General features: G+C 39.4%; 2 protein-coding genes across 2 annotated transcripts; both read left to right on the top strand.

Annotated features, from left to right (window-relative positions):
• Positions 1-10,275: 10,275 nt before the first annotated feature.
• Positions 10,276-45,225, top strand: SMYD1 (SET and MYND domain containing 1). Its single transcript, XM_081344834.1, has 9 exons — positions 10,276-10,614; positions 21,640-21,816; positions 28,573-28,786; positions 30,214-30,344; positions 35,869-36,061; positions 40,907-40,999; positions 43,304-43,467; positions 43,992-44,160; positions 44,519-45,225. The coding sequence occupies exons 1-9, from the start codon at positions 10,493-10,495 to the stop codon at positions 44,675-44,677; spliced, it is 1,422 nt and encodes a 473-aa protein (XP_081200960.1). The 5' UTR covers positions 10,276-10,492; the 3' UTR covers positions 44,678-45,225.
• A 43-nt stretch (positions 45,226-45,268) lies between these two features.
• On the top strand, positions 45,269-52,440 carry THNSL2 (threonine synthase like 2; the record flags this gene model as incomplete). The annotated part of the gene is given in 3 exon segments (XM_081346204.1): positions 45,269-45,424; positions 52,315-52,341; positions 52,345-52,440. Coding segments are annotated over 3 exon segments (210 nt in total). The 5' UTR covers positions 45,269-45,337.
• Between the last annotated feature and the right edge of the window lie 19,649 nt (positions 52,441-72,089).

The raw sequence follows: 72,089 nt of genomic DNA on the forward strand, positions 1-72,089 counted from the left end.
TGGGGGGCTTTCTTGCATTCAAGGTTGAAATTGGAGTCAGAAATTTCAAATTAATCCACAACAGTGCTAACATCAAGTGGACCTCTTATGGCTTAACCCCATGAAGGGAAGTCCAACATTAAACCCAGAAGAAGAATGTAGCAGATATTTGTACTGTTGCCAAGAAAACTGAATGGACATGGCTGTAACATTTAAATTTAGGGATGGGATTGGAAGACATTTCTTTAACCAGTGGAGAATAACATAGAACTTTTACCAGTATATCTAGAATGTTAGTGTAATATTTGGACTGGAGAGGCATGTTGAATTTCAGATCTGCTTGCAATGCTGAACTTGCAATCAGTTGCCTCCCATAGATGCTTTCTCATGAGGCAAGTGAACTTCTAGTTTGTTTGTTTTTTAAGACATTTTGTTTCTCATCCAAGAAGTTCTAACTCAAGGGTGGGGAATGGTAGGAATTATACTCCTTGCAGAGAGCTGGTCATTTGCATTCTTTTAGAGAGTCATTGAGGCCACCTCGAGGTTTATTTCTGTCATCAGGGTCACCTGAGTATTGCAAATGAGTGTGGAGACTTCCTGGAGCTGATAAAAGGACTGTGTTGTAGACTGGAGATAGATGATGTCGTATCCCTCCCCCTCTGTTGAGAGAGGGCTGTTTTGATATAGATGGCCTCTTTGACCCCTCTTTCAAACCAGCAGTCCTCTCTGTCCAAAATATGGACTTTGCTGTCTTCGAAAGAGTGGCCTTTGTCTTTAAATCTCCACCATCAAGTCAGAGCTGAAGAAGCTCCTTGGATTAGAAGAAAAACGTATTCAAATAAAAACAAGAAAGTCCAGTTGCTTCATGAAAAAGCATCTTTGGAATAATTATGACTTGGATGACTGAGAATCTCCATAGACAATCAGTTGCCTCATTTGTCAAATTCCTGTCTGTTTTATCCAATGCAATTAATTAAAGAAGTCTATTAGAAAATGTAGAGTCAAGCTTAATTACAAAGCATGACATACTGTTTATTGAACTCCAACTGGAAATAGAGAATGTTACTTGTAGTGGATAAAATCTGAGAAGAAACAATTGAAATAAGATGTAATTTAGTTGATTACGTCCCCTCTCTTATATAGTGTAGATCAGGGGTGTCAAACTCAATTTCATTGAGGGCCGTATCAGCATTGTGGTTGCCCTCAGGGGGCCGGGTGGGTATGGCCAGGGTGGGCGTGGCCTACTAGGTGGGCGTGGCTAGAGTGCGTATGGCCTACTGGGTGGGCATGGCCAGCTCTACATCATTCGCATCAAGGGTGCCTGGGCAGGAGTGGGACAGATCTGAGGGTCTCTGGCAGAAGGAGGGTCTCTGGGCCAGGGCCAAGGCAGTGGGGGCCGTTCCCTCACTGTTTCCAGGATGGCTTCGTGGGCCACATGAAACCACTTCGCGGGCCAGATTTGGCCCCCGGGCCTTGTGTTTGACATGTCTGGTGTAGATCCAAGGCAATGTAGGTTACAGCATATAGCTATCACAACATGAAATGTTTCCACTTTGCATTGGCAGTACGATGGGCAACATATTTAGGGCTCAGATGATACCTTGGTAATAATTTTTGTAAAAATTCAAGACAGTGACAATTTTATTTATTTTCCTTATTTAAAAACTCAGAATAACTTATCAAATATACATAAAGCACAATAGAAGGAGCCCAAATTTACAGACTCTAATTTCATGTAATAAAGGAAGAATAGGATCAAACATTTTATTCCTGAAACAGGAATAAAACTCAAAGCCAATAAAATAAAATGTCTTAAGTTGGAGCTCAACCGAGGGGAAGCAGATTGAACTTCTGTAGGATTGGAATTCCATAAATGAAAGGTACCAAACAAGGCACTTCCTTGCATTATGATCTGATGCATCTCTAGAATAGAGCAGTGACAGATACAGGATAAATACGAGGGCAATTCGGAAATAAACCTCTGTTTGGTTATCAATGACAGACACTATCAGATACAGAACTTTAATTATACACATTAGAAAGCTACAACATTATATTACTTTTTGACATGATTGCCATTCAAACTGAGGCACTTGTCATAAAGTCTTACCAAGTTTGAAATTCCTTCTGCAAAAAACCCCTCCCGCCTGAGAATGAAGCCACCCTGTAACAGCATCGTGAAGCAACGAGCACAAAATTTGCCGTATCCCAAATTTTCTGTCATTACCTTGTACAAAACAGTCTGAGAAATTTGGGGAATATGTAAAGAAAGTGCAGTTATCATGAACCAACGGACTTCATGGACCTTTTTGTCAATTTCCTGCATGAGTTCATTGCTGACTACAAATGGGTAGCCACTCCTTGCCTCATTGTGCACATCAGTTCATCCATCTCTAAACATGCAACACCATTGATGTACGACACCTTCACTCATCACATTTAGTTGCTAAACATTACACAGTTCACGATGAATTGCAGCTGCCAAGAAAGTTTTTTCACACACAGGAATCATATTACTGCATGCACTTCATTTGGAGGGATTTTCTATGGCAGGGTTCATTTTCAATTGATCTAGTGGATGAGACAACTGCAACACAACTTTCTCCTTCCACTACTCACTGCCTACTGTGCATGGTGCCATAGGGCGGGCATCGCTATTCCCACCTACTTCTCACACATGCTCAAATGGAGGTATATTTCCAAATTACTCTGGTACATCCAGAAATGCAGGGTAGGTGGCTTAATCTCAAATTGCTTTAGGCTTAGTAGCTAAACAATGGATATACTTTAAAAAAAGTTGAACTATGAAAGATGAAAATAAATACTTCACATCTCATTTTTTTAAGCATTGAACTGATCAAATGGAATAATAGTGATGTCTTTGCATTTCATCAATAAAGAGCTCATAGTGGTTCTTTGTTACTGATGAATTCCACATTTCATTACATAGCTCAAATGTACCGTATTCACACCTTTACATTTCTCAAAACTATAGATTTACAGAAAAACTACAATGGAACAATAGTGGAAGTAGGACAACACTTATATGTGTTCATTTCATCATTTTACACATCCAGCTTAATGAAGTTGACAGTCAATTCCTTTTTGACATTTTTCTGAGATGGTCAATAAACATGAAAAAGTGTTGAAATAATGTCATCTTTAAAATGGTATAAGCATATAACATTCTTTTTAAATCCTTAAACATTTCTTTGCTTTTGGGGCATTCTAACTTTTTTATAACAAAATCCTTGAAAGAGTTGACACTCTCTAACTGTCTATAGAAAATTCTGTAGATTTTATACATAATCTGTGGCTTGCCACTGTTTTATAAAGCCAGACTGCAGCGGATGGACAATCAAATGTCTGTGCTCTACAGGCTGACCTTTTTAAATGTAGTCAAACAGAACCTGGATTGCAGAGTAGATGGTTTAATATTAGAGTACAGGTAATCCTCAACTTACAACAGTTCACTTAGTGACTGTTCAAAGTTATAGTGGCACTGAAAAAACTGACTTACAGTATGACCATTTTTCACAGTTACAACCTTTGTAGCATTCCCATGATCATGCGATCAAAATTCAGATGCTTGGTAACTAGTTCATACTTATGACCATTGCTGTATCCCAAGGTCATGTGATCACCTTTTGCAACCTTTTGACAAGCAAAGTCAATGGGGAAACCAGTTTCACTTAACAACCAGGTTACTAACTTATCAACTGCAGTAATTCACTTAACAACTGTGGCAAGAAAGGTTGTAAAATGGAGCAAAACTCACTTAAATATCTCACTTAATAACATAAATTTTGGGCTCAATTGTGGTCATAAGTTGAGGACTACCTGTAATGTGATTGGGAAACCAGTAATACAATTAGAAAGAAAATAATCTTTATACACATTCTATGCTTGCAAAGACTTTTAAATGTTAGTGCATTGCTAATCAGGATATTAGCATGATGTAAAATAATGTGGAACAGGAAAGACATAAGAAAATCTGCAGATTTGTGAAATGCTATTTCATATTGTCAGTCCATTTTGTAGTCATATTTTCAATTCGTTATTTACCAATATCCCCAATGCATTAGATTAAGATTTTTTAATATTATTAAGAATTAAATTATTAACCCTAGTAACATCATCATCATCATCATCAAGTTGGAAGAGACCTTGGAGGTCATCTAGTCCTATACCATTTCAGACAAATGGCTGTCCAGTCTCTTGTTAAAAACTTCTAGTGTTGGAACATTCACAACTTCTGGAGGCAGCTTATTCCACTGATTAATTGTTCTGACTGTCTGGAAATTTCTCCTTAGTTCTAGGTTGCTTCTCTCTTTGATTAGTTTCCATCCATTGCTTCTTGTCCTGCTTTCATTTGCTTTGGAGAATAGCTTGACTCCCTCTTCTTTGTGGGACTCCCCAAGATATTAAAACACTGCTATCATGTCACCCCTCACCCTTCTCTTCATTAAACTAACCTCCAGTCTTCTAATTGTCTTAGTTGCTTTTCTCTGTACTCTTTCTAGTCTCAACATCTTTTTTACATCGTGGTGACCAAAACTGGATGCAGTATTCCAAGTGTGGCCTTACCAAGGCATTGTAAAGTGGTATTAACACTTCACGTGATCTTGATTCTATCTCTCTATTAATGCAGCCTAGCACTCTGTTGGCTTTTTTTTAATCGCATTTATATCCCGCCCTTCTGCGAAGACTCAGGGTGGCTTACAATCTAAAGCACAAATCAATGTGCTTAGCAATAGCCTTCATTCTATGTATATGCCTGCTTATTAGGGCTTTCGCCACCCCCCCCAAGCGGCATTATTCCCTCCATGTAGATGCAGTTCATTGAGGACCACATGCTGAGTACAGCTGGTCAGCCAGCTACGAATCCATCTGGTGGTGATTCTGTCTAACCGACATTTTTCTGTTTTAGCAAGTGATAGATTGTGGTCTACTTTATCTAATGCCTTACTGAAGTCCATGTAAATTATATCCACTGCATTCCTCTGGTCTAATAAATAAGTAATGGATTATCTCACAGTAAGCCAGATGTTCAGACTGAATTTGGCATTTTTATCCATCTATCAGTCCTTCCCAATGATCTGGGATAGGCAGATGTTGGTATTTTGTGGTATTAGAGGTATCATCATAGAAGGTAAGCTGTTCCTAGTAAAACTGACTTTTGCAATTGACTGATAGTGAATATATCAATGCTGATGGTATTCAAGTGTGCTCCAGTTGTTTTGGGTTGCACCCAAGGTGTCTATGACTATTGGTACAACCTTTGCTTTCTTTTGCCACTATTTCTATTTTTATTTGCAGGTGTTTGTTTTTTATTATCTTCTCCAGTTTTTTCTCTTTTATTCTGCTGTTTTCAGGTACTGCCTCGACCACCAGCCTTGTCCAATAAATGTCCTTTTTATTGGTATTTATTAAGACTGGAATGTTATATGGAAAGTGTCTGTCTGTTTGTCTTCTAAAGTCTCAGAGCACTTTCGTTTCTTCATTTTCTATTACTTTTTCTATTTTATGATTCAACTGGTTCTTGCTTGTAGCCAAATGATATTTCTTGCAGATCCTCCAATGCACCATTGTTGTCATGCTGTTGTCAATCAGTGCAATCCTCTTGTAGCAGCTAACCAGAAGACTTACTGTTTCTTCAGCTTCTTTGCAGAAGTAGCATTTGCTATCTGTTGCTGTCTTCTCAATTATGGCGTTCTATGCATTTGTTCTTGTGCAACCAGAATTAGCCCATCTGTCTCTGTCTTCAACCTTCTTGCTCTTAGCCATTGCCAGGTCTTGTTATTATCTGTTTTCCCTGCTATTTTTTTATGTACTAGCTGTGTAATTCTTTGCCTTCCCATGCCTCCTTTCTGTTCTTCATTTGGTCTTTCTTGTAGGCTAGTCAGGCCTTCCTGAAATACTAGCTTCAGTCAGTGGTGGAATTCAAATACCCGAACAACCAGTTCTATTATGTGATGCAGGCCTGGGTGTCTTGATGTCTAGAACGACTTCCGGAAGTTGCATCATGCATTTCTGGTGGGCCATTCTAGGCCTGGGAGGCCTCCTCCAGGCCTTTGATGCCTAGAACGGACTTCTGGAAGTGGTATCTGGAAGTAAACTTCTGGTGGGCCATTCTAGGCCTGGGAGGCCTCCTCCAGGCCTTTGATGCCTAGAACGGACTTCTGGAAGTGGTATCTGGAAGTAAACGTCTGGTGGCCCGTTCTAGGCCTGGGAGGCCTCCGAGGCCTAGATTGGACGTCCAGAAACCAAACAGAATGCTGATCCGAGGATTCCAAGGTGCTACAGGTAGTCCTTGACCTCAATTGAGCCCAAACATTTTGTTGATAAGTGAGACATTTGTTAAGTGTATTTTGCCCCATTTTATGACTTTTTTGCTGGAGTTATTAAGTAAATCACTGTGATTGATCAGTCAGTAACATGGTTGTTAAGTGAATCTGGCATCCCCACTGACTTTGCTTGTCAGAAGATTGCAAAAAGTAATAACATGACCCTGGGATGCTGCAAGCATCATAAGTATAAACTGTTGCCAAGCATCTGAATTTTGATTGCATGATCATGGGGATGCTGCAAAGGTCATAACTGTGAAAAACAGTCATAAGTCACTTCTTTCAGTGCTGTTGTAACTTTGAATGATCATTAAATGAACTGTTGTAAGTCGAAGACTACCTGTATTCAATGCAAGAAAAGAAGGAAGTTGTATATGGAAAGAATGTTTAATCCAATCTGGGGTGGTCTTTGGGACCACATGTTTAGTATTCTGTGCTAGAGCCCACCCTCAGGGAACTGCTGTCTAATAGAATGTGTTAGATGTCAGAAATTCCCTGAGGATGGGATCCAGCATGAATCCGAAAGCTCAGAAAACTAAGCCCCTAGTCCCGGTGACCGACTCAGATTGGATTCTGCAACATTATGCTGTGAAATGTATATTTGCCTTCATTCATGAGAATGTTTAATATTCTGTTTAAAACATACCAATATTCCTTATTTATTGTGTATAAGTATGAACTCTGTGTAGGAGTCAGGAAGGACATCCAGAAGCAAGGGATTGCAGGGTCTTAAAAAGAAAAAAAGTGTATAAGTACCAGTTTAGCAGAAAAGGTAGCATGCGCATATATGAAATAAGTAAACAAATATTTTTAGATGCTAAAATAGGCAATTTTTAGCAAGATTGTTACTTGCTAAAATTCCCACTAAAATATTTTTCTTTTTTAGGTAATTTATGTGTGTCTCACCACTGGACGTGTTCCAAATAACTAGGATAGCCTGGTTGTTACTGCAGTTGTTCCTTTAAGTTACCACAGCAAACTATTACCTACAAGTTATAAGAACAAGATAAAAATGGGAAAACTACTACCCCACCTGCTGTTTGAGAAAAGATAGGACAATGTAAAACCAGTATCTTAGTGGTCAATCAAAAATGGCCTACTAGGCATTCACAGGTATGTTACCAGATTGCAACTCTCCAACAGAGTTGTAAACTGAGATAATTAATGTCTGTTTAAACTGGAATTTAAATTCTTAGAAACACACAAGAACATACAAAATAAAGATGAGAGTTAGGCTCAGAGACAAAAGAATTCAAAAGGATTCAAAGAGCAGCTATGAAAAAAAGTAGGTAGGGTGTAAAGAGTGTAGATTAAACCAGAATGAAAAAAAATAGCTGCAAAAGAAATTTGGCAATGTGTGAGTACGCTTAGAATTACGAGAGCCATGGTGGCGCAGTGATTAGAATGCAGTATTTCAGGCTAATTCTGCCCATAGCCTGGAATTAGATCCTGATTAGTTCAAAGTTGACTCAGCCTTCCATCCTTCTGAGGTTGGTAAAATGAGGTCCCAGATTGTTGGGAGCATTATTCTGATGTTGTAAACATCAGAGAGAGAGCGTGCTGTAAAGCAGGAGTCCCCAGCCCACTGGGAACTGGGCTGCATGAACGGCAGACAAGCATGCGAAAGTTCATGTGTGCATGGGTGGGATTAAGTTGCATGTATGAAACCATCCCCATCACCACTGATCCATGCACCTAAAAAAGTTGGGGCCCACTTCTGTAAAGCACTATAAGTCTAAGTGCTCTTGCTCTTGTTAAAAAAACACAACAGTACCAAAATAGACTTCTGATTAAATGGAAGAAAGTGCTTTAGTGTGTACCTGGACATATATAACAAGTGCTGGCACCTCCTTAAAACAAACACATTTTCCCAGGTTTATACAGAGACAAGCATGCAATCCTGATAGAAGATGCAGCTATTTAAAGAATTAAAGATGTACCATGTTTCCCTGAAAGTAAGACCCAGTCATATTTTTTTTTGCCTCCCAAGGAGGCACCAGGTTTTATTTTTGGGGAGTGTCTTACCTTAGGACCACCACAGCCAGGCCTCCCACACCCTGACACCTGTTGCGTCGCTGCTTGATTTCTTCCGCGGCTGCTTCCTGCCACTTGTTTGCGGCAGGACACCGCATGCTGTTTCGGGCCGTTCTGCTCCTTGAACACTTCGGGCCACTTCTGCTTGCTCATGCAGTGCTTTAAGCTGCTTGTGCTTGCTCCCGCAGTGCTTTGGGCTGGGTCCACTGCTCACAGCAGGAGGACACATGGAGCTTCGGCCCAAAGTGCTGCACAAGCAAGCACAAGCAGCCTGAAGCATTGCATGAGCAAGCAGAAGCAGCCTGAAGTGCTGCGCGAGCAAGCAGAAGCTGCCCGAAGCACTGCGTGAGTAAGCAGAAGCGGCCCAAAGTGTACGAGGAGTGGAAGTGGCCCAAAGCACCTTGTGGCATCCTGTTGCAAGCAGCAGAAACAGTGCAATATGCCACATGGCGTCCGGCAGCAAGTGACAGCAAACGGCTGCAGAAGAAGTCAAGCAGGAGTGCAACAGGTATCAGGGTGTGGGAGTCCTGGCTGTGGTGGTCCTACCAGTAAATGGGTGCAGGATGTGTGGGGCAGCTTCCCCTCCTAGCCCCACCCTAGCTTGATTTTTGGGGTGCAACTCACCCCAAAACTATGGCTTAGTTTTGGAGTAGGGTTTATATTTGACACCCCCCCAAATCAAGCTAGGGCTTACTATCAGGCTGGGTCTTACTTTTGGGAAAACAGGTAGCTGTATTAAGAGAGTTACTAGTAAGTGCTATGTTAGCTTTTTGAAGCATCTTTTTTTGAAGCTCTACAGTTCCCTCCTAATACTTATTGCATCTAGAAATCTGGATATGCTGGATTCTTTCCTGAACCCTAGAAAATTTCACCCTACAATCTGGGAAATGTCTAAATTATTTCCTTTTGTTCAACCACCTGCTAAAAATTTAAAGATAAAAGTCTCTCCTGGATGGTGAATCCTTTCAAGGGGAGGGAAATTGCCTTCTTTACCAGAGATAAAATGGATTAATTTAGAGATTAATTACATACTGTATGTGTGCCAATTTAAAACATGTCTTAAAAAGCTTGCTTTCTTAGAAATGACCACTGAATGAATTAATGACACATTCCAGATTTTACAATTGCAAAAATACCCAGAGAAATAATCAAAATAACAGGAATTATAAAAATAAGACTTTTATTAATGGTGGATGATTGAAATAATCCTTTATTCTTTCCTCTCTTTATTATTAGGTATAAAATAAATTAAAAAAGCAATAAAAGTTACATGTTTCAACAGTAACTTTAATTTCTATTCCCAGGCAATGGAATTTACCTTATAGTGTGATTAAATTTGACTTCCCTTAGTACAGAAGTTCAGCACAAAATGTTACTTTTATTTAGTATAGAATAGTATTATATTTAGTGTAGGTTAGTATTTACTGCAACACAAGTAACACTTTTTTATGTTTTGGTAGGCCAAGCTGTTACTATCATTTTAGAAAGTGAATCCTGCAAGGTCTTCTGGCTTCTGTATACTTTACTTTCACACATTTCTCAGATGGGGGCCTAACTACATTGTCTACCAGGGTATATTTTCAGTTCCTGGTTTTAAATTTCAACCTAACATAGCTCTGATTGCATATGAAATAAATGCATCATTGTTTATTTTTTTTTAAAAGAGAGTAGATAATATTAAATGTTAATAGACACTGCATACCAGTCATGCCACTTAGCAGATACTCAGCTGTTGATCTCTGACAGGCAGAAGCATCTGGCTTCCAAAAATACTTGCCAGAACACACATTAACTTCCCAACAGGAGACAGTAAACTGAATGTTATAGCTATTGCATGACCATTTTTCCCAAGAGTAATAGAATTTTACTCACGGTTTCATGAAGATAACCCTGATAGCGTGTTGTCAATCTTTCTTTTCTGTCTGCAAAGGCATTTGATGAACTTAAAAATAAGGCTTTCCTGTTCCCCTTAGAGGAAGGGTACTATTTGGGAGGTCCTAAGACTGCCCATTTATAGGATTGGTTCTCTGAAAGTTGGGAAGTCTTTAAAGAGCAGGAGTGACACAAAGTCTGAGTCATTTGGAACCTTCCTGTGTGAAAAGCTTAGATGTCCTGATATAGAAAAAGGAGGCATGGAAACAGTTGAAGTCTTCAATCCAGAAGGCAAAGGCAGGGGGCTGAAAGCAACAAAAGAATTTTGGGCTGGAGATGTAATTTTTGCAGAGCGAGCCTATTCTGCAGTGGTATTTGACAGGTAAGCAGGGAAAACTGCTGTGGTGGAATTTGACAGGTAAGCAGGGAAAACTAATGTGTGCATTGTTAGGAAGCAAGTGGGAAGTGAAAAGAGAGAAATGGTACAAGAGAGATATTATTCATCATGTTGTAATCAGGGAGAAAGTTAGAACTCCTTGTCCAACTCACAGATGAGACAATAAGAGTAACTTCTCAGACAGAGTTAGTTTTCTGGAACAATGATGAGACAGGAGATTCCTCTTTTCATCTCTGACTTGGAAGTTGTAGTGTACCTTTAGAAAATCACTGCTTATCAGGCTCAGATAACCCCTCCCCACAACCATGCAATTTCAGCATAATATGCTCAGGGTATAGAAGAACATTTAACACCTTATTGGTGCTATATGAGTACATATATCAACAATGAACTGAGATTGTGCAGTCTGGTATATCCAGAAGCTCTTACTGGGAATTTCATTGATAATAGCTATTACTCAGATATTATTAATATAAAATGATAAGAATAAGATTCATAAAATATTTTCCCTATTGGCTTCCCTCCAGATCCCTTCTTCTCTACAGTTTAAAAAGGATGCTTTAAATTCCTGGCCTTTTTTAAAAAAATCAGAATATGAATTTAGATTTGTATAAGATCTCGTACATTCTCCAAGAATTACTGGATGACTGTCACTTCTTAATTTATCATGAATGCACAGACAATGTGGGTGGAAAGTGCCTTAGTTGTAGGACTGTACCTTGGTGGGTTCCCTTGTTTTATAATCCATAAGTGATTATGGATATATGAAATAGGGAAGCCTGTTTAGCTAGATTACTTTGTTCACAGATTTCTGTAGGACCTGGAGCCCTGCTTAATCAGCAATCTGGAGGAATATGCTAGTCTTGCCTTACCTGCTTTTGGATGTGGCCAGTGCTGGACAAGTCGTGTCCCTGAAATGACAGTAGGGATTCCACTCCTAGTATATCCATATTGCATCTTCTTACTAACAAATCTAAAAGAGGTAATTGGTTTTTCATAGGGAACATATGCTGAACTGCAAAAATGATGGCTTTGCCATCAACTCAGGCCACTATATAGTAAAGCACTAAATTTTCCTTTAGCCCCTTTCCTCCAAATATGAATAGTAATAAAGGCTCTCTCAGTGCTCTCCTTGGGTCCTGGTGCTATATTTAGGCATGCTATTTTACCTCTTTAGTTCAACCTCTTGAATCTCCTTGAGCCTTTTCTCTTTGGCTGGGAGGAAAAAGAGCAGTGTACATGAATTCTTCAGCTTTGGAATCATTGCTTGTAGCTAAGCTAGCTTCGTCCACCACCATCACTATCCAATGTTGCTACTTTTCCTAGACATGAAACCTTTGGATGAACATTGGAACATTTTCTTCAAATATATAATCCAGTGAAGGACTGCAGTGAGAGATAGCGTCAAGACAATGAGAAGTGGCAATACTGCTTTACACTGCATTGGTGAGACCACACCTGAAACACTGCATCCATTTCTGGTCATCACAATACAAAAAAATTGTTGAGACTCTCAAAAGGATGCAGAAAAGAGAAACAAAAATGACAGGGTCTGAAGGCTAAATCGTACAATGAACAGTTGAGGTTGCTAAGCATGTCTAGCTTGTTGGAGAAAAGGATTAGGGGGGACATGGTAGCTGTCTTCCAGTACTTGAGGAGCTAACACAAAGAAGAGGGGTTTGATTTATTCTATAGGGCACTAAGGGCAGGACAAGAAGTAATGGGTGAAACCTTGTCAAAGAGAGATCTAACCTATAAGGACATTTTTTTCTGACAGTGAGAGCAATTAATGGAATTGCTTGCATCTTAGAGTTGTGGGTGCTCCATCACTGGAGGTTTTCAGGAATAGACTGGACAACCATTGGACTGGGATGGTATAAGGCTCTTGCCAGGGTTTGGATTAGAAGACCTCTGGGGTCCCTTCCAGCCCTATTATTTTATGATTTTAATTGATTGCCAGAAGCTAAACTCACCTTTTATGTGGCTTTCTTTCCTTAAGAAAATAATGATTTGGTCTACAGACTTCAGAGGAACTGCAGAAGACATGCCACTAAATTGCTTGAGTGGAGAAGGGCAGAATCCTAGAATTATTGTTTTGAGGAGGGCAACAGGGAGCAATTTAATTGACAAAATGGATACCTTAAATCTTGCAAAACAATCTGTAGTAATCTAGTGTCCTCAGGTTAGAGCAAACAGAAGCTATGTCTGAAACCAGCAGAAATGGATTTATGTTTCTCCAGAAATAGCTTGGCTTGTTAAAATGATTGTTCTGAATGGGGTCATCTCCCATTTGAAGGAAATGGTCACAACTTGGACTCAAGGCAATGACTTGAAGAGTAAGTGGAAACCAGGGGCCCTTCACCCAGCTATGCTGCTGCATCAATTGCAAACATAACCCTGAACCATGAAGCCCTGATTACAGAGACTCAGGTCTTCATTATTATACATCTAGATCATTCTAATACACTATACATGACAATAAAACAGATAACTTTGAAACTGTAGCTGCTAGGATATTGTTGAGTGGAAGTCGTTACTGTTATATAACATCAATTTTCTGGTTGCTGTTCACTTGTCTTCAAAACAATTATCTTTAGCTTTATTAAAAAATATTTTGATAAGTAATACTTTTACTTCCAGGACTGCCATTACAATTGTGCATTTTTGCAGTCCATTGTTATTTTTATCCCTCTTGAGTCTTGCAACTAAGTCCTGGAAAAGGGCATGTGTGATTATGGTGGATTTCATTTCAGACATTTAAGAAGTCTTTACACAGTTGAGCTAGAAGACAGAGCTTCAGTTTTCTCATTGAGGAAAATGTCTGCAGACATAGTAGCTTTTTCCAGTTGGAGAAGGCAAATGTTATAAATTTTGTATATCCAGGTATTTTGGGGATCCAGTCCTAGAAGCTTCAATAGCAACACTCTGGAGGTGTGAGAACACTGATTCTGTCATGCCAACACAGCTGGAGAACAATTGGGGAAATTAGCCCATTATACTCTTTGATGATTGATAGAATTTAACATTAACATCCTCGCCCCCATATTTCAATTCTCAAAAGCAAATTCCATCTCAGATTAGCTGTATTGGGAATTGTTTGTGGGTCGATGTGATCCTTTTGGCAATGCATTTATTAAAATTGAAATAATACAGTAAAGATTAACAATGCTCCTGTGCGAAAAACCACAATATAATTGTGTTTATGTATCTGAGAGAAAATAGTGTCCATCTAATATGTGTATGCATCTAAGAAGTAGAAGGAAAAGCAAGGTCACCCTCACCATTCCCTCTGTCATTTAATGTGCTAGGCTCTTTTACATTACAGCATCTGTTGTCATTGTTCTGCAGCAATGATAATTCTAGCAAGCCTGGAAGAACCTGGCAGACAATGGCAGCGTGCCTGGATCTCTTTTTTCCCAGGGCAATGAATAGGAGGAAGAGAAAGAGAAAATACATCCTTTCCTCCTTTCTTGTCATAGGGTCCTCTGCTGGGAAACACCCTTTACAAACCAGACTGGTGGTGGGGTGATGGTTCGCTTTGGAAAGTATAAGTTATTAGAGACAATTTTTGGCAAGGAGTTGGGGAAAAAGGAATGAGGGGAAAAACAGCAACCCTATGCTGTAAAACTTTACACTATTTGTTTTACAATTGTATAAAATATTACCATGTGTGAAAAATGTACTCCTCTTATAAAATGTTACAGGGCATGGTCAGAGAAGTTTAGGACCAATTAAAAAAAAGCACATCTTTATATAGGTAGTCCTCAACTTATGATAATAACTGAGACCAAAATTTCTATTGTTAAGCAAGGCATTGTTAAATAAGTCACACTCAATTTTATGACCTTTTTTGCCATGGTTGTTAAGGGAATCACTGCAATGGTTAAGTGGATCACATGGTCATTAAGCACATCTGGCTTCCCCCATTGACTTTGCTTGGTGGAAACCAGCTGGGGAAGCTCCCAAATGGTGATCACATGACTCTGGGATGCTGCAACCATTGTAAATAAATGCCGGTTGCCAGGCACTGATATTCTGATCATGTGACAATGGAGATGTCACAATGGATGTAAGTGTGAGGATCAGTTGTAAGTCACTTTTTTCAGTGCTATTGTAATTTTGAATGGTCACTAAACTTATGATTGTAAGTCAAGGACTACCCGTACAATGCATACCTTAACTGTGGCTAGCAGATGGGATGATAGTCACCAATTTAGAGCCAGTAAAAAAACAAACAAAAAAACAAAACAACCCCCGCAAGGCTATATTCTTCAGGTTCTTGAGGAAGACTTTTAAAAGATACTGCTTTAAAGAGGTGCTGCCCTTGCAGTCCTCCATGTTCCAAAATACCTTTCTGAATCATTTTTGAGGCAGAGACAGAGTATGGACAAATTCAAGGTAGTCCAGTCTAGCAATGGCCACAGTCCTGATGGCAGTATATCATATCCTGAATCACAGGCAACATGCCAGCTACTGACAACCATCATTTCGGCTATAACTGTTTTGTCCTTTTTCCTGAAAGTTGATTGGTTCCTATGAGATTCAGAATACTGTATTAGTACAGTGAGCTTATTTTTGTTTACTTAATTTACTGTATTTTCTCATTTTGGCCCTGCCAGGAAATTATGGTCTTAGGTAAGTAGGTAAATACATCTTGGTTTTTTTTTTGTAAAATAAATGATGACATGCTGTAATGTATCATGTGTTGTTCATCTGAGATTATATTTACCTACTTTTAAGAACTGCTAAGGACCAGATGATTTTTACTATGTCCTGATATATAAAATCATAGAACTGAAAGTGGGTGTACTTTCTTTTTCACAAGACTGTAGCTACCCAGTAAGTTCAATGGGATTTATCCTCAGGTAGATTTGCAATTTCTATGAGCCTGATGAGATTTATTTCCTGGACAATGTTGCTACTTGCCCTCCTTCACGGTCTCCTCACTTCCCTATGACAGATTAATTCAGCTATAACTGTTTTTATTAGAGTTTATTATACTGTAAAATACAAATGGAAATACAGATCAAAAAGGAAAGGTGAAAGGAGTGTATGGTAAAAAAAAGAAAAAAGAAAAGAATGACTTCCAACTCTTTTCAGTATACCAGAAAGCAGCCTCAACTTTTTGTTTTACATTTCTAATAAATACAAACCGTTTCAGTAACAACATAACCTAATCTAATCTAATCATTAAAACCTAAAATCAAAGTTCCATTTTTTTCTATTTTGAACACAAGGGAGTTAAAGCTGTTTTAATCAGACTTCTGTCTCCTTGTTTCCTTATAAGGAGAACAAACTCTGCAGCATCTTTTCACAGCACTGACTTGACAATTGATAGAATCCAGCCAGGTACTTCAGACTGATGTCAGCCTTGCATAGTGCATGCCATAAGGATTCTGCCTGGTTTATGTGGTTTCTCCAGAGCAATTGGAAAAGCCATTTTAAGCTGAGAGTCTGGTTTACACTTCAGTTGTCATCAAACTTGTCTTAACACAATGACCTTATCGTATTTGAACCATAGGAAGAAAATCATGGAGAAAGTGTCTTTTATTCTTCTGTATTTGTTCTTCCTTTCATTAAATGGCTTACAGAGAGCTGTTAAGACAGATAACCAAGGTCAAGAAATGGCAGAATGCCCATTTTAAGTGGATTGTTAGAATTTATGCACGAGACCACTATCTCTGCTGTAGGAATGCTGTGGGAATCCCACCATTAGCAACCCTGCTTATAGAAAGCAATTCAATGAGTTTGTTTTTTTATTTGATTCTGACCCTAAGGCTACTACAGCAAACTTTCAGAAAGAGGGCTGGAGATTAGTTCACCACAAAATGAGATCATGAAAGTAGTGTCTCAACTTTCTCATCACAGCAAAAAATACAGACTTAAAGGTAATTTGGATCAAACTAATGAACCATGTACCATCAAGAGATAAAAACAACAACAAGATATCTATTCTGAAAGGAAAGATGTTTGATTTTATTTATTTATTTATTAAATGTATATACTGCCCATCTTGCCAACTTGCCAACTCTAGGTGGCTTATAACCAAATAAAACAAGATAAAATATTAAAATAATAAATATCAAATATTTACCTAAAATTAATAAAGACTCCAAGAAAGGGAGCAAGATGCACAAATGGAGTAGAGGTGGAGTTTTATGTCAATCCATTAACCACCTCTAGTATGACATGTCCCCATTGGGACCCTGGCCAATTGGCAGAGTCAGATTTCAAGGCCCTTTTGGAAAGCCAAAGGTTTAAGTGCTGATTTTACCTCTGGATACCAGATGAGAACAGTATGGTTGCATAAAGAGCTTTCTGACAAACTGAGGGACAAAAAAGGTCAAATACAGGAAATGGAAAGATGGGGCACATAAAGCAGAATACCAACAAACAGGCCGAATCTGCCAGGAGGGACTCAGAAAAGCTTAGGCTCAGAATAAGTTAAAACTACCAACCAGTGCCAAAAATAATTTTAAAAAATGTTTCTTTCAATATGTAAGGAACAAGAAGAAAGTCAAAGAAACAATAAAATCACAGCTTTTTTGGAGGAACATTTAAACTAAATAATGGGGATAGTGAGTTAATTGATACAGAACATCACTGTCCCCGGCAATCTAAGAAAATAGGGGAAGCCAGGCACCACACAAGTTATGCAGCAAGTAAACACAGGGTCAGTCATAAAGGACTCAAATGTCTATACACTAACGCACAGAGTATGAACAGTAAGCAGGGTGAACTAGAAATTCAGGTAAATGAGGGCGGATATGATATTGTTGCCATTACAGAAACATGGTGGGACGAAACCTACCAATGGAACACACAGCTAGAGGGATTTAAACTATTTAAAAGAAACAGACTAAACAAAAGAGGAGGTGGAGTTGCTCTATATATAAGAAATAACTTTATCTCTACAGAAATAGAGCACAACAATGATGAAAACTGTAAACCTGAATGCATTTGGGTCAATATAAAAGGGGGGAAAAATGACATTGCCATAGGTGTGTACTATAGGCCGCCCAACCAAGCAGAGGAAATAGATGAACTTTTTGCTAGTCAGCTAACTAAGGTATGTAAGAAGCACATCACAATAGTAATGGGGGACTTTAATTACCCTGATATCAACTGGGAGACAAACTCTGCACAAAGTGGAAGATCAAACAGATTCCTGTCAAACCTAGCAGACAACTTTCTCTCCCAAAAAGTAGAGAAGGGAACTAGGTGATTAGCCATATTGGATTTAATTCTCACAAACAGAGATGAAATGATAGAAGGTGTCGAAGCCACAGGAACCTTAGGGGGAAGTGATCATGCAATATTGGAATTCAACATTCTGGAGGCACAAGCAATAGAACTAGAGTCTTGGACTTTAAAAGAGCTAATTTCAATAAACTTAGAGAGACCATGGGAAGAATTCCATGGATGAGAATCCTAAAGGGGAAAACAACTCAAGAAGCTTAGGAAATTTTGAAAAGTGAGATAATAAAGGCCCAGTCTAGTACAATACCAAAAAGAAGAAAAATAACAGCTCTCAAAAGAAACCAGCATGGCTGCATAAAGAACTCTCTGATAAATTGAAAGATAAAAAGGACAAGAATTGGAAAAAGGGGCACATAACTAAGTCAGAATATCAGCAAATAGCCCGTGCCTGCAAAGATGAAGTGAGGAAAGCTAAGGCTCAAAATGAACTAAGGCTTGCGACCAAAGTCAAAAATAACAAAAAATGCTTCTTTCAACATATAAAAAACAAGAAAAAAGTTAAGGAAATGATTGGTCCATTAGTGGAGGAAAGTGGCAAGAAGGTGACAAGCAATAGGGAGAAAGCAGAACTATTCAACTCGTTTTTTGCATCTGTCTTTACACAAAGAGAAAAAACAGTCCAACCTACCAAAACCAGTGCCTTAAAAAACAGAATAGAAACACAAGTTAAGATAGGCAAAAAAATGGTAAGTGAACACCTGTCCAGCCTAGACGAGTTCAAATCACCAGGACCAGATGGATTACATACCAAAGTTCTCAAGGAACTGGCAGACGTGATCTCAGAACCACTGAACTATATTTTTCAAAGATCCTGGAGCACTGGGGAACTACCAGAGGACTGGAAGAGAGCTGATGTAGTTCCCATCTTCAAAAAAGGGAAAAAAATAGATCCAGGAAACTACAGACCTATCAGCCTGACCTCAATACCTGGGAAGATTCTGGAAAAGATAATCAAACAACAAATCAGCGAGCACCTTGATGCAAACAAAGTCATCACTAAAAGTCAACATGGGTTTGTCAAAAACAGATCATGCCAGACAAATCTTATTACATTCTTTGACCAAGTGACAAAATTAGTGGACCAGAGGAATGCTGTAGATATAATTTACTTGGACTTCAGTAAGGCATTTGATAAAGTAGATCACAACCTACTACTTGATAAGCTAGAAAAATGTGGGTTAGACAGCATCACCACCAGATGGATTCGTAGCTGGCTGACAGGCCGTACTCAGCGTGTGGTCCTCAATGGAACTGCATCTACAAGGAAGGAAGTGTGTAGTGGGGTGCCCCAGGGCTCTGTTCTGGGCCCAGTGCTCTTCAATATCTTCATTAATGACTTGGATGAGGGGATAGATGGGGAACTCATCAAATTTGCAGACGACACCAAGCTGGCAGGAATAGCCAATACTCCAGAAGTTAGGCTTAAGATACAGAAGGATCTGGACAGACTCGAACACTGGGCACTATCTAACAAAATGAAATTCAATGGTGAAAAAACTAAGGTTCTACATTTAGGCAGGAAAAATCAAATGCACAGGTATAGTATAGGTGGTACCTTGCTCAATAGTAGTAACTGTGAGAGGGATCTCGGAGTCCTAGTAGACAATCACTTAAATATGAGCCAGCAGTGTGCTGCAGCTGCCAAAAAAGCCAACACAGTGCTAGGCTGCATTAACAGAGGGATAGAATCAAGATCAAGTGAAGTACTAATACCACTTTACAATGCTTTGGTAAGGCCACACCTGGAATACTGCATCCAGTTTTGGTCACCACGATGTAAAAAAGATGTCGAGACTCTAGAAAGGGTACAGAGAAGAGCAACAAAGATGATTAGGGGGCTGGAGGCCAAAACATATAGGGAACGGTTGCTGGAATTGGGTATGTGTAGTTTAACGAAGAGAAGAGTGAGGGGTGACATGATAGCAGTGTTCCAATATCTCAGGGGCTACCACAAAGAAGAGTGAGTCAAGCTATTCTCCAAAGCACCTGAAAGCAGGACAAGAAGCAACGGATGGAAACTAGTCAAGGAGAGAAGCAACCTAGAACTAAGGAGAAACTTCTTGACAATTAGAACAATTAACCAGTGGAACAACCTGCCTCCAGAGGTGGTGAATGCTCCAACACTGGAGGTTTTGAAGAAGAGACTGGACAGCCACTTGCCTGAAATGGTATAAGGTTTCCTGCCTGAGCAGGGGGTTGGACTAGATGACCTCCAAGGTCCCTTCCAACTTTATATATTATTATTATTATTATTATTATTATTATTATTATTATTATTATTATTATTATTATTATTATTATTATTATTATTATTATTATTATTATTATTATTATTATTATTACAATAAGTCCACTCATGGGAGCAGATGGAAGAAGGTGATAGGCAGCAGGGAGAAAGCAGAACTGCTTAATTTCTTCTTTACATCTGTTTTTTATGCAAAAGGAAGAAAAAGCCCAACCTATTAGAGGGAGATTGAACAGGTATATAATTCAAAATAGATAAGGAATTAGTAAGAGAATATGTATCCACTTTGGATGAGTACAAATCACTTGGGCCAGATGGTTTATCCTAGAATTTTGAAGGAGCTGACAGGTATCATCTTGGAGCAACTGAATGTAATCTTTCAAAACTCATGTAGCACATGGAAATACCAAAGTACTGGAAAAGAGTTGATGCAATAGCAGTCTACAAAAAGGAGGAATAATGGAATCAGGAAATTAGAAGCCAATCAGTCTGACATCACTACATGGGAAAAATCAAGTAGAGGACCTCTGAGCACCTAGAAACAAACAAGTGATTAGTGGAAGCCAGAATGGTTTTGTTAAAAACAGATCATGCCAGACAAACTTTGCCTTTTTTGATAAAGTAATTAAATTAGTGAATCAACAAAATGCTGTGTATGTAGTATACTTGGAAGGGATACTTGGAACTAAATCTAAATGGAGAGAAGCATGCACTGGGATACATCAATGTTTGGTCTTGGCCCCAGTATTCTTCAACATCTTCATAAGTGACCTAGACGTGGGGATAGAAGGAAAACTCATGAAATTTGCAGATGACACCAAGCTGGGGTAATTGCTAACACTTTGGAAGATAAGAGTCAAGATTCAAAAAGATCTTGACAGCATTGAGCCCTATCCAATAAGATGCAAACCCCCCCAAATGCATAAGAATAGAATAGGCAATATCTGATTCAACAGTAGTAACTGTGAGAGATATCTAAGTGTCCTAGTGGACCACCACATAAGTATCAGTCGGCAGCTGCCAAAAAAGCCAATGTAATCCTAGGCTGCATTTGCTGATGAAATAATGTTATGCCTTGGACACAAAATTATCTGCCCAAAGCAAATATTTTGTCAGTGAAGTGGATGTGATTTCACACTATGATTAGATTAACCAAGGCTCATGTTTACCCTCAACCATGGGTGACTTTGGGCCAGTCATTATGTTTCAGCCCAACCAACGCACAGTTTTCTTGCTTACTGTTATAATAAGCAGGAGTATCGACCATTTTGACTTTTTTTTAATGAGAATAAAATTAGAGGAGACTGCCTTGAGCTCTTGAGAAAGATAGGAAATAAATGAAAAAAGGAAATTAGTGTGTGTATGTGTGTGTGAGAGAGAGTGTGCGCATAATGTCTTTGAAAATGGGCACTGGAAAGTCTGGAAGCATGCTGTGGAATCTTATTAATTAAGAATTAAACTGCAATTTCCAAGTGATGATTAAGACATTGTTTTCCTCCTTTCAGCCTCACGCACCTAGTCTGCCATACTTGCTTCAAGAGGCATGAGAAACTCCATCGTTGTGGCCAGTGCAAGTTTGCCCACTACTGTGATCGTACCTGCCAGAAGGATGCCTGGCTGAATCACAAGAGTGAATGTTCTGCTATCAAAAAGCGTGGGGCAGCCCCAAATGAAAACATCAGGTGAAAGGATCAGCAGTGAGAAAAGAACTAATGAGTTTGTAATGAAATATTTATGGCTTTAAAAACAGCTTTGTTCAAGGTTCAGGCAAGTTGAAATGCAGGGCAATTTTTAATCCCTTTCCTCTGGAAGGAAAGTCTATTTGGCAAAAATTACCATTTATCCTCTTGAATGTTTTATTCTAATTTGCTTCTTTTTTTCTGTGTGCATGAAATGAAAGGAGGCACTGAATTCCATTATTAAAATGGAAGACAGTGTTTTAATATTTTTATAGTTGTAGTGATTGCTCAATCCTCACAATTTCACCCATTATAGTGCTCATGGAGAAGACCCATTTCTCTGAAATATTATGGTCCAAATGATGGTGATGAAATGATGAAACGTATGCTTGCATCCAAATCAAAGTATCATGATGTGAAACTGACAATATATGTGCAGTGAAATTATAGAAACATTACAATTACATATTTGCAGTCCAACACAAATGAAAAAGTGTCAACATTTTGAGATAGAGTATCAAAATTATTTTGTCATTTACTTTGCTGTTGATGCTCATGAATTCTTTTATTGCTGTCACATTTTCATCTGTTCAACTTATTTTGTCTAAAATATTTCTTGGTCTCATTTCAGTCTACAGCTTCATTTTTTAAAGAGTTCTTTTAATGTTAAAAAATTCATTTAAAATAACAAAGAGAAATAAAACAAGTTAAAATGAAAAAAGATGTAAAATGCATCTAGAAGATAAATTATAGTATATAAAGCAGATTTTTTTAAAAACCCATGGGGTTTTATGTCACACATATATAGTTTCACCATTACTCCCATTCCAACATAAAAAATGAGGTCCCCACATCAAATTCAACATTGTTTCCTCACAATATACAATTGGTGTTTTTCTCCTATTAAAAAAGGCTGCTGGCTCATACAGAAATCAACATACAGTAGGTTCAGTTGTATAAGGCTTCTATCTTTCTGAAACCATAAATAACTGCAAAATTTGGGACAATTTCAGTGGTTGATGTATCAGAATTTTATAGTGAATGGGCAAAAACATTCTAAAGGCCATTTTCTGGTCCAGCAACATTTAGAAGGTAGAAGGATCAGGAAAAGGTCTTTTGGAAGATGACATTGAGAGAGATTCATATGAGATTGTTTGGATGCTGCTTCTATTCACAGGATGCTTATGGTTCAGTGACTGTATAGTTATTTTTCCTCTAAAGTCCCTGCTCAGAGTGCTGGTGATTACAGCTGGCACAGCTTCTGGAGAATGGTAGGAAACATCAGTGTTGCGGCTGCAGGATTTAGAGGACACAGGACTATCTCAACCACTAGTTGTTGTTACAGTGAGCTGTGTGGATCTAGAGGCTGTGAAGATTACTGATTTCCACAGCATGATCAAGAGGCCCCTCTGTTGAGATTTGGAAAAGCCATGCCGAGCAGGGAGGTCATTATAAACCAAGTGGTAGGAACAATGTAACTTCTTTCATAACGAAGAGATTGACTAGTTTCTGCAGTCAATTGACCAGTCATATCGAACCAATAAAGGAGAATATTTGTAGCTCAGAGTTGAGATGAGGGGCCCTTGGTGCTCTCTGAGCTTGGTTGTTTTCTTTCAGATGTTTCATTACCCAAACTAGGTAACATCATCAGTGATGGTGATGACTAGCACTGATGATTTTACCAAGTTTGGGTAATGAAATGTCTGCAAGAAAACAACCAAGTGCAGAGAGCACCATGGATTCCTCAAGTCCAGGGGTATCAAACTGGTGGCCCACGGGCCAGATGTGTCATGTGCAGGCCATGCCCACTCCAACTCTGCAAAGGCAAAAAAGTCACAATACCATATATCACATGACGTGATTAAGTTTGACACCTGTGCTCAAGTCATATGGAGCCTCACACCTGGACTAATTCAGTAGGATCTGCTGGGATTAAGTAAGGAGAAGGAGGAGCAAATATATGACATCTATGACTTCAATAGAAGAAAAAGAAAGGGGGTACTTGAAAAAAGGGCAACCATAGGCTCTGGAATTTAACCTCCAATTTCCATTGACTTGGCCTTTTTATTTCCATGCTTTCACACTACAACAGAACCATTGTAAATAACAAGGGCCACCTATATAATATCTTATAATCATTGTTGGATTTGATTCTCAATTCTGTTGCAGTTGCTCATTAGGTGATTGGTTAGCCAAGGCAAATTATTTGGAGTATATCTCTGACTTTTTCATTGCTTACCACAAAACTGAGAAAGTTATTTTTAAAAAGACAGGTAGGCATTCCAAATATTATATGAGCGTGTTAATATTCTATTAAAGGAAGACAGCTTGAGAGAATGTTTGAAATGGCTATTTATGCACTCTCAGGTTTAACTACAGTGGAACTCCACACTTATCAGGCATCCTATTTATAGGATCTTGGTAAAAATACACCATTGTGATATATGAGGCAGGAAGGCATTGTGAACTTCAATGGAAACTATGCTTCTAGCTAGAGAGTTAGTTCTTCTGAAAGATTTCCAACTGTGAGTATATTTGAAGAAAAATTCAGATTGATTTTTCCATTCTTGCATACAGGTAAACTATTGTTCACAGGCGTGGCACAGAACTTGTGTCAACCATAAGGCTGACTTATTAGCTCCTGTTTATGGATTACTGCCTTGTTGCAACAAAGGGGCTTGTGTAACTCAATGAAGCTATGAGCTATGCCGTGCAGGGCCACCCAAGACGGACAGGTCATAGCAGAGAGTTCTGACAAAACGTGATACACTGGAGAAGGAAATGGCAAACCACTCCAGTATCTTTGCCATGAAAACCCCATGGACAGTACCAAAAGGCAAAAAGACATGATGCTGGAAGATGAGCCCCTCAGGTCGGAAGGCGTTCAATATGCTACTGGGGAAGAGCAGAGGGCTAGTACTAGTAGCGCCAGAAAGAATGAAGCGACTGGGCCAAAGCCGAAAGGACACTCAGCTGTGGATGCATCTGGTGGTGAAAGGAAAGTCTGATGCTATAAAGATTTTTTCTCCATAGGAACCTGGAATGTAAGATCCATGAATCAAGGAAAGCTGGACGTGGTCAAACATGAGATGATAAGACTGAACATCGACATCTTAGGAATCAGCGAACTAAAATGAAGAGGAATGGGTGAATTTAATTCAGATGACCATCTGGTATACTACTGCGGGCAAGAATCCCTCAGAAGAAATGGAGTAGCCTTCATAGTCAATAAAAGAGTAGGAAAAGCAATACTGGGATACAATCCTCAAAATGACAGAATGATCTCAGTGCGAATCCAAGACAAACCATTCAAAATCACAGTAGTCCAAATCTATGTCCCAACCACTGGTACTGAAGAGGATGAAATTGACCAGTTCTATGAAGCCCTATAGCACCTTATAGAATTAACACCAAAAAATGATGTCCTCATCATCATGGGGGATTGGAATGCTAAAGTAGGAAGCCAAAAGATAACCGGAATAACAGTCAAGTTTGGCCTTGGAGTACAAAATGAAGCAGGGCACAGGCTGATAGAATTTTGTCAAGAGAATACGATGATCATAGCAAACAATCTTTTCCAACAGCCCAAGAGACGGCTCTACACATGGACATCACCAGACGGTCAACACAGAAATCAGATTGACTATGTGCTCTGCAGCCAAAGATGGAGAAGCTCTGTACAGTCAGTAAAAACAAGACCAGGAGCTGACTGGCTCAGATCATCAGCTTCTCATTGCAAAATTTAGGCTTAAATTGAAGAAAGTAGGGAAAAGCACTAGGCCATTGAGATATGAACTAAATCATATCCCTGATGAATACACAGTAGAGGTGACAAATAGATTTAAGGAATTAGATCTGATAGACAGAGTGCCTGAAGAATTATGGACGGAGGTTCGCAACATTGTACAATAGGTAGCAACTAAAACCATCCCAAAGAAAAATAAATGCAAGAAAGCAAAATGGCTGTCTGAGGAAGCTTTGCAAATAGCTGAGGAAAGAAGGGAAGGGAAAGGCAAGGGAGAAAGAGAAAGATACACCCAATTGAATGCAGCATTCCAGAGAATAGCTAGAAGAGATAAGAATGCCTTCTTAAATGAACAATGCAAAGAAATAGAAGAAAACAATAGAATAGGGAGGCCCAGAGATCTCTTCAAGAAAATTGGAGATATGAAGGGAACATTTCATGCAAAGATGGGCATGATAAAGGACCAAAATGGCAGGGACCTAACAGAGGCAGAAGAGATTAAGAAGAGGTGGCAAAACTACACAGAAGAACTATACAACTATACAAGAACGAGCTTAATATCCCAGATAACCACGATTGGGTGGTCACTGACCTCAAGCCAGACATCCTAGAATGTGAAGTGAAATGGGCCTTAGGAAATTTGAGCAACAACAAAGCTAGTGGAAGTGACAGCACTCCAGTTGAGCTATTTAAAATCTTAAAAGACGACGCAATAAAAGTGCTACACTCAATTTGCCAGCAAATTTGGAAAACTCAACAGTGGCCACAGGATTGGAAAAGGTCAGTTTACATTCCAATTCCAAAGAAAGGCAATGCCAAAGAATGTTCAAACTATCGCACCATTGCTCTCATTTCACATGCTAGTAAAGTTATGCTTAAAATCCTACAAACTAGACTCCAGCAGTATGTGGATCGAGAACTACCAGAAGTACAGACAGGATTTCAAAGTGGCAGAGGAACTAGAGATCAAATTGCCAACATACGCTAGATCATGGAGAAAGCTAGGGAGTTCCAGAAAAACATCTACTTCTGCTTCATTGACTATGCTAAAGCCTTTGATTGATCACAACAAACTGTGGCAAGTTCTTAAAGAGATGGGAGTACCAGACCATCTTATTTGTCTCTTGAGAAACCTATATGCGGGTCAAGAGGCAACAGTGACAGGCAACAGGCTGTATACTGTCACCCTGCCTATTTAACTTATATGCAGAGCACATCATGAGAAAGGCAGGGCTAGATGAATCAAAAGTTGGAATTAAGATTGCCGGGAGAAATACCAACAACCTAAGGTATGCAGATGATACCACTCTAATGGCAGAAAGTGAAGAGGAACTAAAGAGCCTCTTGATGCGGGTGAAGAAGGAGAGTCCACAAGTGGGCTTGAAACTCAACATTAAGAAAAGATCATGGCATCCGGCCCTCACAATTCCTGGCAAATAGATGGGGAAGAAATGGAGGTAGTGACAGATTTTATTTTCCTGGGCTCCAAGATCACCACAGATGGGAACTGCAGCCAAGAAATTAAAAGACGCTTGCTCCTGGGGAGGAAAGCTATGGCAAATCTAGACAGCACACTAAAAAGCAGAGACATCACCCTGTCAACAAAAGTGTGTATAGTCAAGGCCATGGATTTCCCAGTTGCAATGTATGGCTGTGAAAGTTGGACCATAAGAAAGGCTGAGCACCAAAGAATTGAGGCCTTTGAACTATGGTGCTGGAGAAGACTCCTGTGAGTCCCTTGGACTGCAAGGCGTTCAAACCGGTTAGTCCTAGAGGAAAATGAGGTGGCTGGATGGAATCACTGAAGCAGTAGGCATGAGCTTAAATGGACTCCAGAAGATGGTAGAGGACAGGAAGACCTGGAGGAATGTTGTCCATGGGGTCACGATGGGTGAGACACAACTTCGCAACTAACAACAACAACATAGTCATTAGCTACTAAAATGCAACAAGGTGATAATACCAAAAGATTCAATGCATTAATTGTGTAATATAATTATAATGGATTGTTCATCAGGTTCCAAAGAATCTTTAGTGCTGCTGTGCAGAATCTAGTTACTTGCGCTGTGACTACAATCCATTTGTCTTCAAGCAACCATTAAAGATAAATGGAGTCAGAACAGGCAGGATACTTATTAATTATCAGGAAGATAAATTTTGTTTGAATGTCTCTGTAAAAAGAGCAGAATCACAGGGACATAGCCTTTCAATCAGTGATATCCTTTTATATTTGCAGTCTAGGATGGCTGATGCAGCCCATATCTTGTAGTCCTCAAGTCAGACATGTGCAGGAGAACTGAATGATGCTGGATACTATCCCTGAAGCCAGACATAATGGTTTACTGTTCAATGTACATGCATAATTCATAATCTTTGAATTCTGTTCCATGTCTCTTTAAAGGAGAAGGGTTTATAAAACAAATGTGTACATAGCCCAAATGGATGTTGCTTCTTAGAAGAGCCAACAACCTATAAAGTTTCTCTTGCTAACAGAAAAAAAGAGACTGCAGATTATTTTTGGGTACTTAAACATGAATCTCAATTTAGAAAGAAGAGTCTGCTTGATTCTGCAAATTGTACCAAGTGTTATGAAATATTCTGACACATAAGCCGGAATCCTCTTAGCTGCCCTAAGAGTCTTTGTGTATGCAGGAATGACCTATTTAATTTTTATTACAATCTACCTATGCTGAGAGTGTCACAATTCCATTTCGCAAAGTATTAAGCAAAATAAGCAAGTTTTGCAGTTTGGTATAGAGATGAAGGCACCAGGCTAGAAACCAGAAGCCCGTGAATTTTAATTCTACCTTAGGCACAAAGCCAGCTGGGTGACTTTGGAATGGTCACTTTTTCTCAGTCCTAGAAAAGAAGCAATGCCAAATCAATCTTGCCTAGAATGCCAAAAAATGCCAAAAGAAATCTTGCCTAGAAAACTGCAGGAACATTTGAGGCAGTCTCCCAGAACAAAACGGGTTTCTATTCTTATATAGTGTTATATACTCTTCTCCTACTAGGCTGGCTGCCCGAATCCTTTGGAGAATTGAAAGAGAAGGAGGTGGCCTTACTGAGGGGTGTCTGGTTTCCACTGACAGCCTACAAAATCACGTGGAACATTTCGGAGAGGAGGAAAAGAAGGAGCTGAGGATGGATCTGGAGAGTTTTCTGGAGTTCTGGCCACCTGAGAGCAAACAGTTTGGCATGCAATACATCTCCCACATATTGGGTGTGGTATGTATACATTGTTGAAGTCTGGAAGGAATTGTGGGAGGGAACATGGACAACTAAAGCAAATGTATCCTGCAACCAGCCCACATCTATGGTGGTTTGCAGTGCCCATGGTCATGCGACCACAACAGTTTGGATGATTACAACAGTTTTTCCTGAAACCAATGTTTTATTTCTCTTTTTTGGAGGAAAAGCCCCATAACAAACAATGGTTTTGCTTAACAACTGCGGTATTCACTTAGTAACCACGCTGTTCGCTTTATAACCATTGTGTTCATTTAATGTCCATCACAAAAAAAGTCAAAATCAACTATGCTCATGCAATGACCCACTTTATAACCATCACAACTTTTAACTGTAATTGCCAGTCTCAGTTATGGTTGTAAGTCAAAGACTACCTATATAGTGAGCATATTGGGCAAATGCAGTCAATTATATTCAATAAAGTTATGATTCATTATTTAGCACACAGTTGTGAGAACACAATTAGAGAGCAGTGGAACAATGTTTGGTGCATTTCATAAAACTCTTACAAAAAGCTCTACTCTTTTAGGTAAAGGATGGGGTTTGGGTTATTTTTGCTGTTTATAGCATAATGTGTAACAAACCAAGATGATGCCAAAATGATAAGATACATGCTAGGTTGCCATTACATTACTGTTTTTATTGCTTCCTGAAATACCCATGGCTGTTTATTTTTTAAAGACAAGTTCTTTCTCTCATTCCTTTTCCTTCCTTATTTAATGGAGTTCTTGGTCCACTGATACACACTGTGGGTATCCTTTACAGCAGGAAGATGGTAATTAACTGAGTGTCTAAAGATGAAATACTGGAGGCTTATGGGGCAAATCTGAGGTCTTTAGAATTACACATCAGGAATCCACTGAGTGGGCAGCAACTTCAATAAGTTCTTAAACTACTTGGTCCAAATGGTGCTATTTCCCTCCCCTCCAAGCAATAGAAAAAAGAACAGCCCTTGATAAAACACATCTGAATCCTTCACAAAATTTTGTGAGATTGGAAGATAAACAGTCATACTCTCCCCTGATATCCAGTTTGTCAAAAAAGGCAAGATAGAAGTTGCAACTGCATGACCAAATTCTGACCCTTCTGTGTATTGCAGGATTTTAAGAATTAGGAAAATTAAGAAAATGCAAGAGATGCAGTTAGAGAGATAAGAAAAAAGAGAGATGACTGCTGTACATATTTTTTGTAGATTTACATATATTATATATCCTGGCTAGTAATTTGTGATGATTTTAATATAGATCTTAATAGATGGAATGAGTTGAACTCATTCGTATTTCTGTTCCCAAATTCTCTCTGAGAAATGGATCCCTCTGTAGGCACAGAAACTGGCTGTCTCAGATCTAAAAAAATTGTTTTTCCTGATGCATCTTACTTTTTGTTTTTTGTTTTTGTGGGAGCAGATCAATTGCAATGGTTTCACCTTGAGTGACCAAAGGGGACTTCAGGCAGTTGGCGTAGGCATCTTCCCCAATCTTTGCTTGGTGAATCATGATTGTTGGCCCAATTGTACTGTCATCTTTAACAATGGCAAGTAAGTATTCATTCTCTGCAACATTCTTTTCTGTTCAGAGATTAAAACAAAGTCTTTCAGAAAACAATCTGCTTTTCAGAGGAAAGGTAGCCTAACTCTAATGCATCAACTTCCACTTCCAGAAAATACATAATATGAAGGCCACTGCTGAACTCATCTAGAAAAATGGGGAACCCATTGGAACATTATCTTGTAGAAGTCCCATTTCAATGAATGGGAAATGGAGGAGATTTTTACTATGTTCTTGGAAAGTTGAAAATTATTCAGTGAAGACCATGCCACTAAGTGGTTCAGTGGCTTATACTCAGTGTGTATTGTCGAGAATGGATCTAGATAAATAAATTAGGAAAATGGTTGAAGGAGGTAATACTTTAACTATTATAATTTTTTTCACTGAGTACATTCCTAGCATGACTTAGTATTGTCAGTGATGATCTGATTCACTAAGATGTAATCAATCTATTGATGGAAGTCACTAAGAGTCATGATGATATTTCTAAAAACAGACAGAATCAGTCTTTCTTAAATCTGTACTATCCAACAATGTTACTCAATAAAATAGGGAAGGCTCATCTAGGTCTATATGAAAAGACAAGCACCATGTCATCTTCTTGGAGAAAGAATAGTGACAACTATATTTTTCCCTAAATTTGCTCCATAAATAATCTGTTTGATTGCAATAAATGTAAGAAGTCTACTTTAAAAGATCATGGGATAAGAATTGGAGGACCAAATGTGATTGCTCTTGAATGTTGCTATACATACATTTTAGCTACCTCATAAAACAAACTGTGAATAGTAGGAGAAGCGTGTGAATTCTGAACAAGAACCAAAACTTAAGTTAATGTTGCTATTTCTCAGGGATGAGCAGCTCATAATACAGAGGGTTTTTTTAATGGCTCCCACATGCTTGTTGGCAACTCCTGAAATCCCTAAATCATACTAGCAATATTCAGTAGCAAAACACCAGCATTCAGGGAACTACTTGTGTCACCTTTTTTTAGAAATTAGAAACTAAATAGATATGTTAAACTTTAATAGGCTTAAGACATTTACTTTATTAAAACATGCCACAACACCTGCCCACTTCCAGGACCCTTCCAGGAATTACTATATACTGTCACTCCACTTCCTTGGGTGATCTCAGTGCATTGTTACATCTCTCTACAGTCCCTAGAGGCTGATTAAAAACAAACACCACCACAATGCAGAAAGGCCAGACTATAGCATAAGTCAGATTATCAGAATATCAGACTGGTATTTTTAACATCCTTGGTGGCTTTGCCTCCCTCTGTAATTATGCCATCTACCTTGAATGGGAAAAGGATTATGTAGAACCTCTCTGCCATGGTGGGAGAGGATGATGTATTTGTCATATTTGATTGGATGGGGTATTATTTCTGAGCATGCCTGAATGGAACTTTGGGCAAGAGGGAACTCAAGGCATGAAATGTCAAAAATTAAAGCAACAGACAGGATGCTGTTGAAAAACTTCTGTTATGCTTTAGCATTTTTTTCTATTGCTGGGGGCTGTTTTCCTGGCAATTTCTTGATTGAGGGGGCCATAAGTTAAAGAGTGGGGGGGAGGTGAGAAGAGCTGGCACTAGCAGCTGCTCTTTGCTATTTTTGCTATCCCTTTTGAAAAGGGCTATGTGAAATTGGTTTAATTCACAAGAGGACTTAAAGAAAGCAGCAAGGGAAGGTTCCTACCTAGCTAGTTATGTCTTCTGCTGTGACCAGGAAAAAAACAACCCATACAGATTTTGAGATGGATTGACTGATACTGGGAGAGAAAACCCATGTGGAAATCATTCCCAGCAATACAAAGAAGCTACTGAGTGGAAAGATCCTTCTTTCTCTGGTTCAGCTGTAGAGACTGCCTTTTAGACTGTTATGTTACTATTTGTCACTCAGTGAATCAGTGAAATCAGTGAAACTTGCTTTTAAACTTGTAATGTTTAATCTCCACTTTAAGTTTTGGGATGGATCAAAACATAAAAGTAAAGTAAATTATTCTGGTCCAATATCTATCTGCTGTCCTTTCTAGTAAATTCTAGTGGTTATGCACCCTATCAGAAGGCCCGGATGAGCAAACATTATGTGCTAGAGGAAAATTTGAAATCAGATAGTGGAAATAGTTAAAGACAAAACATTTTATACTGATGCTTTATAGTATAATCGCAGTGAACTCAGTAAGGTAGTACATGTGGTATATTTTTAACTGATAGTGAGTAGACTTACAAAAAGAGTTGCGCTTACTGCTACTAATGCTATAATGCTGAAGCTGATCTATCTATGCCAAGGGAAGGTTCTATTAAACCTTGTGGCTTAGTTTCACCAAATTCTTATTCGTAAAACTAAACTTGGACGGGGCAGCAGAGAGCCCAAGAGGGCCAGGAGATGGAATATCCAAGCTCTGTGACTGCCTTCAACTCTGGCTCCCCTGAGACAAGAAGAACTAGCCAGTCAGTTAATCAATTGCGGCGAAATACAACTATTCCTACGCTAGAGCCAAAGCCTGTTTGAGAGAGGAAATAATCTACCCTGTGTAAATTATAGCTTACAATTTCAGATGCATCTTTTACTGTTGTCTTTGGTTCATGCATGTCAATGTATAGCTGCCTCCAAGCATTCAATCTACTAAATGTCTGGCCTCAGACTGCTTTTCCAGTGTTTCTATCTTTGTCAAACTGTAGATGTTTGTTCTTTTTTTCAGTCATGAGGCTGTAAGATCATTGTTCCACACCCAGATGAGGTGGGTCGGTCTTGAAAGCATAATATACTCCCTTCTCTCATTACTTCTCTCTCTTCCTGCATCAGTATAGAAGAATCACAGACAATAATAACCCAACTTTGGAAATGTTTGGCACATAATTCCACAGTTTCTGTAATCCCTAAGCTACACTCCACTAAACCCAGCTCTTAATTTAATACTTCCTGCATTTTGTACTGTATTATAATAATAAGTACTATAATATTAATTGTGATTGTCACCTCTGTTCTTATCAGATCAACTTGCCCATCCTTCTTAACATCACTGCTATTTTCTTTTTCCCTCTTTCCTTTCCATAGCAGTGACAGCATGAGAGCCTGTATTGGTGGTAATAAATCCTGTCAATCTTTCATCTTATTTACAGATGTCCAATTGCCTGAGCCCCCTTTCCCTAATTTTGGTTGCATTGATTACAACTAATTCCAGCCTGGGAGAGGGACTGGGCATGCCATCCCTTCCATCCCATTTTCCACCCTTATGACAAGTTTTTGATTGTAATCTCAGGAGGGCCTCACAGGGAAAAAGAAGACTTAAAGTGTTTTTTGAGCCTTCTTGCCAAATCTTTTCTACAATCCTTGGAGATTTATTCTGCGTACTTTCCAGGAATTCTCAAAAGAATCTTTTAAATTAAAAAAGAGTTATTTGGATCTCTCTTGTATAAATTAAAGAAACCTATTCCTAGATTCAGCTGATTATAAACAAAGCCCTTAGTGCAGACATGTCAAACTTGTGACGTCACGTGACATCGCACGACATATCAGGAGCCTTGGTGGAGCAGTGGGCTAATGCCTCCTTAAGTAACACCAGCTGCCTGCAATTAGTGCAGGTTCGCATCCCACCAGGCTCAAGGTTGACTCAGCCTTCCATCCTTCTGAGGTAGGTAAAATGAGGACCCATATTGTTGGGGGCAATTAAGCTGACTTTGTAATAATGCCGCTTGGGGGTGTGTGAAAGCCCTAATAAGCAGGCATATACATAGAATGAAGGCTACTGCTAAGCTTGTAAGCCGCCCTGAGTCTTCGGAGAAGGGCGGGATATAAATGGAATTAAAATAAAAAAATAAAAAAATAAAAATATCAGAACTTTTTCCCCATTGCTGGCAATGGGATGGGTGCAGTTTCGTCGTGACGCGTCCGGCCTGTGGGCCGACAGTTTGACACCTCTGCCTTAGTGGAAGGTACTGCACATTTTGAAACCACAGCTGATGTAAGAAAGCATAATTGTCTCTGTATGTGTGTGAATGTAACTGTAGTTAATGTGGAACATAAAGAAACATTCTTTCTAAAAAAATAAGTGAACACATGAACTGGGAAGTTGTGGCTAAACTCTTGTGCTAACAGATGTATTACTCTGATCTGATAAAGGGGAACTTAAAGATAATCACCATTATATTTCTTAATGCTTCTGGGCTAACATTTGAAAATGAAACTGGAATGAACCAAATCAATTCCAGTAAGGTGTGTGAGGTTTATGTAGACCATACCATTTTTTTTTAAATGAAAGAATAAAAAGAGAAAGATTGAGAATGTAAGAGAAACTAATTCTTTATTTTACACATTTGGAAGCATTGCTTTTTGTGTTCGGATAGACATAATTTAATTGCCCCTCAGTTTAAGGATCTCCAGTGACATACTGTCAGAAAAGAAGAAAGTACGTAGGAATGACGAGGGTGCATGGCAAGAACATATTCATGTGCTCAAAAGCTGAATGTTTAGAAATGGCTTGGTTAATGTATCTGTAGATGAGCATGTAAGTGTGCTTTTGCTTATTTTTCATAACAGCTCTATTTCTGTACAATGCATTTCGTGTACGTGATTTCAGATGTGATTGTGCTGAATCCCCTAGGTTAAAATTCTAATGCTAAGAAGTTCCACCCTGCCCAAACCTGGCAGATGCCACCCAGAAGCTATCTTGCTGGTGGCAAGTATAATAGATGAAAAATATCTGCAAGTGAACCTGTTCCTCAGCCTCACAAATAAGTGCACAGAAGCCCACCCCTTTAGCATGCATTCTGGCTGACCCACTTATTGAAGGTTATCTATTGGTTAACTGTGGCTATATGAAGCAGTACAGTATATGGAATGTAATTTTAAATAGCAACTACAAAGTGGAATATTAAGTGAGTGTGCCGAAGGTAAGAAGGGAAATGTCAATTAAAAGATAATTTGTATAATAAAATAAAATGAGAGGACACTTATCCAAAAATTTATAATGATGATTTCAAAATTATACTCTAAGCTACACTTGAGTATGCTATAGATTCTAATTTTATAAAAAATTCAATTGTCTAAAAACTTTAATTTTAATTGAAGGACAGTGAACATTATATATGTGACTTTTGAATTTTTGAGAATTTGTTCAAAACTGGAAACTGCATGCTGAAATTGTAGAGGTTGTTGAGTGAGACTTTCTCCTTAGTCAGAAAACAAGGCCTCTTTGCCCTATCAATAATTAGCAAAAGCCAGAGAAAATTCCAGAATATGAAGAAAAATCCTCCTCAATAAATTATGCAAAGTAAAAGAAAATTAAAATGGTTTTGATTTCCATAAATGTATGCAGTATTAATTTGATATTTTCTTATTACAGAATTTTGTTCACCCTTGTACAATATTTAATTCAGAAGACAGAAAATTCCACAAAATAATCCCTGGCATTGCTTGGGAAGATAGAGTTTCTTTCCTAAGAATCTTATCTATAGAATCAGATAATTACTGCAATTGATCTAATGCCTCTTGCCTTATTTAAAACCAGGATAGAACTACGTGTATTGACTAAGATCTCTGAAGGAGAAGAGCTGACTGTTTCCTATATAGACTTTCTCAATGTCAGTGAAGACAGAAAGCAGCAACTGAGAAAACAGTATTATTTTGATTGTACCTGTGAGCATTGCCAGAAAGGAATCAAAGATGACCTGATGTTGGCTGTGAAAGAGGGGAATGAAAAGGTATGACTTTGACAAATTTCAAATATCTCCAGGAACATAAATGAATAAGATATTGAATTGGAAACAGAAAGATTTGGTCTCAAATATGGCTTCAGCTATGGAAGCTTACTGAATAATTTCAGGCTAATTACTGCCTTGCATCCCAACCTACTTTACAAGTTTTTTTGTTATGAGGATAAAATTGGCAAGGAAGCAGAATACAAATCTGACAAATTAATAAATAAATGTAAACAGTAGCATATATCTTGTTTCAGTCAAGAAACTTACAAAGAAATACTAAGATGCAGTTTGGGTTTTCTGCAATTCTGGAAGTTCTGCAATTCTGGGTTTCAGCCTTTGGTGAAACACAATATATCTACCCTCACTGAATTCTTTAACAAGTTGATTTACTATAAGATTAATGTGTGTTGCAAGAAGATTAGCAGAGAGAGTATACTATGGGGTAGTATCAAATGATCCAGCAGGCCAGCTCAGGCCTGTTGGTTCACCTATCTCTTGGGGTACCAAGGATATCTGGGGAAAGTGAATATACAGCACAGATACTGTAGTTGAACCTGTGGAAGAAAATCAGTATTGTGATGTAAGCTGTTTTACAATGAAGTATTTGTTCTGCTATCATTTTGTTGACAAATCTTTAGTTTCCTTGGTCTTCTACAAATACAAGGGCTCTCCTCTCCTCTGCCTATGGTTGAATAAGAAGCAGCGAATATTTGTATCTTCACTGCTTACTTGCTGGATTCCTTATTTGTCAAGAAATAAATTGCCAGGTATATCTGAAACTGCTCTGACTCTGGCTCTCACTATAGCATGAAACATTATCATCTAAGGTAATTATTTATGTGTATATCACTGTTAGTCAGCTTCATTAAAACTTTGCAAGTATTGGATTCCATGTGAGAAACTATGGGAAGGAAGTGAAGGAGTGCAGTTTAGGTGCAGAAGAGACAACACAGACCAAATATGAGAACCACAGGAAGAAAATATCAATATCTTCATAAATGACTTAGATGAGAGAAAAGAAGGGGAACTCATCAAATTTACAGATGACACCAAACTGACAAGAGTAGCCAATACCCAGAAGACAAATTCAAGATGCAAAAAGATCTTGACAAACAATGGGCCCTATCCAACAAAATGAGTTTCAATGTGGAGAAAAGCAAAGTTTTACCTTTAGGCAGGAAAAATCAAAGGTACAAGTACAGATTTGGTGAGACTTGGCTCAAAAACAATAACTGTGAGAGGGATCTAGTGGACGATCACTTGACTGTGAGCCAGCAGTGTGCAGCAACAACCAAAAAAGCTAATGCAATCCTGGGTTATGTAAACAGAGGCATAGAATCAAGATCACACAAAGTATTAGTACCACTTTATAAAATCCTAGTAAGACCACACATGGAATACTGCAGCCAATTTTAGTCACCATATCACAAAAAAGTTGTTGAGAGTTTAGAAAAAATTCAGAGAAGAGCAAGTAAGATGATCAAAGGCCTGGAGACTAAAACATATAAAGAACGGCTGTGGGACTTGGGTCTGGCTAGTCTAAAGAAAAGAAGAAATAGGGGAGACATCATAGCAGCATTCCAGTATTTGAGGGGCTGCCACAGAGAAGAGAGGGTCACGTTATTCACCAGAGATGGAGGGACGAGAAACAATAGTCAGAAACCAATCAAAGAGAGAAGCAACCTGGAATTAAGGAGAAACTTCCTGACAGTGAGGACAATTAATCAGTGGAACAGCTTGCCTCCAGACATTGTGGATGCTCCATCACTGGAGATTTTTAAGAAGAGGTTAGACAGTCACTATGTCTGAGATGGTATAGGTCCTCCTGCTTGAGCAGGGGGATGGACTAGAAGACCTCCAAGGTCCCTTCCATATTCTATTCTATTCTATTCTATTCTATTCTATTCTATTCTATTCTATTCTATTCTATTCTATTCTATTCTATTCTATTCTATTCTATTCTATTCTATTCTATTCTATTCTATTCTATTCTATTCTATATAACTAGACAATCACTTTTCTGAGATGATGTATGTTCTCCTGCCTGAGCAGGGGGCTGGACTAGAAGACCTCTAAGGTCCCTTCCAGCTCTATTCTATTTTAAAATATTTCAAAGCGATTCTGGTGACTGTCTGGACAAATCCCTGGCTCAAAGTTACCTAGCTGGCTTCTTGCCCGGAACAGGACTAGAATTGTCTCCTGCAATTTAGTCTTAAAGCATTACACCAAATAAATTTTCCTATGTTTAATTCAAAGGAACGCGGTGGCTCAGTGGGTTAGGACGCTGAGCTTGTCGATCAGAAGGTTGGCAGTTTGGCAGGTCGAATCCCGAGTGCCGCATAACAGAGTGAGCGCCTGTTACTTGTCCCAGCTTCTGCCAACCTAGCAGTTCGAAAGCACGTAAAAATTCAAGTAGAAAAATAGGGACCACTACGGTGGGAAGGTAACAGCATTCCGTGCGCCTTTGGCATCTAGTCTACATGACCACGGAGATGTTCTCAGACAAGCGCTGGCTCTTCGGCTTTGAAACAGAGATGAGCACCGGCCCCTAGAGTTGGAAACGACTAGCACGCATGTGCGGAGGAACCTTTACCTTTACCTTTATGTTTAATTACTCACTGTAAGTCTGGCTGAGAAAGTACTTTTAAACTTTTCAAAATGCTGTTTCTACTCAGGGACACCTTGTTGAAATTCATGTAGTTTTGCTCATTAGGGACACCTTGTTGAAATTCATGTAGTTTTGCTCATTTAGTTTGCAATGCCTGACCTGAGAAATTGATTGGCATTGACTTCCAAATATGGAATTTCAAGGATTTTTTTTGGAAGTAGCTTTGCTTTTGCATGTGGCATTGTGTCTAGATTTATCACTAGATTTATCACTTATGGAACATTGCCATATAGCCTATAAGGCAAATTTCTGTTGAACATTGAGAATATATTGCCATTTTGACTGTCAAAACAAAAACATCAGAGGTAAACAATGCCTCGAAGTTCTCTGAAGAGTTTCATCTGTCGGAATCATGGCATTGACAGCATACAGAACCATCCTGGAGAACGAAATGGGATAACTCGATGCTGCTAGCTTGGTGTGGCCACCTGGAGGTGGCCTTCAGCTACCATGTCTCTTCTGCCAACTTGCTGCAGCCATTTCTTCGCAGGACATCTCAACACCAGAAATTTACTGCGGGGATAACTCCCTGCAGGTGCCAGATGGAGAGGGGGGCAAGCAAGCAGGTGAGCAAGCAAGTGAGCTGTCAGAGGAGAGCAGTGATGGGCAGAGCACTGGATAGAGAGCTGGGCGGGTGGGCAAGGTAGCGGGATGTCAGAGGATGGCTGCAGTAGATTCGCTCCATCCCGAATGCTGAACCAGAAGTTCGGCTACAGCAGGGAAGACAGTTGCAAAGCAGCAGCACTTTAAAAAAACTTTCAAGGTTGCAGCATCGGCTCTTTAGAAAAACGTGCCTAGCACATCACCACAGCAAAATTGCCTGTTCAGGCCAGAGCCAAGATGCAGAGGCAATGGCAGTGATGAGGAGGTCAAAATGGGATATGTCCTGCCCAGTACCGCCACCACGCTTTCCTCTGACAGCCTGTTTTCTCTTGCTTTCCATCTGGCACAACTCCAAGGCACAGAGGCAATGGCTGGTGTGTGAGTGTCAAAATAGGAAGCCCCTGTCTGATACTGCCTCCCTGCCCCCCGCCCCATCTCCCACTGCAGCCAAACTCCTGGTTCGGCATTCAGGGTGGAACCAACCTATCCCTGTCACCCTCTGACATCACACTTGCTTGCCCAACTACTCCAACTCTCGATCCAGCTCCCCACCCATCACTGCTGCCCTCCAATAGCCCACTCACTCACTCAACCACTCATCCAGCTCTCCATCCAGCACCCACAGCAAGTTATCCCCACAGTGAATTTCTGTTATTGAGATATCCTGTGAAGAAATGGTGGCAGTGAGTTAGGAGAGGGGACTTGCCGGTGGCGAGAAGGCTACCTCCAGCTGACTGCACCAAGCTAGCAGCATTGAGTCACCATAGACCCTCTGGAGAAAGCTGTGGTTGCTTTGGGGCCATAGCTGACCCTATAGATGATGGGAATAAGCATAGTTCTTACTAATGCTGATTTTATTTCAGCTGCCCGACTTCTCATAGCAAGTCCAACTCTCTACTCAGGATTTAATTTAATTTTAATTTAATCCAGATTAAAACGTCTTGAACAGATTATTGTTTAGTGAAAAGAACTGGGTATATTAAATGTAATTTAATGTGGCCTCTAGGTACATTAAATTGGTGGTACTGTCTGTCTCTAGGTCAGGGGTCTGCAACCTTGACAACTTTAAGACTTGTGGACTTCAGCTTCCAGAATTCCTCAGCCAGCCACAAGTCTTAAAGTTGTCAAGATTGCAGACCCCTGCTCTAGGTAATTGGTGGTACTGTCCAATTTCTCTTATTGTTTGGAAGTTTTTTAACATTTAAATGGAATGAGCTTTCTGTAACTTACTTTTATTAATATTATCCTGTACCCTGTGGAAAAAAGGGAATAAATTTTAGTTTTCCTCTATGTGACATCCTTTCATTTATTTGAAGAGTGCCATCAAAATCTCTCAGTGTCTCTTCTCAAAACTCAATACATCCTCTTTTTTCATTCTTATTTATAGGACTTAGTACCCTGTTTGTCTTCATTACCATTCTTTGAATCTCTCCCAATAGAAAAAAAAGAGCTAAGGTGACTCTTGCAAAGTTTGTTCCAAGACATGATCTTGATAATAAAAAGATTTGGTTTGTTATGTGATGACAGGAAAAATGAAGAAGCACAGACGAATAATTTTCCCTTATTTCTCACAGCCATCCCAAGAAGTGGTGAAAGAGGTCATTCAGTTCACCAAGGAAACCATGAAAAAAGTTGATAAAGCTCGTTCTGATGGAGTATACCATGAAGTAAGTTATTGGACACTGGGTTTTCTGCAGTGACAACCTTCACAGTAATTTAAGTGGTACAGGGCAATCTTTTTCCATCTCCCTAGGACTCCAGTGTGGGCCATCTGAACCCCTTTTCTGTGAACCTCAAAATTCAGCAATAAACAGCCTAATAATGGCAACTGTCTGCCATTTTTTGAAAATAAGGAAATGAAAGTGCTTAGGAAAGTGACCTTTCCATAATAGTTAAAATGGTACAAAAAGCTCAGTCTTGTTACTTCTAGGGATCCTATCCTGCTTAAAGGTGTATCCTCTCCCTGCCAAAAATTTGCCAGCTCAATTCCAACAAGATTGTGTGTGTGGTGGCACCCCACTTTTGAGAAAAATGCATTATATGGAGTATGAGAGATAGCCTTTTCTGCTATTCCCCACCCCTACCAATCTAGGGTTAGGATGTCACTCTCATAGAAGCCATTATGATAGGCCAGCATTATCTGGGTTTTTTTTTTGTGCCAGTAGTTTTGGTTTGTATTGATGCATTTGGATTTTAGCAACCATGATCATCCTTCATGAATAGCTGCCTCTTTGTATTGTATTGTAATTACTGTAGATAGAGATAGAGATAGAGACAGAGACAGAGATAGACAGACATATAAATATATGAATGAATTTCCCCTTTTGTTCAATCTCAGCACCATCCTCTTAAATTAATTTGTGCAGAGGATCAATTAAAACTGCTTGTCTCAAAACCAAAATGTATATTGGTTTAGTCTTCAACTATTACATTTCAGATGCTTCTGTGGGAGATTAAAAAATTGGAGCTGCCTTTTGTGGAAATGCTGGTTGAAAGGATGGTGCTAATCTAGACAAAATAAATATGACTTTTGTTCATGGGATTAACCACCAGATGATCTAAGCTATAAAGCATGTAGTTTTGTTCTGGTTCTGTCCCATTATTGGTTTTAAATCTATGAAAATCTATGCACATTTATACAAGTGTTTCAATTTATTACCGCCAAAGATCAGCCAAAAATACTACAAAATATTCAGCACAAAATATTAAAGAAAACACACATAATACCATTAACACAGATTATCATTTTATTGTATTCCTCACTGTAAACAAAATAGCAAAATATTGCAAGCTGAAGCCTTATTTCATATTATTTTGAAAGTGATGAGAGTATAAATAATGGATTGACTTAAAACTCATATGATTAGATTTATTTTACTGTATTTTAAGGAATTGTTCATGAAGTTTATAATTTAGAACATTTATTTAAATAAGTCCTAAAATACATCTTGTGGGCTTTTATATGGAATTATCTTTCCTGTACAGTATAATCTAATTTTCTACCTTCTCCAATATTGACTGCAAAGATGAAGACTGATAAATTTCTGCTTGCAGAGTTTTACCTGCTTCAAGCCCACAGAAAAACAGAGGGTATTTTGAAACTGACATAATATTGAGAGAACATTTCAACCAGATCTAATTCAATTTAACTGAATTTAATAATTACAGGGGTATTTAGTTAAGTGTTCATATGCATAAAAAACTCACTGGTGGTGTGAAAGAACTTGACTATAATAGCTTCTTTCTAGTCCTTCCAGTTTGATGCACAATTGGGGGAATCCAAGAGATGGTGCCCATACTACCAGAGAGGTCCAGAATGCACAGCCTGCAAAGACAGTTGAGGCAACTACCTGTTCCTTCAAAATGAGAAAGTAAAGCAGATGAAGTAATGAAAGAGGCAGTTCTGATGCTCATGTCCACCATCTCATAAAGAGACTAAAATTCCTGGGACAAATCTGCTGTTTTACAGTTTTATAGTTGGAGAAAACATTGGCTTCAGTTTTAGTTGGTGTTAGGTAATTAATAAGATTAGCAACAGTAAAAACAAAACCAGAAAAAGAAAAAAAGAAAAGCCTATATCAACACCCAAGCAATACAACTATCTTAATAATAGTTTAACTGTTCTTACACAAATAAAAGATAACAATCTCAATATCAATGCAACTTGAACATCCCACACCTTGAAGGACTCAGTTTCAAAGGCTTTAGATAACTTGGAGCCACACTTAGAATTTATAAAAATATAGAACTGTATCCAGTGCTATTGCATTATTATTTCACCAACATGGAACCATTTCTTTACATTTATTCCAGCATTGAAATTAAGGGGGTTGGGGGGTGGGAAACTGGTTCAGAAACAACTCGTATCCACACTCGAGACCAACCTGTCATTAGAGCTATGCCTTCTAGAGGCAGACCTCTTTGTTCTATTCAGTTCCTCTTTTTGATTATTTTGTTCTTTGTGATGACAGGTGGTGAAATTGTGCCGAGAGTGTCTAGCAAAGCAGGAACCAGTGCTGGGAGAAACCAATATTTATCTGCTGCGAATTCTTAGCATCTTGTCTGAAGTTCTCTCTTACCTCCAGCTCTTCAATGAGGCTTCTGGTTATTCAAAACAGATGGTGGATGGTTACCTGTATGTGACTAACATCCCCTTTCTTTGCATATTTGTGTTCTGTATATTACTAGCTATTCATAATATCATTTTTAAAACAGTAAAATTCACTCAGCAGAAGCCTCCCTTTTTTTTACTGCTTCCTCACTCTTTAACCTGCTCCTTGGAGATGCAGACACACTTACTTAAAACTTGCACTTATAGATTATTACATGAATGGCTGAAGGGACTTGAATATTATCTAAGAGGGATTATAAGATTGGAACTCTTGGTTGAAAAGATGGTTGGAAGTTATTGTATTTCTTAACTTTCCTTCTTTCCCTCTTTCCTTCCTTCCTTCCTTCCTTCCTTCCTTCCTTCCTTCCTTCCTTCCTTCCTTCCTTCCTTCCTTCCTTCCTTCCTCCCTCCCTCCCTCCCTCCCTCCCTCCCTCCTTCTTTTGCTTTATCTTTTATTCTATGAGAAGTTTTAAAATAGTGGTTCTTTTTTCCCCCCAAAAAAATCTTGCACCATGTAGTACAACGTGCTTCTTCTCTTTTGCCCTCAGAAAACTTTACCATCCCAAAAATGCCCAGCTTGGGATGGCCCTCATGAGAGCTGGGGTCACCCACTGGCATGCTGGGCTTATTGAAGCAGGCCATGGGATGCTTTGCAAAGCTTATGCTATTCTTTTGGTGACACACGGACCCACTCATCCAATTACCAAAGATCTGGAAGTAAGTTTTTCAAGTGTGACGAAATATCTTTTAGATTCAGAGATTATCACGTAATTAATATTTTTTTATTTTTGATACTTACTGTTGATTTTGTTGGAAGCAAATCTATGTAGCAATTTGTCTATGTCAAGAATTATCTATAATTTCCTGCTGTTCTACATGACTAGCATTTATTGAAATGATATAAAGACATAATTAATAGCATTAGAAGAATGTGGGGAATGTTTATTGATTTGCACAGAGTACTGTGATAAGAATAGCTGCCTGTGATAAAGACTTAACTTTGAACGTAAGGATTACAGTTAGGATGATACATCGAAACTTTCCTGTAACTTGCAGTTTCTTTACATTCATTTAGGCCATGCGTATTCAGTCTGAGATGGAGCTGCGCATGTTCCAGCAGAATGAATTTATGTATTACAACATGAGAGAGGCAGCTCTGAAGAACCAAAAGATCCAGATCATGCCTGAGCCTACCAATGAGGTTTCAGTTGGCCTCTTTCAGAAGAAGCAATAATAAGCTCCTTTGCTGATCGAACATGTATCCTCCTATTCCTGCAACTAGTGCACCATCAGCATTTCTCATGCTAAGAGAAAGATTGTGATATGTCAAGGGGAAAAGTATTTGATCCTGAATTTTGACTGTCCAAAGAACAAATGTAGTTGGAAAAATATCATACATTTTATCATATTGATTTAGATATGTTTACACAATGCATCTTCACAATTATTAATAAAACTGTTGCAGTAATATCTTTAACACAATTCAGTTAAGGTTGGTACATACATACAAAAATGTCATTTTGTCCTGCTTCATATGTATATTTCTTCTGAAAGTAGGGTAATTGAAAGAGTGTGGTGAAGAAAAAATTGCGTACAGAAAGTTAGAAGTACGTGGCTCCCTCCATAAATTAGCTGAAAACATCCTATAGTACTGTGTTGTTTATTAAGTGGGATTGGAACTCTCAGAATTCCCATTCAATGTTGGGTTGAAAGTTATAATCTGAACACATTTCAAGGACCTCACAACTATCATATATTGTATTATTGCAGCCATACAAATTTTTCAACTGACCAGTACTTAATAAACTGAAGTACTACTTCTCTTAATTTGGTGTCACAAACTTGATAGTTTTGCATATTATTCTGTGCAGACCTTACATAATGGCTTAGGGCAATGTGCCTTGCACAGAAGATGGGATTGCTCATTGAACTGAGGACTGTGGTAAATGACAATGATATTGTACACAAAACTATTCAGCGAGTTGATTTTTCTGTCTACTGAAGTGTGAAAGAAACACTAGCATCAGCAATGGATGGATATTCAGGTACAGTAAGCATGTTTAATTGGAGATTTATGTTTTCTTCCATTTAAAATGAGTGAACTATTAGGGCCAGTTCCCCCTAATTCCTATTAGAATCACTATATTGTTGAGACAGTGGTGTTGGCTGAGACAGCCCAGCAGGGAGGGAGTACAAAAAGAGAGGAGAGGGAGAGAGAAAGAAAGGCTGACCAGCTAGCTGACCACCAAGGTTGTGGTGCATATTAATAGATATGGACAGTGGTGGGATTCAGCCAGTTCGTACCACTTCGGCAGAACTGGTAGCTAAGAATGGAAGCCCAGAATGGACTTCCGGAAGCGGCATCCACACAGAGAACCGGTTGTTCACATATTTGAATTTCACTACTGGATAAGGATAAATTCGTCATACATTTGTCAGTGCAAAGGGAAAGTGATTCAACAAAGGAACCACCACTGAAGAAATTAAAACTGGTACATTTTGCCTTTTTTTTACGGTTTATAACATTTTAAAGGTAGTCCTCAAGGTACAAACCTAATGGAGCCTGCCCATTAGGTTCGTAAGTCAAAAAAATTGTGAAATGAATCAGATTCAATTTTACAAATTTTTTAATGGATTGTTAAATGGATTGTTAAATGAACTAAGATATGACTTACTATTTCTGCCTGAACTGAGAAGTCTTCCCACTGCTGCCTGCTGCTGATCAGCTGTTTGCTTCTGCTCAGGAACTAAATGCTTGCAAGCAGGTTGCATCTCCTTTTGCAAAGATTTTGCAGTTGTCACTAATTAGCTTAATTCTCCAGCCAGGAACTCAGGGGAGGGTTTACAGAACTGTTGCCTTGCAACAGTAGCAGAGATGGAAGGGACTTTGAGATCATCTAGTCCAGACATGTCAAACTCGTGATATCACGTGATATTGTGCGACGTATCTGAACTTATTCCTCATTGCCAGCAATGGGGTGGGCGTGGTTTTGTTGTGACACGTCCAGCCTGTGGACCAGCAGTTTGATACCCGTGATCTAGCCTAACCCACTGCTCTCACAAAGAGTACTATATTTCTGATAAACGCCTGTCCAGTCTCTTCTTAAAAGCTTTCAGTAATGGGGCACCCATAACTTCTGGAAGCAATTTAAATTTTAAACCTACAAACTACAGTAGTATATGCTTGTTGTGTACTTAGATCTGTGCTTGATCAAAGAGACAAGGCGAGTGAGTTCAGTCAGAAACATTCTTTATTTGCTTGCAGGAACTGAACTGGGGAACAGGGCTGCGAATGCAGCTATTTATACCCTGGCCCCCTAGGTGGTGGCCAATGGTTTAAAGCAACCTATTGCTGCCCTAGAAGCAGCCAATGGTGGCGCTGGAGACAGGTTGTCTGAGGAGCTGTGAGCTGTTAGCCAGCTTCCCTGCTTAAGCAACCTTTCAGCAATCAAACCCACGTGATACACTTTAGTAAAATAAGCCCAATACATTACAATGCTAATCTCCAAAATAAAAGCAAGAAAATACAACATTATAGAATGCTTTGTGAGGAGGCTGGCTAGCATTTCTACAAGTACTGTACTTAAAAATACAATAGTAAGTAAGTACTTAGTCCTGAAGCCCAAGCAGTAGCAGATTCTCCACCAGCACTAACAAAAAAAATCAGCACTGGCTGGGCTCTTGTTTGGCCATGTGACCAAGAACAACAACAACAAAAAGCCCTGCCTTCTTTGTAAGCCGAATGCCCAAGCAAGTCACAGAGTTCAAAATGGCTGCGGCTGCAGCAGGGAGTAAATTCAAGTCACATAGCTACACAGACCTCTTTTTGCTTGCAGTTTTGAATTTGTAACGTAAGTACCCTTTCCGAATTAATTCGTTTTTGTGAATATTTGCTAAATAAATGTTTGTACCTGGGGGATTACCTGTGTTAAATATAGAATAAAATACAAAAATACAAAAGTAAATAGGATACAGTGGGGAGGAAGATGGGGGGAAAGTGAGGGGGGAGAAGGGAAAAAGAAAAGAAAAGGCATTGATGTCCTCTGTTGCAGTAGAATAAAGCATTAACATCTAACCTCAACTTTTCACTTTTCTGTAATAGTATAAACTAGCCATTTCTATAACAACAAATGAATCTAATCAGTAAAAGTCAAAATCCCCAGTATCTTAAACCAGAGTTTAAGAACAAGGCAATGTACTCTTTGATGTATGATGACTCCAAGCAGTTAATGCTTCATGCTCAGGTATGCAATGGTCTTTGTCCTTTATATGTCGCATTCTGTTCTTCTACTATATTACTGTTATATATGTGCACACATCCTAGAATACTCAGACCATCAGTCTATCCTGTCATAATTAACTTTTCTCCCTTTGAGATTCTAAATGAAATTTGGGTAGCAAGCCCCCTTCCATGTAAATTTAACAAATCACATGCTGCTTTTCACATGCTTGTTTTGACTATTCTTCATTGCAGGAAATGTCAGAACCTCTGGAGCAACTTAACATCACACTAGCTGAAGTTTATTTAATTGCAAGGGACACCCTGATCCACTTAGAGACCAAAAACAAATCTGTTCAGATGGCTGGTTCATGAAAATAGAGCAGAGGTTGACAACTGACTTGCTGAATCTTACAAGTGATACTATAAATAGCAATATTAATAGAGAAAACTAGTACATGAGCCAGTTCTGAATGTCATTTTCAATTGTGAGTCCATGTGTGCAATATTAAATGAAACTCTAATCTTATACAAGCCCAAAAGAAGATTGTGACTAGAAAACATGACAATGAAATAAACTTCGGCTAGAGATCCAATTGCCCCACAGAGATTTCTATTGAAGAGCATTTGTAATCTAATTCCTACTTGCTATGCCATGGGATGTATGATTCAAGAGGCAAATAAACACTTAATCTTTGGTTAGAATACTATTTAGCATGTATATTTGGTATGGGCTTATTGTGCTAAGCCCAGCACAAAAACTATTTTTTTCTCAACCACAATCCTGTGAAGTAGATTGGGCTGAGAGAGAGGCTGATTGATCCAAAATCAACCTGTGAACTTCCATGACAGAAATTAGGCCTTCCCATTCTTAATTCAAGAACCAAATGACTATACCAGACTGACTCAGAATTGGTACAAAATCTAGCTTTGTTCAGGGGGTGGGGATGATTGACTTATCTTAGCTACTAACTCAGTTCCTGGGCCACTATATTCAAAAGGCTGGGAAGGAAACAGCTTGTGGATTAGTACCTTGTCCAGAGGAGACGGAAACCAAGTGTTGATCAGGTAGCTCCATGGACCATGGCCACGGACCCCCAAAATTTAAGATTGAAATCATAACATTTCTTCAAGCCTTTGCAGACCCCCTATGACCACATCACAGATACCCCAAAAATGCTTGTACCAAATTTGTGCTAATCTATCCTCTTTCTTTTCTGCTTATTGCCTCAGTTACATTATTTTTGTTGAGATTGCTCCAGATTGCCAGGGCAGCATCCAAAGCAAAGAGGTCTTCTGCTAGGTACTTCTGTGCATCAACAATAGCCTGAGCAGTTTGAACTTTCACTTTAGTTTCCATCTCTTCTGCTTGTACAGCATTTCTTGTCTCTTCTGCTACAGCCATGTCTATCTGCAATAAAAACAAAAGGGTTTGGAACTGTGTATAATCTCTCTCACTTTCACGTCACTCAAATCTTCATTGGAGAATATAGCTTAATTGGTTACTATTGAAAGTACACTTTCACTGTGTATTTTGTAAAATGTTTGGAATCTGTATCATACTATGGTTGATGGACTCCAAGTGTATCATCACTGGCTGGCTAGACATGAATGAAAATCTAAGAACTGGAGAACCTAAAGGTTTTCAAGTAACTGTTATGCAGTAGCAATATTTTATTAATCTGCATTAATAACTATCCAGAAGAGAAATATACAAGAACTTAAAGTCCTTATAAATTTGCCTTTAGGGGTCAGTTGATCTTTTAAGACCTATCAGCAATAATTTTATTTTATTTTATTTAGATACACAGAGACCATGCAACAAGAACATGGGCAGTATTAAAAGCATTATTCTATGCACTTTTATTGAGAACAAGACATTACTATCAATTCAAGGTTGCAACTAATTCACCAATCTAGCCACTTTAGCCTTATTGGCCTTATTTTCTGGAAGATTTGAAGTAGTTTAATTCCATTTACAACTATAATTAAGGTGCAACTATTTAATAAAAAGTTGTTTTCATTGATAGCGAACAGAAGTGATGAAGATGAGGGTAGAGGGATCCCAAAATGGGCAATGTAGAATTATTAATGGAATTAAACATTTATTTAGCGTATGGCGATGGTACATTAGCCAGGAGACAAAAGGGTTAACACAGAGTAGTTATTTGGCTGCCTTAGACTGCTACTCCATTTGGTTCACACTTGTGCACTGTACAGAAGTGCACTATAAGGGGCAACTAATGTTTTGCAGCATTATTTGGGCTTTTTTTCCCTCCATCAATGTCACCTTGCATTTGGGCATCACATTTAGGCAGGTCCAGCACAGATTGGGTTTGTACTCCTGCACACAGCAGCATACCAAAGTGGTATCTACTTATTTACGGGCATGTAGTTAGTTGGCAGAAACTGAGGTAAGTGATGGGAGCTCATCACGCAGTGTTGAAACTTGAACCGTGGGAGCAAAGATCTTTTCCAGTGCCTTTAAGCCACTGAGCCACCATGCCTCTGGGAATGAAACTAGGAACAAAACACAGTCTAACAAATAGGCCACTGAGGATGGAACAGTGCAGGCTGGATTATGTTCAATTGTTTGTGTTTGCATTGTATTGAATTCCAATATGACTGATCACTCTTGCCCAAACTTCTGGCAATTTCAACTCCCTCTGTCACTTCTTCTGTATTAGTAAGAACTAACTCTAGTATAACTTTTCCTCTGATTCCGTCCTCCACCTTTTGGAAGACAAAGTTGTCAGCTAGGTGGTTAAGAATGTTTTTGATCTCCCACTTGTTGCAGAATTTGTCTCCCAGTTGATATCAGGGTAGTTAAAGTCTCCCATTACTACTATGGTATATTTTGTACATACATTTGTTAGTTGCTTAGCCAAAAGATCATCTATTTCTTCTGCTTAATTGGGTGTCCTGTAGTATATGCCTATAGCAATGTCATTCTTTGTTCATTTTATATTGACCCATATGGACTCTAGGAGTTTTTTATCCTTGGTTTTGTGGATTTCGTGGATTTCTGTAGAGATGTAGTGATTTGTATATATAATAAGATACGATGATAAGAAAAGATAAGATAAGTTGATAAGATGAGAAGAGAAGAGAAGACAGGACACGCTAAGATATATAAGGTAAACTAAGGTAAGATGATAAGACAAGACAAGATAACTTCCATTGTCATTTTTTTTACCGTAAGCACATGGCCCACATTAAAAATGAAATTCTGTTGTCTACTCTCAAGAGAAAGTGTATATCTACCCAAACACATACATAACACACATATACACATGCTATATACATACATAAATATATAACTGGACCATACATACATATAAATATATATATTAATTACTGATTACAGAGTTAAACAATTAGGAAAGAGGCCTTCACCCATTGCCAGAAACGACAACATGGTAGGCAGTGTAGTATATGCACTTGTTCTGTACCAGCCTGCTACCGGCCCTGCAGAAAAGGCAGGGACAACCCCTTTACAAATGGCAAGAGGCTGGAATTACGCCTGCCAAATTTATAGCTACAAAAACAAACAAGACACGAACCAAGAAACAGGAGCTTTAAGAAACACGAACTATCCAAGCGGTTGCCTTCAGCAAACCAACCCTCCCCACACATTCCCCTTATATAGAGTTCAGGGCGTGGCTTCTCTCTGCCTCCTTCTGAGAAGCCCCATTGCCTTCCTCTGTTTACTCCTAATTGACTGCCTCCTGCGTCGGGCATCCTTGAACAGGGCCAGCTGTGGGTCATCTTCATCCACGCTGTCAGGCTCACACAGCTGGGTCTCCGTGGTGACCAAGTGGGAGGGGCCTGGCTGAGGGCTCTCATCAGCAAGATCTTCAACCCCCTCAGCAAGGTCTTCAACACCCCCCTCCTCCTCCTCTGAGTCATCCGACCCAACTGCCGAACCCACAGGCTGACCCTGAATCACAACAGCACTTGACCATCAAGGTATTCCAGAGCTAGAGACCACCACAGAGACCACCACAGACCACCCTCTTCTGAGCATCTATCCACCACACCCTAAAATGGGAGACAACCAGAGCAAAGCATTAGATGACCTTATGACTCAGATGGGGGAATAAGGGAAATAATGTCCCAGTTACAATGAGGTCAGGATTTTATTCATCTTATTGAAGCCCCTGTAGAAATTTGTTTTTCAAATGAACAGTGAGATAAATATTCTTTTGTCACTACCTTTTGCCAGAAAATACCCCTTTACTCAGTGCTATTGGGTGAAATTAGTTATTTCTCATTGTGCCTGTAAAAACACTGAAAAGAAATGAGCACAAGAAAAATTGATTTAAAGTGCTATAGCAAGGAATCATTTCAATGAATATTTTTAAAAGTCTTTGAAGAAAACAACTTCCTTAATGCTTAATAAATGGTTGTAAGTTGTTAAACGAAGTATACTCATTAGTCTTCTCCCTCCAATTCCTTCATCCTTCCTCTGTGTTTTTGAGGTCAAATTTTAAATAAAACAATATCTACATGGATGCATATAAATCCAACACTTAGAATAAGAATGTGACTTTGGGAAATTCATTCCTTTGATGCATTTAAGAATATGAAACACAAGTTGAAAAAAGATAGATATAGCGGAATTCTCTGAGTACAATCTTTTCTGTTCAAAGGTACCATATAATATGGAGAGGATTTACTAGCTGTTCTCTGGATCAGACCATAATTTGGTCAAGAGTCTGATGAAAGAATTTTGTATTACTGAGAAAGTGAAACTTCAGAGTTGCAAAATAAGTTAGCTCTGTTTTGATCCCATATTCAGGAATAAGAATTCTTTCTCTGTCAGGATCCAGTCTATGTACTGTGTACTCTTCTCAAAGTTGATGCATTTAAACTAATACAACTTATATCCATGTCATTTACATGGACAAATTACAGATTTAATTTAGGTCCAGTGTAATTTATGTTAGGCCTGCTTCATTGCTGTAGCTTGTGGGGAAAGAAGGTAATTAGGTTGCAAAGTCTTAAAGGAAATGGATAATTTGGATAAATTCCAACCAGGTTTTAGGCCAGGATATAATACATCTGTTGGTGATCTGTAGTAGAATCAGGAAGGGAGTGGTGCGTCTATCCTTGTGCATCTTGTGTACTCAGCAGCTTTCAGTTTTGTTAGCCATAATATCCTTCTGCATTTGTTGTGAGACTTGAGATGTTGTTATAGTTATCACTTCCTCAGTGATTGGTTTCAGCCAGGGTTGATAGGAGAGAGACTGCATCTGAGGGATGCTAGGGTTGATCCTCTCACACCTGTTTTACATCTACATCAATCTTCATGTAGGTTATCTATCAGTTTAGAGTTGTATCAGCCTTCTAAGTAAACAAGCTAATTCTAATTTATTATTAGGCTACATTAGTAAAATCTTGTAAGTCTGAAAATACAAATCTACTACCTTTTAATCACCTGATTAGTTATGGTGGATCATTTCTAAGTCCCAGAGATGCTTTTTTGAATGGCACCTTTTGTTTTTCCTTGAAGACATTTCGCTTCTCATCTAAGAGGCTTCTTCAGCTTCTTTCTAAGTATCTTATTCTGTTCACTACTCTGTTGTGGGCTCCTCCCCCATTATCTGATGTGTTCCCTATGCAACATGTCTTCACTGACCACCCTTCCCTAGTCTTTTTTCTCTTAGAAATAAAAATTTCTAAGAGAAATCTCTAAAACCAGTTACTTGAAATTTTTGAAGTCTATAACAGTTGTCCTATGCAAATCTTGAGTATTTACAAAACTTTCCTGTAATTTAAAACTATGAAAAAGATCTGCTTATAACTCAGGCTTAATATAACCAATGTTTTGAAATCTCTCTCACTGTATAATTTGATTGAAAATTTTAAATGCAAAAATAAGACTAATACAAACTAAAATCATTGAAAAAGAAAAAAAATCTATTTTTTAAAAAATAACTAAAAGTACAAAGGAAAAGAATAGCAAAAAGAAAAAAAAGATCTAAAGAAGCAGCTTCCAATCTTTACAGCAGCTATGAGTGTGATTATTAGACTTCTGCTCTCTCTATATGAGTTCTAATAAAAAGCTTTAGGCTCACTTGATATCTCTTTCTTAGATGATCTACATTATAGGGCTGACAGAAATATACCTTCAAAGCATATTCAGCATTTCTGTTGTTTTTATTGATCTCAGATATATCTTTTACCTAGCAGATATACCTGTATCATGGGAGAAATTGAAGAACTCCTCTGTAGATATGTGGCTACTTTTACTAATCTATATACTCTGCTGTAAGTTTCATTACTGTAGTGTATGCAGCTAACATACACGAGCTGACAGCACAGAAGTAGGCGCGGAGCTGGACAGCTCCAGGCTATAATCGCAATTGGCGGGAAAGCCTGGTTCAAACAGGGTTGACAGCTCCGGGCTATAACCATACCAGCGGGTTTAAAGAGATTGGTTACCTGCAGTGGTGGGAAGCCCAGGTTTGAATCCATTGGCTGGCATTCACCTGGGAAGGTATAAAAACACGCCAGGTAAAACCCTTCCTAAGTGGAAACCACCCAGCTAAATAAAGGTCTGCTACACACACGCCTTGGCTGTCTCGTCATTCCTGCGATCCCGCGACTTAACAATTACGCAATGGGAATTCTGTTTATCTGTTAATTGAATAATTTGAATAAATTGAATAATTTAGCCACTCATTCTCCAAGATTGGGCAATAGATATTTTAGTCCTCTATATTGATGGTACATTATTTCTCTTACTTACTTAGATTTGCTTGAGGAGTATGCCCTCTATACTTACTAAATACTACTTCAAAAAATACTCAAAATCAAGTACTGTGAAACTAAGGTTGCCAAGGGACCTAAGGTCACGTGTAATGCTGAAACAATTAGTTGTAGAACACATATGGCCCTTTAAGTTCTTAGGCATTGTTTTACATGCTACTGGCAAGTTCAAAAATTATGTCGATCATGGGGGGTTTTCCCAGCTAAAATTTGGACATACTTTCTTTTTAGATCCTATATAATCATTTATTCATTTAAAAAGTGTTCAACCTCATTTTCTGAGATTATTTTCCAGTCTCCCATGATGTATCCCAAACAAGTTTTCACACCAAGAAGTTGATCTATCTGAAAAAATCTGCTTTTGTTTTAAAATTTTTTTTTAAAGATTTGATATAAGCCTTATATCATGCTGGCAACAGAATTACAAAGAAGTTTATCTACTAACCGTAGCACATATTTTAAAAATTAACATCCTATAGTTGCAAAGTTTGTTATTATTTATGTAATGACAGGAACCCAAATTAACTTTAAGAATAACATTATTGAAAAAATAGATATGGCTCTTCTGTTTAGAAACTTCCACATAAACTGCTAATTGCTACAAAACTTAGTGCTTACCAAACTATGTACACCACTAATGGTTATTTAAAAGGTAGGATTTCTTTGGTAGTCAAATATCAGAGATGTTCTCAATGGAATTACATCTACATGGAGGAAAGCATGCAGTGGGGTATCACAAGGTCCTGCCAGTCTAACCAGAACTACATGCTGGGTGCAGTTGATCAACCAATTGCGACTCCATCTGGTGGTGGTACTGTGTATCCCACATTGTTCTATCTTATCAAGAAGTAGGTTGTGATCTACTTTGTCAGATGCCTTATTGAAGTTCAAGTATACTATGTCTACAGCATTTCCCTTATCCATTAATTTAGTCACTTTATCTTTTTTGTTACACGTGAGTTACATTCTTGTGGAGATGCCTTTGCTTCGAAGTTATGATGTCACCAAATGTATGGTAGTTACAGCTGGTCCTCAAAATTATGATAATTGCAATGTTCCAAGGTCATATGATCAAAAATCAGGCCTTAGCCCCCACACTTGCATTTACATCTGTAGCATGGACTTTAATTCCCCTAACCTGCCTATCACCCTCCATCTTTGCCCTTTTGGTCACTCTACAGTCCACCTCCTACCCCTGCTGTACTCAGCCATCCCCAGCTGACCTTTGTCATCTTTTTCCTCCCACTGTTGCTAAGGCACATCCAGCTGATGGAGTTGCTGGACTTTTGTAAACCCCTCATGCAGCCTTCCCAAAGCTTCATGACACCATGTGGAGGCCTTGTGAAGCTTTGGTGGACTCTCCAGGAAGCCTTGTGAAGGGCTTGCAGCCAGCAGTTATCTCAACTTGGTGCACCTTGTCAACAGTGGGACAAAAAAGACAACAAAGTTCAGCAAGGGATGGTGAGGGGCTGCAAGAATAGGTGGTGGAAAGGGTGGGAGGGGGAATAGGTAGTCCTTAGGCAGTCCTAACTAATAACCATGACCAGGACTACCAGAACCACTGTTGCTAATTGGTGTAGTTATGTGATGTTTTGCCTAATGACTGCTTTATTTAGTGGCTGAAATTTCAGTCCCAATTAGGGTCATTGAGAAAACCACCTTTATTAATAATAATGTTGATTTGATTTCTGTGTGCTCCATGTTTATAGGTTTTATCCATGTATATAAGTGTTGTTTTGTTTGTAACAATGCCATATTTATTAGTAAAATTATTCAAAGCTGCTGTTTAATTGCCAGAGAATCAGTATCCTTATAAATCTGCAGGATCAATTTGCTCATACAAGCAAGCATATGGTATCCAGTAGGTGGCACCCACTATTCATATTTTTATTAAACTTGTTCCATCAGTAAAATTACGGTATTTATAGAATTGGTTTACATTTACAATTATTACTCAGATGCCTTTTGAAGCTTGTGGAAGCTTATTAGTACTGTTTACATCTGGTTCCAATTATGAATCAATTATTAAAGAAAGCCCAAGTTCTAATGAAGATCACTGAAGGCTCATGCTCCCCTTTGTCCAGCTTTACAACTTTCTACTTTTCCTTCTCTAGCCAGTTACTTGACTGTAAGCAGACTTGTCCATTTATCTCAAATCTGCTAGATTATGGGCTTTGGGTTGTATTTTGTTTGCATTTTGATTAAAACCCTTATTAGGTCATTCCTCGCCATTCTCAGAAGACTGTAAAAGGTTAAAAAAGTAAGATTTTGCTTTGCAGATGCCAATTCCTGGACTGATGGGGGATGTTAGGGTTTTTAATTGGGTTTTTATATTGTTACTGTTTTATCTGGGCGATTATTTAATTCTTTTTTAATTTTTGTATTTTCTATTTATATGTGCCCTGTTCACCGCCCTGAGTCCCTCGGGAGAAGGGCGGTATACAAATTTAATTAATAATAATAATAATAATAATAATAATAATAATAATAATAATAATAATAATAATAATAATAATAATAATAATAATAATAATAATTAATAATTAATAATAATAATAATAATAATTTAATTCTTCACCTACAGTATTTTTCTGTATAAAAAGTGTGTTTTCAACATAATGTTTTCCAGCAATAATTTCAGGAGAATGGTTACACAAGTGATTTGTCATTTTTTGCTACCATTAAAAAAAAATCAGATGTTGTGTGTGGTTATTTTGACTAATTTATTATTTAATTTTATAAATGCATGTATGTTAAGAGTTTAAAAGTTTTACATTCGACGATTTCTTTTCAGAGTTTTAGATATATGTTATATGAATTTTAAAATTATCAGTTAAATCTCAAACTTTGTTTTCAGTCTTCTTGATGCAATTACCAAAATACTCTTCCTAAAAGAAGCAATCCAGGTGCAGGTATATAGTCAACATTCTATCTAAACACAAACATTCCGCTGCAAACTCCTGATCTTTCAGGAATCATTCATTCCTTTTATCATCAAATATTATAATCAGCTTCTTGATTATTTTTCAGCATCAAATATACTTTAAAGTCTTCCTCCCTCCTTCCTCCCTAATACTTTGGAGTAATTGATTTGTTCTTTTAACGGAGTCAAAATATATACTTTTGTGACAATATTCTTAATATTTTGTTTCTTGCTGTTTATTAGTCAGATATGTTAGAGCAGGGGTGTCAAACTCAATTTCATTGAGGGCCACATCAGCATTGTGGTTGCCCTCGGGGGGGCTGGGGGGGCGTGGCCTACTGGGTGGGCGTGGCTGGAGTGCGTATGGCCTACTGGGTGGGCATGGCCAGCTCTACATCATTTGTGTCAAGGGTGCCTATGGGGGCCTGGGCAGGAGTGGGACAGATCTGAGGGTCTCTGGCAGGAGGAGATGGGACCAGGGAAGTGCCAAGGCATGGTCCACCGGAGGAGCCTCACTGTTCCTCTCAGGCCATTGGGGGGGGGCTGGACGGTGGCGTGGAGGTCAAATGCCTAGCCCAGCCCTCAAGCACCCATGGCATAAGCCCAGCCCCACTTCCCCAAGGGGGTGCCCACCTGCATTTACCTCCTCCTCAAGGCTGCTGCTGCTGTGCTTGCTCTCCTTAGCCAGGTTGCTCATGATGGGTACGAGGGCAAAATCAAGAGGGAGGCCCATTCCCTCTCCATGTGAGGAGACCTGGCTTTGTATCCAAAGCTTCCTTAGCAATAGGGAGACCCCCCCAGTGTAGGCCAGGAGGAGGGGGCAAGGGGATGGTGAAAGGGCAGCTGGGCAGGACTAAGGTAGGACTTCCCTCAGACCTTCCTTCTCCTTCCTTCCTTCCAAAGAACAGAGTGGTGGGAAAATATTTGAGATGGGGGAGGGAGAAAAACAGGCAAGAAACACAGCTGGGGAAGTGTCATCCTTCGTGAGGAATGAAGAAATGCACCATTGCCTGGAAATGGCCAGCACATGGCCCTCGCCTACTTCACATACCCTGTTCTGAACCAGCCAACTACCGGCCTTGTAATAAGGCAAACCCCTGTTCAAGCAGTAGAGACTGGAGAGCGTCTGAGGTTGCAAAGCGTCTGCCAAGTTTAATTCACAAGCAAAACAACAGAACAAGAAACACAGGAACTTGAATCCTCAAGCGGAAGGGTTGCTTTCAGCAACCAGCCCCTCCCCAAACACTCCTTTTATTTAGAGTTCAGGGCGTGGTCTCCCTGTGCCTCCTCCCGAGGAGTCCCACAGCCTTTCTTTGTTTGTTCCTGCTCGACTGCCTCCTGCGTCGGGCGTCCTTGAACAGGGCCAGCTGTGGGTCATCATCCTCCGCACTATCGGGCTCACGCAGCTGAGAAGAGGGCCCCGGCTGAGGGCTCTGCGAAGCCTCCAAGCCATCATCAGCCGGTTCGTCTTCCACACCCTCCTCCTCCCCCTCATCTGAGTCATCCGATACATCTGAACCGGCTGCCGGACCCACCGGCTGGCCCTGAGTCATAACATACCCGGCTTGGTGGGCTCTATGGAAGGGGATGCCATGAGCAGCATGAGAGTCGATGTTACCTGCACAATGCTACCCAGCCCCTAGCCTGCCCAGTTTTGGCAGGTAGCGGGGTGCTCTATTCACAGTGCCGAGAGGCTGAGCCGGGTGGCATGAATCTGAAGAGAAGCACAATGCTGCCCAACCCCTAGCCTGCCCGAAGTAGGCAGGGCCATGTGCTAGCCACTTCCAGGCGATGGTGCATTTCTTCATTCCTCACAAAGGGTGATACCTCCCCAGCATGTGCCGAGGGGGCAGTGCCGACATGGCACGGGCCGGTCCCTCGCTGTTTCCAGATGGGCTTGTGGAGCTGAATGTATTTCAGCATAGATGACCAACAGGAAATTGTACATTGGCTTCTGGCCAGCCTGGGCCAGGGCCAAGACAGTGGGGGCTGTTCCCTTACTGTTTCCAGGATGGCTTCTTGGGCCACATGAAACCACTTTGCGGGCTGCATCTGGCCCCCGGGCCTTGTGTTTGACATGTCTGTGTTAGAGTATCTTTACTGATGTGGATAGTCCTCAACCTAGAACCATCCATTTAATGTCCATTCAAAATTACAGTGGCACTGAAAAACATAAGTCATTTATGTTACAAAGTACATTGTAGCTTTGAATGGTCACTAAATGAATAGTTGTAAGTCAAGGTCTACATGTATCTATGCAAATGTCCTCTATCCCATCTGAACGCAATAATTATTTAGAAAACAGTTTTAAAATAGAATGTGAGATAAGTGTTAGTTAATTACATTTGAATCTAGTATTATGCTAGAAGCCAGATAGGTTCAGATTCTGTACTTAGGACTGTCCCAAGTGGTCAGTGAACTCTGAGTTTTGAAAATGAAAATCCAGCTATTTCTCAGATAAGTATCCACCTTTTCCATTCTTTTCATTAACAAAACCAGTGACTGATTGTAGTTCATTAGACTAATTTAATCAATATAATTGTATTCTTTAATAAAATTGCTATTTAAAAAACCCTGTAAAACCCAAATTTTGTAAATCTATAAATGGCAGGAGGGAATTATCTTCAGAGTCTATTTCAGGAGTCATGAAATCATCTTCCTCCAGTTTAGGAATTTGTTTTTGAGCAGTTGAATAGAAGAGAGCCAGTTTGTCTAGTGCAGGGTGTTTCAACCTTGGCAGCTTTAAGATAGGTGGATTTCAAATGCCGGTCTAGTAGTTAAGGTACCTGGCTACAAACCAGGAGACTGTGAGTTCTAATCCTGTCTTAGCCGCTGCTAAGCTGCTGGGGGACTTTGACCCAGTCACTCTCAGCCCAAAAAATCAGACAGGGGTGAACAAGCTGGTCTGTTAATTCCTGTCACAACCAATGGATCAACACTGGTTGAGCCAAAAAAAAAAATCAAGACAAAACAAAAAACAAAAACACGGGTCCTGCACATGCAGGAAAAATGCTAAAAAGGAAAAAAAAGTATTGAATTCTTCAATAAACACAAAAATGAAAAATGGTAATCTTAGCTGATAAGAAAATGATAAATAAGGTGATATCCTTTATTATGCAAACCAAAAACTCACATAATAATAAGCAAACGTTCATATTGCCTACAACTTTATACAGTTCCATTAAACAGTTCCATTAAGGCAGGCATGTCAAACTGCCGGCCCACGGGCCAGATGTGTCACACCAAAACCATGCCCACTCCATATTTTTCCCCCATGTGTGTTTCAATCAATCAGAAATGAGCTGGAAGGGACCCTGGAGGTCAGTCAGGAGACCCTACACCATTTCAGATAAGTGACTGGTCCCCAACCCCTGAGCCACAAACCAGCACCGGTCTATGGCCCATTAGGAAACAGTCTGCACAAGCAAGCAAAGTTTCACCTGTGCGTGCACGGGATCAAGGTAGCACATGAAACTACAGAACTGGTCTCTGGTGCCTTAAAGGTTGGGGCCACCACTCTGGAGAACTCTGGGGCCACACTGGACTCAAATATAACCCTACCTTTTGGACTTTTTCCAAACTGCATCATGTTCTTGTGGAATGACTGCTAAGTTGCACTCTCTCTTTTTATTACAAGAGGAGTGTGAATGTATATGATGCTCTGCCTAGTTCAGTTTCACTGATATATGTAGTCCATGACCAGCAACTCTCTCCTGTCTCCTAGAAACATACAAAAGAGCTATTTTGTGATTGCAGTATTGTGCAAAACAAATGTGTGTATGAATTAATTAACAAAAAGTTATTCCTCAGTTGAGGAAATAGAAGGAGGTTGAGTAAGCAGCAGAAGCAGATTCCCAGAGAAGGGTGTTCTCCTTTATTAAAGAACCACTACTAAACAATATGAGCATGAAAGGGTGTTGTTGGGACCCCCCTCTTTCTTTTTTTGTATGGATCCTGCACTCGAACATTTAAAGGGAAACTCCCAATAAAATAATGGAAACTTTCCTTACCAAAGGATAGAATTTCCAGATTTCAGTAATCCTTGCCTGTATCTCATTGTATAGCAATACAAATTGTCAATAAATCTGGTGCCTGTACAAGTTGTACATCTGTAAAAGAACTCTTACCCCGCATGTAAAAATGTAAGGAATCATTATATTTCTAAAAATCCCCTTCACATCAAAAACATTCCATGATTGGGGGATTAATTGTAAGCACTACCAGTATTTGGCAGGTTAGAAGAAAGTGCTGTGAAGTAAATAACATGGGATTTTAGGATAGAGAGGAAGAAGAAAGACGATCCCTTGAATTGAAGTGCTTCGCCCCCCCTCGTGTGCTTTACAATCTTTCCTCTAATACATGGGGGGGGGGAAGAGGAGACAGATATCCTGCTTCTATTTTCCCTCTGAAGAAGGGGGTGACTCAGAGCCATATCGGTACGTCCCTTGGAAGATATCCAAGGCTGCCGAACTTTGCAGTAGTTACTTTGGTGGATTCCGTTTAGTGGCTGATATAGACTTGAAGAAACCCTAAAGCTTAGAGGCCTCAAAAGATACTGATTTTGGCTAGTTTGATTTCTCTCATAAATTATAATGTAGTATACCCTGGAAAAGGGACGCGGTGGCTCAGTGGGTTAGGACGCTGAACTTGTCGATCGGAAGGTTGGCAGTTTGGCGGGTCGAATCCCGAGTGCCGCGTAGCAGAGTGAGCGCCTGTTACTCGTCCCAGCTTCTGCCCACCTAGCAGTTCGAAAGCATGTAAAAATGCAAGTAGAAAAATAGGGACCACTACGGTGGGAAGGTAACAGCGTTCCGTGCGCCTTTGGCGTCTAGTCATGCCGGCCACATGACCACGGAGACGTCCTCGGACAAGCGCTGGCTCTTCGGCTATGAAACGGAGATGAGCACCGGCCCCTAGAGTCGGAAACGACTAGCACGCATGTGCGGGGGAACCTTTACCTTTACCTTTACTATACCCTGGAAACAATTCTTAAATATAATACACACAAACACAAACACAATTCTGACAAAATAAGTAATCAGGATTGTTTTTATTAATATAAATAATAAAATTGCATAATGTGAAAACTGATATTCTGAAATTTTGCGAACCCTGCAGATTATGAGACCCAAAGCTGCAGCTTGCTCACCTTATGGCTAAATCTGGCATTGGTCTTTAAAAGGCTTATGTCCACATAAGCCTAACCTCAGCACATTTTCTAGACTTTTCCTCAAACAATCATAAACACTTGCCCAAATATATTTGGTATTGATATTATTTTAATATCAGTAGCTTATTGCATTGCCCCCCATTCTGTACAACCGGGGTGGGTAACTGTAGCACTCTAACTGTTGGGAAAAGGAAGGATCTCTTCCAGTGTGGTCCTCAATAGAACTGCATCTACATGGAGGGAAGTGAGTAGTGGGGTGCCCCAGGGCTCTGTTCTGGGCCCAGTGCTCTTCAACATCTTCATCAATTCTTTGGATGAGGGGACAGATGAGGAACTCCTCAGATCTGCAGATGACACCAAGCTGGCAAGAATAGCCAACACTCCAGAAGATAGCTTAAGATACAGAAGGATCTTGACAGACTTGAACACTGGGCACTATCTAACAAAATGAAATTCATTGGTGAAAAAAGTAAGGTTCTACGTTTAGGGAAGAAAAACCAAATGCACAGGTATAGTATAGGTGGTACCTTGCTGAATAGTAGTAACTGTGAGAGGGATCTCGGAGTCCTAGTGGACAGTCACGTAAATATGAGCCAGCAGTGTACTGCAGCTGCCAAAAAAGCCAACACAGTGCTAGGTTGCATTAACAGAGAGATAGAATCAAGATCACGTGAAGTATTAATACCAATTTTACAATGCCTTGGTAAGGCCACACTTGGAATACTGCATCCAATTTTGGTCACCATGATTTAAAAAAGATGTTGAGACTCCAGAAAGAGTACAGAGAAGAACAACAAAGATGATTAGAGATCTGGAAGCTAAAACATATAAGGAACGGTTGCTGGAATTGGGTATGTCTAGTTTAATGAAGAGAAGGACTAGGGGTGACATGAGAGCAATGTTCCAATATCTCAGGGGCTGCCACATAGAAGAGGGAGTGAAGCTATTAGCCAAAGCACCTGAAGGCAGGACAAGCAGCAACGTATGGAAACTAACCAAAGAGAGAAGCAACCTAAGGAGAAGACAGTTACAACAATTAATCAATGGAACAACCTGCCTCCAGAAGCTGTGAATGCTTCAACACTGGAAGTTTTTAAGAAGAGATTGGACAGCCATTTGTATGAAATGGTATAGGGTTTCCTGCCTGAGCAAGGGGTTGGACTAGATGACCTCCAAGGTCCCTTCCAATTTATTGTTGTTGTTGTTGTTGAACACTCCTGTAACACTGGATGTTTTTTCAACCTCTCTACCTAGCCAATGGCACATGATCTCCCATTCAAGTCATAATAAGCTTAGATGCTACGGTGTTTTAATGCTGCCCACAGTTGCTACTTTGAGATAGGGGTATGTAAATAAATATATAAATAAATAGTGATTGCCATAATCTTTTGGGGGTTTTGGGCAAATTGATTGGAAATAATGAGGCAGGGAGGCCTTGTAATGTCTAGAGCAGCAGTCCCTAACCTTTTTGGCACCAGGCACCAAATATTCTCAGGAGATAGTATTTCCCACTGATCCAGGTCAGGGGAATGGCTCAACCATGGCTCACCTCCAGCTAGGCTGCTCATTTCCTAACAGGCCACAGACCAGTATCAGGAACAGGAGACCCCTAATCTAGAGAGCCATAGGTTTTTCACCTGTGTTCTATAATAATCTAATAAAACAAAACCATTTGTAGCAGCCATTAGCATATTATGTCAATTCAATGAAAAATCAAGCACAAATGATACTGTACAATAAACAAATATACACTTACTAATTTTTACTAACAATACTAAAGTAGTTCTTTATATATTAATATGTAAAATATATACAGTTATTAAGAATTCAGAAGGATTTTGGAATGAAGAGTAATTAAAATGGCTTTAAGCTAAAGTCACCCCTGAAATACAAGGCAATACACTAGCATAGAATGTAAAGGAATATAGCCTATATTCACCATATTATCTGGATGGTGAACAACTATAATGACTTATATCATCTTCTAGCTTCACTGAACAAGCGTCACATTAATTACATTATTGTTATAATAGCTGACATTCTGCAGAGGGGAGATAACAGGTGGGGCAAATGATGAAAGAAGAAGCTTGTGGCATGCTCTGCCCATTTTATATGCTTAGTGGCATTGCACAGGTGCAGTCTGCATTCCCAGAACAGATGGAATAACAGAATTGTAAGGGACTTTGGAAGTAGAACATAGAATAAAAGAGTTGGAGGTCTTCTAGTCCAACCTCCTGCTATACCATTTCAGACAAATGACTGCTCAGTCTCTTTTTAAAAACCTCCAGTGATGGAGCACCCACAACTTCTGAATGCAAGCAGTCCAATGGTTTATTGTTATCAGGAAATTTCTCCTTAGTTGTAGGTTGCTTCTCTTCTTGATTTCTGGTCTTGCTGTCTGGTGCTATTGAAAATAGGTTGACCCTCTCTTCTTTATGGCAGGCCCTCAGATATTGGAACACTGCTCTCATGTCATTCCTAGGCCTTCTTTTCAGTAGATTAGACATACCCAATTACAACAACCGTTCTTTATATGTTTTATCCTCCAGCCCCCAAATCATTTTTGTTGCTCTTCTCTATACCCTTTCCAGAGTCTCGGCATATTTTTTTATATTATGGTGACCAAAACTGGATGCAGTATTCCAAGTACGGTCTTATCAAGGCCTTATAAACAGCTACTAATACTTCATGTGATCTTGATTCTATCCCTCTGTTAATGCCACCTAGGATTGCATAGGCTTTTTTGGTGGCTGCAGCACACTGCTGGCTCATATTTAAGTGACTGTCCACTAGGATCCAAGATCCCTCTCACATTTACTGCTAATGAGTTAAGTTTCATGTGATCTGTATCTGTACTGTGTAAGGTGACCAATCGTCCTCCTTTAGGGAGGACAGTCCTCCTTTTGTAAGTTCTGTCCTCTCTTTAAAAGTGTCCTCCTACATGTCCTCCTTTTCAATATCTGAAGACTAATACAGGACTTTTCAACCGGTGGTACGTGTACCACCAGTGGTACGCAAGCCCCTGGCTGGTGGTAGGTGAGCCCAACCTAGCTAATTACAGTGGGGAACGAGTCAAAATGGAGTCACACAGACCTGGAGATCATCTGGAGCTGCAGAGCTTGCCAGAATCCCCAGGATCTGTGGTGACATGCTAATTGGAGCTTCCGGTGCACCCGGAAGAGAAAAGGCGGAGGGTGGAGAGAAGAAAAAGTATAAAAGGAGCAGACCAGCCTGTTTTCAGAGGAACAGCAAGTGGAGCAGCGAGTGAGGAAGGATGAGTGAGCAAGTGGTGTGTTTGGGGGGGGGAAGACTAGCAAGCAAACAGCTCTTGCCCAGCTTGCTTGTGGAAAACATACTGCTTGCTAAGTGAAGCCCCAGGATCAGCGCTGGGTAGCCCGCTGATCCTGGGGCTTCACTTAGCAAGCAGCCTATTTTCTGCAAGCAAGTGAACTGGGCAGGGGCCCGGGATCAGCATTTCTGAGCACGACTTCTGAGTGTGGCTGAGCTGATCCCAGGCTGCTGCCCAGCTCACTTGCTTGCGGAAAATAGGCTGCTTGCTAAGTGAGCTGGGCATGAGCCCGGGATCAGCGTTTCTGAGCGTGAATGGGCAGCATTTCTGAGCGCTGCACAGCTCACTTAGCAAGCAGCCTCTTTTCCGCAAGCAAGTTTGCTGGGCAGGAGCCCGGGATCAGCTGAGCCACGCTCAGAAGTCGAGCTCAGAAATGCTGATCCCATTCCTCCCCACCCCAAAAAACAGGGCTTTTACTCGCTTTTTGCGCTGCCGCCGCCACTTCCCCCACTTGCCCTCTCACAGGACCCGGACTGCCAGGAAGGAAACCCCAGATGCGGGGCAAACCAGGGAAAGAGAGAGTGGTGTGTGTGTGTGTGTGTGTGTGTGTGTGTGTGTGTGAGAGAGAGAGAGAGAGAGAGAGAGAGAGAGAGAGAGAGAGAGAGAGAGAGAGAGAGAGAGAGAGAGAGAGAGAGAGAGAGAGAGATACTGTCAATAATGTAAATTATTGAACTGGACTGAAGGGGTTTTAGCTTTTTAAATATTGTTTTAATTGTTGGGCTTAATTAATTTATTTTAATTTTATATTATCTTTTATATTGTATTTTATGCTGCCCTGTAAACCGCCCTGAGCCCTTCGGGAATAGGGCGGTATAGAAATCTAATTAAATAATAAATAATAATAATAATATACTAGTATTTCAAGTTCACCCTGTTTGTTCCCCAAACTTTAAGCATTAGTTATATAGGCTAACCCTGGGTAGTCTTCATAATCTCCCAATTTGTATCCTAGTTTTTCTTCCTGCCCTACCTCCTTGTTTGATTGATTGTCTTGGGGCTTACACTTGGGATTAAGTCCTGAAGATCCTAAATATTGGTCACACACTCCCCCCTCAGTTTTAGTTTAAAGCCCTCCAGTTGTTTTCCAAATACTTTCTTCCCAGTTCTTGTGAGGTGTAGCCCATCCCTTGCTAAAAGGAACATATTTTGCAAATCACAACAGTGTCAGTCTCTTCTTCCATAACTATGTTTTTTCCATAATTCATTTAGTTCATTTTTGCTAGCACCATTTAATGCCATTTAAGGCATTTCATTATCATTAATACATTTATATTTTACTTTTATTATTAGTTAAGTAAAAAGCTTATGTTGCAACTTCATTATGTTAATTTAATTATTTTCCAAGAAAGCATTACATCTTGCAGACACCTCTTAAGGCTGCAATAGTTGAATGACTCTAAAGAAAGCTTTAAGCCATTTGCCAAATTTTAATGGGACAGATACATTATTCTCCCAGTCCTGGGACAGAAGGAAAGAGCTCCCAATATATTGTAAATGTGCTCAGATATAAAACTCTTTCCTGAGATTGTTTTTTCTGTTTCTTTCACTTTCACTTCAATCCAAGGAAATTTGTTTTGCTTTAAAAGGTAATTTGAAAAAAGAAAGCTGCTGCTTTTCACTTAGGGCAGTGGTGGTGAACCTATGGCACGCGTGCCAGAGGCAGCATGCAGAGCCTCTCTGTGGGCATGTGTGCCGTCACCCCAGCCCCACTTCCCCCGGTGGCCCCCTCCTCACCAGCAACCTCCCTGGAGGAGAGTCACTCCTGGCCGTGGCCTGCGCGGAGCAGTGCAGCCAAGGACATAGCAGCTGGGCAACAGGGACAAGACTCCGCCCTCACACCCCATCGCACGCAGATGATGCTGCGGGGAGTGGGCAGAGGGCATGAGCACCATGGCGCTGCAGGGCTGCCTGGGCGATCTGCTGCGGCGGGCTCGTGGAGGCGGTAGGTGGCCCTCCAGGCGGGTGGGGATGGGATGGGTGGGGCAGTTTTTGGGCACTCAGTGTCTAAAACGTTTGCCATCACTGATTTAGGGAGTGGGAGAATGGCTGAATGGATGAATCAACCTTTAAAGTGATAAACTTCAGACTGTTTAGCATCTGTAGAAATGGTGAGAAAATGGGAGAAAAATATTTCTACCCCCATTCTATCAAATTCTCCCCTATACTTCCTAGGCATGCATAGACCGCACAGCCGAATCAGAGTATTCCAGCCAGGGCTTTCTAATCAGTGGCTGGTTTTTTGAATGAGAAGAGTTTTGGCTGGTTGGCTATGGCCATACTGCATGCTGGGCTTAGTTAGCACCCTGATGCACCTCCAGCTATCTTTACCATGCATCTGAGCCTTTTAGGGGATCCCCCTCTCAGACTGCAGTTCTTTTTTGTCTCTGCAGACAGGGAGGGCTGGGTGTCTGTATTTAATTACAGCCTGAAAAAGCACCATTTAAAAGGGAAACACAAGGCATTTCATTATCATTAATACATTTAGGAATGCCTTCCAGCAAATTGAAACTACAAAGCTTGGTTATTTTATTTATTCCCTCCATTTTTAAATGCAGAAGATATTTGTATTTTTTAATCATTATTATTAAGGAAATAAAAAGTTTGTACTGAGTTTATCCAAGTGATTATCCACTGTAAAAAAAACAAAAACAAAAAACTAGAGCCTTGGTCTCTTGCAGCACTTCAGTTAATTTACTCCTCCAGTGAATGATTTCTCTGTACAGTCTCCCTGCAATCTCCTGTTGACTGGGCAAGTTGCATTTATCTACACACTGACCAGCTTGAATTGCAAAACCTATGGTCTTCGGTGATTATCTTATTCTATCACCTTATGATCACAAATTAATATACGGAGCTTATTTGTTGCCAATATTACTATTCTGTCTTCAACTCTGAAAAATAATCCTAGTTAACTACACCCCTTGCTCTTTCACTGTAGGCCTCATAGAATTCAGTGACATTTTCTCTAAGGGAATGGCCTTCCACAGTCTTATGGACTAAAAAGATAAAACTAATATTGCCCACTATCTGTGACTCATCTAGCTAAATATTCTTATAATTGAACAAGCCACATATCCAAAACATAGGGACAATATATCCTCTTTATAAATTCTTGGTGTTTAAGCAGAACTAGTCTAATTTGAATGGTGATTCTATTACAATTGGTGCCATAAACCAAATTTTTTGCTTTCAACCCAAAAAGTCTTTTCTTGGTAGATAGGCTATGTTTCTTAGTCTTTGTTTCCAAAATTGGTACAATTAAGTTAGCTTACTGCACTATGTCCAACTGTTGCAAAATTATAATGGGGATCTCCAGGTTTCTCCAAGGAACATGGAATATCTGGAAAGAATTATGTGTGAATGTGATCATCATTAGACATGAAATAAACAGCCCAATGGGTTTATCCAGATCCACAAATATAAAAAATGCAAAGCAATACAAGTGTAATTCCTCCCCTTCATTGGTGATAGGGAGAAACATCACTTGAATGAAAAGTGTGTATATGGGAAGCACTTAACTTTGCAGCCAATATTCAAGTAATGCCTATATTCACCTTTCATGGGTCAAATGTGGATACTTTGTTCATATATCTTTAAGGGTGTTCCAGTCTCAACTACTTTAATGTTCCAGTGAAGACTACACAGCCCTCTACAGCCCCACTCATTTATTTTTAATAGAAGCATGGTTACTAAAAAATCTGTGAAGATTTTTTTTTCAAAAAAAGAAATGTGCACTAGGGGCGATGTCATCTTCATTTCTTGCAATACTCTACAAAGTAAGAAACCAGAAAAATATAGCAAAAGTCTTTGGTCTTTCATTTACCTTTTTTGTTTCTTAACACTTTGAATAATGTCACTTCTGCATCTGCAATCTATTTCCAATGTATTTGAGACACAACCGGATTCCTTGCCCTATTTTGACTTGCAGATCATAAAAATATTTTGCAGAAAAATGATAGGAAAAGCAAGTGAGTTTCTAGCCCTGCTCTCATAAGCCATCCATGAACTAGTTAAATTTTTTTGCATACACTTTTCTTCAAGTTCATGCTATGGACCTGATGTAAGGTAGAAGTGGAATTGTTCATGTATGAGGAGATAGAGACATAAGGGATGAACTGATAGTGTTTATTTAGATCAGTCTGGAATCAGCTCTGATCTAGAACGAAAAAGACTTTAAAAAATTGCAAGCAGCAATATTTCTCACTGCACAAGGAGAATTATTTTTTGGTAAATAACAGCCATTGGTCTTCAAACAACTAAAATAATGCCTCTATACATGGACATCACTGGGTGAAATATATACCAATCATGAAGAAAATCTATGTGGTTGCTAGAAGTTAGAAACAACTTCATGACACATAATCAAATATCAATATTTTGGAGATTGGAGAAACCATTTAACTATTATAGTTAGAACCCCCAAATTCCTACATCCATTTCTGATGTTGAGTCCCGCATGCATATGGGTTGCCAGTTTGAGGAGACTAAGAGGTATGTCAGGAGCAGGCTCCGAAAAAACCCTTTGCGTGAATCCTCCTATGTACATCAAAAGCTGTCTTCTATTTCCTTTTCAGGATGTGTCTGTTTTTTAAAAAACAAAACAAAAAAAACCAACCAACCAGCTTTGGAATGAAGTTATCTCAAAGTCACATTTCAGCCTCCGGAGATGTGTCCCTGAGCCCACTCTGACATTTATCAGCCATCATCTCTTAGTGGGGCAGCAGCAGCAGCAGCAGCCCTCCCCTCTCATTCCTTCTTAATTGGTGTGAAATTGGAGCAAGTTCTCAGGTGATAATGTGTTTGCGTTTCTGCTTCACTGAACCACCTTAGACACTCAATCCCAGCCAGCTTCATTAAACCTTTGGATTTCCACCCCAAACCCCCACTGTCATCTTCATAACAGCGAGCTTCATACTTGATTTCCTGACTTCCAGATGTGCAGCATAAAACAGGAGTCGTCCATAACTACTGTAGCTAGCCAACTACGTTTAAAGACTGTGTGTGTGTGGTGGTGGGGGGAGAGATTTTATTTAAGAGAAAGATAAATGTGTGCCCAGTTGCATTTAGTAAAGCTTCAAATGTTTTGCAGGATTCTCTAAAATGCAAGGAAATATTTAATGCCCTTTAATCTCTCCTTTCCCCTCTCCTTCTCTCTCTCCCTTATTAATATCCAATGTTACCTATATTTAAAATAATTGAAATTCAGACAGTTTGAATTAATAACATTCTTTGATACACCAAAGATGTAAAATGTTGAAGGAAAGTACTTTAGAAAGCATTGCAGTGGAAAGTAACAATATAGTAAGTGCTATTTTTTAAAAAAAAGATTGTTTTTTGAAGTAAAAAATTGATGGGATTCTAGGATTTACATTTTATATTTTTATGTATAGTCAGTTTCCCAAAGACATTGCTTGATTACTAAGCTGTCCTAATAATTACAAATATCAGTGCAATCACAATATTTTTAAAAGAGTTATTGACACAAATAAACAAGTAAACTTGTTTACTGAACTAATGTACATAGTTTGAATTTTTGCATGACTTCACCTATAGGACTACTCGACAAAAAGATGTTGAGACTCTAGAAAGAGTACAGAGAAGAGCAACAAAGATGATTGGGGGACTGGAGGCTAAAACATATAAGGAACGGTTGCTGGAATTGGGTATGTGTAGTTTAATGAAGAGAAGGGTGAGGGGTGACATGATAGCAGTGTTCCAATATCTCAGGGGCTGCCACAAAGAAGAGGGAGTCAAGCTATTCTCCAAAGTGCCTGAAGGCAGGACAAGAAGCAACGGATGGAAACTAATCAAGGAGAGAAGCAACCTAGAACTAAGGAGAAACTTCCTGACAGTTAGAACAACTAACCAGTGGAACAACCTGCCTCCAGAAGTGGTGAATGCTCCAACACTGGAAGTTTTTAAGAAGAGACTGGACAGCCATTTGCCTGAAATGGTATAGGGTTTCCTTCCTTAGCAGGGGGTTGGACTAGATGACCTCCAAGGTCCCTTCCAACTACTTCTTCTTCTTCTTCTTCTTCTTCTTCTTCTTCTTCTTCTTCTTCTTATTATTATTATTATTATTATTATTATTATTATTATTATTATTATTATTATTACTACTACTACTACTACTACTACTAGTCCCTAGGAGGACAAACTTCAAAGGCAAGTATTTTCACCTTCTTAAACTCCTGGGAGGAAGTTGGACATT

The sequence above is a fragment of the Vipera berus genome (assembly GCF_964194415.1).
Source record: "Vipera berus genome assembly, chromosome: Z".
NCBI lineage: Eukaryota > Metazoa > Chordata > Lepidosauria > Squamata > Viperidae > Vipera > Vipera berus.

What these genes read in the sequence shown, in the direction of transcription:
- SMYD1 (XM_081344834.1), top strand. Translation starts at nt 10,493, where the DNA reads ATGGAAACAGTTGAAGTCTTCAATCCAGAAGGCAAAGGCAGGGGGCTG. An exon ending in GCCCCAAATGAAAACATCAG is followed by an intron (nt 21,817 to 28,572) that starts GTGAAAGGATCA and finishes TTCTCCTACTAG; the next exon opens with GCTGGCTGCCCGAATCCTTT. An exon ending in TGAAAGAGGGGAATGAAAAG is followed by an intron (nt 36,062 to 40,906) that starts GTATGACTTTGA and finishes TATTTCTCACAG; the next exon opens with CCATCCCAAGAAGTGGTGAA.